The sequence below is a fragment of the Haemorhous mexicanus genome, chromosome 14, assembly GCF_027477595.1.
Source record: "Haemorhous mexicanus isolate bHaeMex1 chromosome 14, bHaeMex1.pri, whole genome shotgun sequence".
NCBI classification, from domain to species: domain Eukaryota; kingdom Metazoa; phylum Chordata; class Aves; order Passeriformes; family Fringillidae; genus Haemorhous; species Haemorhous mexicanus.
Genome location: NC_082354.1, coordinates 15400135 through 15456560, shown reverse-complemented (window position 1 = coordinate 15456560; position 56426 = coordinate 15400135). Strand labels below are relative to the sequence as shown.

Sequence of the window (56426 nt, the reverse complement as noted above, 5' to 3'; positions counted from 1 at the left end):
CCACAGTGTAACTCCAGAGCTTTGTCCCGTGGCCTTTCCCAGCCTGGCACGCAGCGCTCAATTTGGAGCGCGGTGTCCTCGCTCTGTTCCATGCCGAGCTCTGTTGTCCAGAGGAATTAATTCCAGATTATGTGTGGGTGTGGACTTCAGCTGGGCAAAATTTGGATACCCTGGTTGAGTCATTATTGTCTGATGAATCTCTTGGTGACAGCCTTCGCCCCTATTGTTCTGAGGTGAGCCCCGTGGCAAGAAATGTGAAAGCAAGAAACAAAAGAATATAAAGAAAGGTTACGAAATCAAATTCAGTTAAGGCAGGGTTATTGTCCCTCCATCCCGCCTCTCTGGCCTCCAGTTGGGATTGGATTTGGCAGGAAAACAACCCTCATGGGACAGTGGCTGGGGTTTAGAGCAGGTTCTGGGGGGAGCCCGACCCCGTGGGACCTTGGTGGCCCCAGTGACACAGCAGAGACAGGGAGGAGGAGTTATCATCAATTCTTAACATTTTATTTCTTTACTGGGTTAAACAAGGAGCAGAGAAAACCTCGGCCCCAAAATACAACAGAACTGAAAGCATTACAGGTACAGAGACTATTGAACACAGAGAGTAGTAGGATAATATTTTAATACAACTGAATTATAGCATGGGATTGTGTTTTTGTTGGGTTTTTTTTGTTTGTTTTTTGTCAAACCAGTTTGGAAAATAAATGTAATAGGAACTAGTGCAAAAAAGTTCTAAACATGAAGCACAGTGTATAAAATGGCATAAGAAAACTGTCCCCTCGAGGACACAGTCACTTTCTTATGACAGAAGGGAGAAAGAGAAACAGAAGGGGGGTGGGAACAGAGGGAGGGTCCAGGAGGCAGAGGAGGAAAAGCTGGAAAGAAAGAGAAACCGGGCCGGGGGATTAGAAAGGATACTTTGACTTCAGCAATGTTGGTTTGTGTTTCACCACCACGCACTGTAAAGGACCTCGTTGGGGTCGGGCCGAGCTCTGTCACCACCCACATGGCACAAGCACTTGAGAAGGGTTCGGGCACCAGCAGCCTGGGCACTGCAGGGGTCGGGTCCCACAGGTCCCCCGAGGTCCCCAGAGGTGCCTCAAGGCCCTGGGACACCCACACAAGGCAGGGAGCCCCAGCTCGGACACGATTCAGAGGGAGAAGGGCACGAGGGGCCGGGGTCTCCTCCTGCTCTCCCCTCCCACATCCCTCCTGAACACGGCCTCAAGGACCAGCACATGGAATTTGTTCCCAGTTTCCACCCCCAGGCTCAGACGGGAGCATCTCCCTTTTGAAGGCATCCTGAGGCTGCATCCGAACGGGAGGCTCGGAGGAGCTGGATTCAGTTTGGGTTGGAACAGAAAAACAAACCACACCTCCATCAGAAGAATGGCTGGGGATCCCCAGGAATTCCTGCCAGGCATCAGCATCCCTGATTCCCACGGGGAAGGTGTCCCTGCATTCCCAAGGTGTTATCCCAGCCTGTTCAGCCAGGATTTGCTCCAGCCTGTTCCCACCATGGAGCCACCCAGCCTCCTGCCCTGGAGAAACTGGCTGGATGCTATTTTAAGGAGAGCTGGTTGGAATTCCTTACAAATTGCTATTCTCTCCCAATCCACTGCTGCCTGTTCCAACTCTGTGAGCAGAAAAAGTGTGATCGATTTTTTTTTTTTTTTTGGCCTCATTTTCTTTTTGGAAAATGAAAGGTTTTGTGGGAAAGGACTGTTCTGGATGCATTTCTCAATTTGCAAAAAAAAAAAAAAAAAAAAAAAGAAAAAAAAAGAAAAAAATTGGTCATAATGATCAATCTGGCTTGTTTTGACAAGTTTCAAAATTAAAAAAAATCACTGTCTGGCTCTTTTTGTCTTTTTGTTTTGCAACTTAGGCATGCCCAGTTCCCAAATACATTTAAAAATGGTAAAACCAACCCCAAATTTCATAAGCCAAACCTAAGTCCTGGGGTTTTCTTGTTGAATTTGAGTTTACAACAAGCAGAGCTGTCGACTTTCTGGGCTGAAAAAGGATCATCCTGAAGTGCTAAAAAGGCTGGAAACCGCTCCTGGCCTGCCTAGAACACAGGTCCTGGAGATGTGGAGCAGGGAAGGGTGGAGGGACTGGGCTCAGGAACTCACCCATCTCCTGCCCAGGCCTTTGAGAGGGGCTGAAAGCTTTGATAAAACCTCAAGAACTTTTAAAATTTATTATTCCTTATTGTTTTATGATCCTCAATTAAAAATGGTCCATCCCCCACCACAGTCTTCCCTTTGCTCCCTTTCTCCTTCCTCACAGAGACGTGCAGGGCTGGAGGTCACCCAAAGAGCCACCTGGACCAAGAACACCCAAAAAAAGCTGCTAAAATCCTTCCATTCCTGGAATAAAATGGACTCATGGTGGGAGCTGTGCAGCTCCAGGGCTGCTATGATGCAGGAGCTCCAAGCAGGCTCCTTCTCTGGGAGAAGGGATGGTTTTGGGCTGGTGTGATGGTGGTACCTCCAGCTGGGATGCCCACGAGCTAACTTCTGGGCTGAAGGAGATCTTTAACATCCAACCTGAACACCTGACATGGCCCTTCCCAACTTTTCCAGACTAGTTTAAGAGAGATTTAACCCCCAGGGGTGGGAAGCCCCAAGGAGGTGCAAAAAGCTGATTCACAGAAATCCCTGCCTGTCTTGGGTTACAATGTAAGATGTAACCAAAAGATAGGTGGGGCAGTGTTCTTTATCTTCTCCATGACTCATCCCTGTTAAGTCCCTCCAGGCAAGCACCAGCCACTCTGTGGGGAGCTATCTCCACTAATTGGCCACCAGGGTTCCACTCACAGAATCTTATCATCCCATTTTGAGATGCTCCACCCAGGGGGAGGAACCAAACATTCCCACTTGGACAGAATCTGAGGCCTGGAACACTACGGGAGCACTACCACTGGATTCCTAAAGGAAAAGAGCTCCATAACCACCATGGGACCTCCAGAGAAGGACCAGGTCTTTCTACAGGATCATTGGTTTGACAGAACCACATCCATCACTCCAACAGCCCCCATTTAATCAGACTGCTGCCATCACCCTGACCAACAGGCTGTCAGGTCGTACTCTGACTCTGTCAGTGTAAGCCAGTGCTTCTGTACTACTGCCTTCACTTTATTTTCCTATTAAATTGTAGTTCTGACTTGGAATCTCCTGCTGGTTTGCTTTCAAGCTAGTATACTGCCCCATCACTTTCTGGCAGAATCCAGGAATGTTTCTGTCCTGACATAGTCTCCACCAAGCCCTACAGGCATTCCTTTCCCAGACAGCAGCAGGAATGGGATTAGGATGAACCACAAGCTGAGGGTAACCTGGGCTATGGGACTTCACTCCCTTTGGCTCTGGAAATCATGGAATCCCAGAGTGGTTTGGGTTGGAAGGGTCCTTCAAGATCATGCAGTTGCACCTCCTGCCATGGAGGGACACTTTTCAGTATGCCAGGTTGCTCCTAGCCCCATCCAACCTGGCCTTGGACGGCCCCAGGGATGGGGCAGCCACAGCATTTCTAGGCAACCTCAGCAACCCACCCCAAACCACCAGAGACCAGGAGGCACCTGCAGAGCTCAGCACAGGGACACTCCATGGCCTGGCCTCTCAGGATCCTGCCCAGGAGCAGCAGATATCCGGGATTTTCCCTTTATTCCCTTCCTCCAGGCGGCAGCCGAGCGTCTCCCAGCCCCGCCCGCGGCCCTGAGTGGCAGTGAATGAACTGCCCTGACATCTCCTCTTGAAGCAAAGCAAAATGTGTTGAAGATAAACCAGTTCCAGATGTTTTCCCAGTGTTGCCAAGTTACTCAACATGTTCTGCTTTAGTTGTCAGATGCTTTCAAAGCGATTTCCCTAACTCCGAGCACGAATGGTGAGGGCTCTCCCTGGGAATCTTCTGCCTGGGGCTACCATGGATCTGTATTTTCTTAAGAAAAAGACTCAGCTAATGATTAATGTTCCCCAGAGGAAGCAGGGCCTTTCTTTGGGATTTTTCTTCAGTTATTTTTAATTAATTTGTACAACTGGCAGCTACATGAAAGTGCAAAACCCGGCAATAACGCTGGACCCAACTCCTTTTGCTCCTTCTCCCTGCCCACACCTGGAGCTTGTGGAGACATCATCATCCCTCACTTCCCTGGTTTTGAGAAACCCCCTCACCAGGGAGGAATCACTGCTTGGCACTGGGAATTTCTCTGAGCAAAGAGAAGTTTGTCCACGGAAGGAAAAATTGAGTTTTACATATTAATCCCAACACGGGGCATCTTAAGATCATTGGATGAAAAGGACAAAGCCCCTTGGGTTTAAGTTCCTGGAAGGATAAATCATTTAGAGCTCACGTATTCAATGGTGGCTTTGGGAATGTGGAAAGCATTTGGGATTGCAAAAGGCCCCTGCTCTAGTGGACACAGGGCTTGGGGTGAAGCATCACTGGAAACACAGGGTAAGGAAGCCCTTCCCTGGGTATGGGAAGGCATTCCTTCTCTATCCAAGCACACTCGCTCCTTTTCCAGGCACATTCCCTACACTTTGTAATAAAAATAATGGCAATGGTGTTAAGTGAGACAATGTCACTGTCTGCTTCCCGGGCTGTTCTCTCAAAGAGCGAAGACAGAGAACTTGGGGATGGAGGATTAGGAGGTTGTAATGTCAGACCAAAAGCAGGAATTTTATCCAATGGGCTCCTGATGATGGACTGCTCCATACACCACTTCCAGCTGCTCCTGCTCTGGGAACAGCCTTGTCTGGATCCGTTTAAGCAGATTGGCAAAGTGTTGAATGCAGCATATGGTGCCCTAAAACCACAGAACTTATTGACAGCAGCCCAGACTCACTAAAGAAAAGATCTTCTACAGCCTTGCTCTGGGAAGACCCAGCACTTTCCTCCCACTTGCAACAGGTAAAGGCCATCCCACGTTCCCAGAGTGGATCCTCATCCCGTGTGCTCTCTCTGGCATCTCATCCTCTTGGGAACACCCCTTGGGAGCTGTGGCCTGGAAAACACATGGATCTCCTGTCCTGGTGGCCTTTTCACTCCTGGAGGATGGGGCTCAAACCTCCCCAGTAGCCACCCAAACCAGCCCACTTCTAAACTGGCTCCACTTTGAGGGAAGCCTCCAGCTGATGTTAGGGAAGGTGAAACTGTTTCTCACAGCTCCCAGGTTATCCAAGCAAATCCCTGCCAGCACCCCCTGAAGATGACTTGGGTTGTTGGATCTCTTTCCTGCAGCTCTGTGGAAATCATGGAATGGTTTAGGTTGAAGGGATCTTAAAGCCCATTCTGTTCCACTCTCTGCCATGAGCAGGGACACTTCCTACTGGACCAGGTTGCTCCAAGCCCTGTACAACCTGGCCTTGGACACTTCACAGCTTCTCTGGGAATCCCACATCACCCATCACCACTCCCAAGCCTGGCCTGACGCTCTATCACCAGAAGGACACAAGGGCTTAAGGGCAGGAAGAAGGACATGCATCCCTCAGGGTGGTGCTGGATCTGGATGCGGTGCCGGGACTGAGGCCGGGCCACCCCGTGCCCGCCAGCGCTGCTCAGTGTCACACATGGCACAATGAACAGGGCCGGTGACTCAGGGCCACTTGCTGACGCACCACACTGGGCTATTCTTCTCTCTCCCGATGAGTCGCTCCAAGATTGGACACAGTCTATCTCTGAGAGAGGCGCCTGGAATTAGCTTAACTCTTGGCAGTGCAGGAGAAATCTAATTTCCTTCGGGATCCGGCTGTCTGGAGGCAGGGACAGGGCTGTGCTCCCTCCCCTGGCCTGCCTGGGAGCTTTTGCTCCTTGTCAGAGCAGCTCCACAACTCACTGCTAACAGAAAATCAAGGGATTGGATCCTGGCTTGCAGAACTGCTCTGTGTCCAACTGTTCTGATTGGTGTAAACTAGGCTGAAATTATATGGATGTCATGAGGAATAGTCAAATGAGAGACATCCTACTTTTTGGGTGGTAGTAGCAAGGGAATCTGCTCAGGAAACCCTCTCCGTCTTCCAAGTGCACCACCTCTCCCACCCCAAAAACCATGGGACAATGGGATCACAGGCCTCGTCTCTGCAGGACTTTGGGAACAGGCAACTGGTAGTGTGTAAACATCACCCCAAAGCTCTGAGATTCAAGTCAAAGCAGGAATCAAACATTCAGCTGCTTCTCAGAGCCTCTTTGGTCTGGAAATGGGCTGGAAATGTCAGGAAACCTGTGCTTCCCACGAGATGCCTGGTACTTCCTTCTTCCAGCCGGGCAGGAAGTAGCTTTGCTCATGGGGTTCTGATCACGGGGCTCTGCTTGGTTTTGCTTCACCTCAACGGACCAGAAGCCACAAAACTCCTTCAGATTATCAACTCTGGGACTTCTTGCACCCTCACAGGGATCTGGGATCAATTTGGGATGCAGGACATTCCTCCTGCTCCATCCCTGTCTCCTGCAGTGACCCATGCAGGGCTCTGCTGTAGGTTCCTGTCAAGAGCCAGCGTGGAAACAGAGGGACCATCCCAGCCCCTCTGGGAGCAGGGAGTGGGCTCACACCCAACTCGTCTCCTTGCGCTAAAACACCCTCTCTTCCTTCCCGGCCCACACCCAGGACAAATTACAGCCCCTGGTGCCCGGCCTGGAGGCACCACCTCGCAGTGTCCATGCTGGGAGCAGTTCTGGTGGGTGGTTGGAGAATTGGGAGTTTCCTAGGAAATGACCTGGGGTTCAGATCCTAGGGATCTGATGTTTGCTTGGGGCTGAATCCCTAGATATGCTGAGCTCAGGTTAAAAAAACACCCCAAGTGAGCCGAATGAGGCTACACCAGCCAGCACCTTGCCCAGCCAAGTCCAGCTGGGCTCCCAGAAATTTCCGGATCTGGGGGCATCCATGGATTGAAACTATTCACAAAAATTCTCCTCCCTAGCTGGGCCTTATTAGAGCCTCTTTGTGTGGGAGACTTTCCCTCCAAGCCAGATTTCTCCAGCCCGTCTGCCCAGTCCTCCTGCCATCCAGTCAATGATTTGTAGCTGGGAAGCATGGAAAGATGCCTTTGGGATTCCCTGCATCCAACTGTTGCCACATGGGATCCCTCTCCCTCACAGCCTGTGTGCTGCTGGAGTCACACCTCCCCAGCTCCTCACTGAGACCAGTCCTACCAGCCGGGGAGGACAACAAAAAAGGTTGCACCAAATCATCAGGACACTTTGCAAAGTGGGATGTGGGAATGTTGGGGATATCCCTCCTGCTCCATGCCTTCTCCCTCTCCTCCTCCTCGCATAGAGCAGCAGGAAAGGCCAGGCTGGAGGAGCAGGCTGGTATGCAGTGAGACCAACCCCGAGTGGTACCACAGTGCAGTGTCACAGCGTCCCACTCCTGTTCCCAAACGCCATCAGGGAGGCAGCGCCACGCTGAGGACACTGCGCCCCACAAGGGCGGTTCTGCCCCGAGCCCCAGTGGCTTCTCCCTGGGACAGGAGTGGTCCAGGCTGTGCCGGGAGGTGCTGCCCCTCCGCCTGCTCCCTCGGGATTCAGACCCAGGAGGAAAGGAACCAGGGCTGGGCTGACCGTCAAACCTCGGCGCGGGCGGGGGAGGCGCGGGCACTCAAGGCACTCGCGGCAGCGGCCGGGGGGCACCCGGCAGTCCCACGGGGACACCCTTCGATTCCCAGGGACCCCTCCCCTCGGTCCCCCCGCCTCCGTGCCGTTCCTGCCCTCCCGGCGCCTGCGGGGCCGGGAATGCTGGCCCTGCCCGAACCCTTCTGGCGCCGGGTCCCGCAGCCCTGTGCGCGTTAGAGACTCTTCACCACGGGGATGCCCCGCGCGAGCAGCTCTTGGGGGATGTGCGGGGGTGCGTGTGTGCCACCCCCAATCCCGTGCCTCCCATTGGAGGAATAGCATGTGCCCCCCTTATGGGAAAAGATCTGGCGTTCTACGTGGAGGTCGGCTCTGCCCTCTGCGTCACTCGTCCCGGGCCACGCTCTCCTCCAGGGCGGGCGGGGCCTCCAGGCCGAGCCCCCCGGCGCCGCCGTGCACGCTCGAGAAGGACACCATGGTGTGGAGGAGCATCAGGACCAGCACGCACAGTCTGATCCTGCTGCTGCCGAGGCGAGACCCCGCAGAGACCGGCAGCAAGGACGGGGAGCGAGGCTGGTGGTACTGGTGGTACTGGTGGTGGTGGTGGTAGAGGTGGTAGTGGTTCTGCCTCTGGTGATGGAGGTGGGGGTCGTGGCGGTGGAAATGGAGCGACTCTGACGCTGTGGATTTGGGGGATGTGTCCTCGTTGCTGTCTGGGGGGTGCTCGCAGGAGTCCCATTGCACCTCGCAGCACTTGGCCTCCTCGTCGGGCAGCTGGTTCTCCAGCAGCCCTGCAGGAAGGAAGGAAGCAGGAGGAGGGGTCAGTGGGACACTGAGGATGAGGCTGCAGAGGAAGCGAGCCCTGGTGCCCACCAGCAGTGGGATGGGCACACCTGAGAACCAGGACATCCAGACACCCCCTGGGACTGGCCCCAGCATGTCTGTGAGCCTGCACACACCAGCAAGGTGAGCTCAGGGCTCCCCAAATCCTGCTCACAGTGGTTCAATATCCCCACCCTGCTTTAATCCATCATCTGCAGCTCCCTCTATGCTTTAGTTTTCAGTCAGAGGTAGGACTTCCACCTCCTGGGCTGAGATGTTGCTGTGCCCCCATTAACCCCTGACCCCTGTACCCTTGGGATGGCCACGTTTCAGCATCAGGCAATGTTTCCACACTGCCCCTCCTCCCACTCCACCCCGGCAAGCCTTCCAAAGCCGGAGAGTGGCTTGGAAATTCGCCAGGGCTCATCATCACCTCCCTAAGCCCGGTGTGAGCCCGGCCCTCCTTACCCGTACAGATGAAGCCAGGCAAACCTCCATAGATCAGCTCATCATTGTCCGGTAACACGAAGGGGCACCTGGTCTGCACCTCCAGGCAGTATTGCTTGCATGGGATCCGCTGCCGGCACTGCTGCTGGGTCACGTTGAAGTACTCGGAGCACAGCCACGCCTTGTAGACAGCCTGGGGGAAATCATGGAGAGGGACACGTCACTTCCCCAAGCACTGGGACAGCTGGAGCACTGCAGTGTGGAAGGGGATGGGAGAGCTCCCAGCTCTTGTGGGAAATGTGTGTTGGGGTCATTTGTTGAACAGTGATGGATCCAAACGATCCACTGGAGTGTAACAATGGTGGAACTCCTCTATCCAGAAAATCCACCACACAAATAAAGCTAATTACCACATGGAATAATGTCCCCTACAGACAGGCATCGTGACAGATTCTGTCAACATCAGTGACCCAAGAGCTCAGTCCGTCACACAAAAATTCAAACGTTGCTTATCACCTGTCCCAGTGTGTCCTCCTCATCCCTAAGACATCCCACTGCTCTCCCGGGAAGGGGAGGATTCTCACCTCCTTGAAAGTGCTTTGGCCACCATCAGCTCTGGACATGGGACAGCAAAACACATAATGGGCTGGTCTTTACTGGAAATTTCCTGCTGGAAAAGCTGCTGGACAGAAGCAGCTGAGATGCAACACATGCAGCCACTGCACCTCAGGCTTGTCCCTCTCTGCCACCAAGTAACACCTTCCTCACCTTCCCCACCAGGTCCTGGGAGAGATTCCTGATTCCTTGTCATCTGGAACTTCTGCTGTGCCATTTCTTTTGGCTCAAGGGGGAAATTTGTTTTTTTTCCATGGATGTTCTGGCACTGAGATGTACCAGTGGTACAGTGCTCTGTTCACCTGATACTTCAAGCCGTGTTTGGCAACATTTCCAGAAGGAATAGCACCCTGGAGGTTCAGCTGTGACTGCAAGGCTGTGCCACACTCCCTGCCTCTCCAGCCTGTCCAGTCCTGGGTTTTCTTCTTCCCTTCCAGCCTCTGTGTGTTTGTGCCCACAGCAGACACCGGGGCATAGCCGAGTTGGCTCAGTTACAACCACATTCCCAAATTTCCCTTATCTCCCCAGCATCAGGCATGGGGGAAGTTGTTTGTCTCCACTGGCTGTAGCAGACAGGGAGGGAGAGCTCCCATTTCTCCTGGTGTGCATCATTCCTCAGGCTTCAAGAAACCTGTGGCACTTCCAGCTCATCCATGAACTCATGAGGGCACGAGTGACAGCACCACGGTCATTCCACGACCACATCCAACTTCCTTTGAAACTAGCTAGAAAGAGCTCCTTGTGATTCAAAGGGAATGAGTTTCCCTCCTCTGCATGCTTAGAGAAACCCCCTGCGCTGCCGTCCAGCTGCATTTTCATTTTCTGGAGGCTTTAAACCCATCACTTCTTTGTTTCCCCATGTTTTTCATAGATCCTTATCATTGTTTCTTTGGCCCATGGTGGTGTCTCAGGATTAAAGCTGGTTGGGAAATTCTTGGCAAGTTATTTTAGTTTTTTTGGTTTTTTTTTTTTTTCCTTGTAAAATGCCAAATCATGAAAGCCGAATTTTCACAGAATTGTGTTAGCTTTGGTGAAACTGTCATCCCAAAAAGTTTAATGGGCACCCGGACACAATTTAGGGAGTGAACATTTTGGAGCAGTCCCCAGTACTGTGGGCAGGGCTGGCCCCTGGGATGTGGGAATGCAGGTGCTTGTTCTCCTTGTCCTGTTGGATGTTAATTACTGGGACACAGCAGAGCAGCTCCAGAGGAAGGAATGACTCTGCAGAGTGTGAGCACATAAGCAGGAGAGTTTCCAGGTCTGGATCTGCATCCCTGAACATGGAAGTGTCCAGGGCCAGGCTGGATGGGATTTGGAACACCCTCGGATAGTGGAAGGTGTCCCTGCCTGTGGCAGGAGGTGGGACAGGATGGGTTTAAGGTTCTTTCCAACCCAAACCATGCTATGACTGCATGATCTGCCTGAGCTGATTCCCTAGAATGGAGGAGGAAGAGGCCGTGCTCTGGAGGGGCCACAACCCCCACTGCAACACGTGCCCTCCCTGATGGCCTCTGCTCCATTGGGGACAGTGTCAGGAGCAAGCAGATATGGAGACAGCAAGGAGGACACAGCAGGACTCCTCAGTGGGTGGCACATGGCCCTCTGCAGGCACCACAAGTTTCTCTCTGTTGGGAAAGCAGGACCTCTCACACCTGTTATGGAACCTCAACTGGATGTAAAGGAGGGTAAAAGAGCTCAGGGGACAGTGACACCTTACACTGATGGGACACAGGACCAGAGCGTGTACAACAGGCTCCAAAGCAGCCACTGACTGCCCAGGATGGATTCAGACAGGCCATACCCTTATTCCTATCTGAGGACTCAACAAGTCCCTGCCTGGACACGATGCTGTTGTTCCCACATGCTCCAGACACACTCCAGTGTAATGTGGAGCAAAACAGAGAGAGGCCTTATTAATTACCTTAATTTTTTGGGCTGCCTTTAGAGCAACAAGGAGAGGGTGTCCTGAGAACACCCTGACCCTCAGAGTGTCCGGCAGCGAGCAGATGGATGAACTCCTCCTTCCCCTGGTGACCATTCAAGATTTTGGACAGCTGGTGTGGATGACCTGCTTGAATTTGAACTGGCTGATGTCAGGTGGGTGAATTCCCCCCAAAGCCATGAAGTTTTCAGGATTAAAATCTGGATGGATTGATTAAACCACAACCAGCCTGCAGTTTAAAGGGGAATTATGAACACACAAGAAGCTGGATGGACATCACTGGTGTGCCCAGTCCCATCTGGGATAGACACCCTGAATCCATCCCTCCAGCTCAGCCTCTTTTCCAGCCCTCATCTGCCTTAGGATAAACATCTCCATCAGTGGGACTTCCTTGTGTTTCTCAAGGAGGTTATTTTACAGCACTTATCTCGCTGCCTACAAGTTTTCCTTCATACTTGACCTACATTTTTCCATCCAAAAGTTCACTCCCTTCAATCATTCCCTCCATCATTCCCTCTCCCTGCTCCGTGTTTACACATCTCTAATATTTGCAGATGTCTCATGCTCCCCCTTTAGTCACAACTCAGGCGAGCTCAGCTGATTTACTCACTCCCATTTCCTGCCAGTCTTCTTCCCAGCTCCAACTCTCCCACGCTGCTTCATAGATCCCAGTCACATTCCAGCTCCCACCTGGGCTCACATGCAGCCTGGCACGGTGGCTACACTGAGTGCTCCAGCAGAGGATTGTGGGTGTCACCTGAGCTGTCCCAGCTCCAGATTTGGGTGGAAAAGGCAGCTGTAACAGGAGATTTCCCAGAGCTTTGTAGGAAGCTGACTGGGTTCATCCTGCTCTCATGTTGAAACAGCTGGCACAAGCAGGCTCTGCATGGATTCACACATATTCCCCCTAAAATATTTGTGATGATTCCCATCAGGGAAGTCTGGCAGAGGGTTGGGGTCACACACAGGGACATTCCATGAATTTAATGAAAATATGGAAGGAGACACTGCATGGTGCTGGTGATACCACAGGGGAAGGCAGAGCTGGAGCACTCATCCAGAACCTGAACCAGGATTCCCTGTCTGCCTTCCATTCTTCCGTCCCTTTCCCCTTGAGGGAAGCACTGACCCCAGCCAGCCCTTGCCATTCCCTTGTGGCACATCCTCCAGGTGCTGCAGAAGGAATTCCTGCAGCTCTTCAGGATGGAAACTGCCTGTGTGTACTCAAAAACAGAGACATCCAAGACCTACTGGTCCAACAGGGCTCTCCCACTCCCCTAGGATCAGGCTGAGACACAGATGGATCTCCAGGAGATCCCAGTGTCATCCCATCACTCACCCACAGAGATCCATGTCACAGACAAGGAGCAAATTCCCTGGGATGCTCAAGGTTTTGGTATCCCCAAGCTTACCCCCCACAACCTCCTTAGCTCTGCTGTTAAAAAGGACATGTGAGAATTTAGGACAGGAAGAATTTATTCCCTGCTCAGATCAACTAGGAAAGCTCCCTGGTTTGCATTCTCGCCCTCTCTGGATTCTTCAGGAAGCGGGTTGGGTTGCAATCAGCGTTCCTGCCATTCTGGTTTGGCTTTTGGCAGATCTCCAGCCTGGCCAAGTAAATTAGAGTGACCTCAACTCCAAAATAGCTCCAGTTTGGTGCCCTCTTCCTTCATTTTTAGCTCTGGAGGACTGGCTGCATGACTCCGAGGAAGCACACAGAATCTGGCTGCCTAGGAAAGGAGCCAACTTCACAGACCCGATTCATATGGAAGAAGAGGACAGGCTATCTGTCCACATTGGAATTTTGGAGGTGGGATTATAAACCTCATCCTAAAAGACATTAAAAAAACCCAAAATGAATTGGATTTCTAATAGTGAATTAGGCTGTCTGCTCATGCTTCCAGCGGGATCTGGAAGCAGCAGTCAGAGGGATGGCGCTTTCACAGGGAATTCTGTGCCAAATGGGAGTTCTTCCCTGCCTGCACTATTCCCCCTGTCTCCTGGCAGTACCAGGACAGCATTCCTCACCAAAGAGCTTTTCCAAAGTCTTTCTGTGTCCTTAGGATTTCTGCACAAATTTGGCCACTTCAAGGCCAGTCCAGTTGCTGCCAGTATGTTGGAAACACTGGCACTGCTGTGGAACCATCCCAGCTACATTTTGGGAGAACCAAGGAGCAGGAATGGAGCAGCATTCTCAGGACACACCACCACTGCAGAAGATGCAGTGTTTGGGATAGTTTGGATGCCCACTGGGAATGCCAGCTGTAATTAACACAACAAACTGTTGTTTTCCCATCTGAACAGGAATCAATGCTTGGGAAATTTCTCCAAGGAAAATCCTGCTAATGGCACAAATGTAACAAACCCTTCTCCTTAATTAGTGGCAGGGGTTGGGGCAGCATCCCCAGCCCAAAATCCACTGCTCTGGAAGGGGGAGATGCAGTCTGGAAAGCAGAGAGGGAAATAGGGAGATTTTCCCTACAAAATAACCTCAGAAGGAGTCCTGGGAGTGTGCTTGGACCAGAGGTGAGGATCACTCTGGAAGCTGGGGCCTCCTTTTTCTCTTCTCACTGGGTGCACCCAGCTCCCAGCAGGGATGGGATGAAAAATCCCTGCCTGCCCCTGCCAGACCCCCAGCCTGGAGCAGCCCCCTCCCCTCCCAGAGCAGTTCCTGGGACTCACATTTCCATCCTGGTCTGAGAGGAGCATCTGGAGTGGCTGTGCCTCATTAATCTTGGACACAGGGAAATGAGCACTGCTAATGAGCCGCTCGGGCAGCTCTCCAAGCTCTGGCACATGAGGGTGCAGCCCAGGAAGCAGGACAGGCTGGGGGGGAGAGAAGAGCCCCCTTGGATGGCAGAGGATTAAGGGAATACTGAGGTCCAGGGCCAGCCAGGAGGAGTCACAAACACATTTGCAATGTCCAATTACCACTGTATTCAATTAACTCAGACAGTAACAATGTGGAGCTTTAAACCAGCGTCTTTTTGGCTTTTTAAAAAATTCTCCTTGCTATGGGCTCTTCCAACATCATCTCTGGAACAGCTGATTTTTGGTTTTGTTGATAGTTCTGGAGTTGTTATCCCTGCCTTGACACATTCACATGCTCTGGGTTAGGAGAGAGGGGACAAAAACACCAACCCAACCCTAAACCCCAACAACTGGACAGGATTATGGGATTTGTATTGTTTTTCCTTCATTTTTAATATAAAGTTGCCTTTTTCCAGGCGATGACAGCCCTGGAGCCGCAGCTCCTCCGTTTCCCAACCAGGGGAGCCTCTGCCCATTGTGCCCAGCTCCAGAGGGCACGGAGCGGCGGCTGCAGTGGGCACGGGGACGGGGCTGCCAGCAGGAATGCCTGGGACACAGATGGGGATGGGGGAATGGGGATGGATGCACACAGGCTGCAGCGAATGGCACTGGTGGGAATCCCACCTGGAGTGGGTGTTCCTCAAACACCACTGGAAACTCCACACAGAGCTGCTGGGCTGGCTGGCATGTGCCCATTCCAGGCTCTCCATTACCCTGCAGCCCACTCCTCTCCAGGGTTGGTTTGCCCAGAAGTTGTCCCCCAGCCATCCTACCCATGACACTAGTTTGCATCCTGATGTTGTGTGTTGTTCTGGGCGCAGGGGTCCGGGTCTGGCACTGACCAGGCTCATCCTCCAGAAAGGTCCTGGGCAATGGAATGTCCCCTGTGCTCCCAAACTGTGCCTCCCCACCTACATCCCACAGGACCAGACCATATCCCTTGACCTGAGTGATGAAGTCACTTCCAAATTACCTGGAAGCAACTTGTCAGAGCTACTCACTCACCACTCAATCACCTGCTGAAGCAGCTGATAGTTTTAAAGTTTAAAACTTTTAGTTTTAAATTTAAAAATAAAGCATTTTGGCTTTAATTCCCAGTTATTGGATTAAAGAGACTGTGTGAATGCTCCTTCTTTTAGAGGGAAAAGCCCCAGATTTCCCCCTCTAAGCCATGCAAACCCAGTCTGAGACCCACAATGCCCCAGGTGCTCATAGGTCAAAACTAAGAGAAAATAGCTTTAAAGTGTGACCCCCACACACCTGACCGACTCAAGGCTCAGGTAACAACTGTCACACTATGTCACAATATCAGGCAGCTCAACACATGTCTTGGAAAGGACTGGAGTGGGCAAGGACAGGAGAACCAGCACCCCAACTTGTCTCTGCAACCACACACACTCCCCCAGCACCCACAGGTGATGGGCTGGGGGGTGGCAGTGCCAGCTCCCAGCCCCAGGCAGTGCCAGCTCCCAGCTCTGGGTAGGAGGTGGCAGTGCCAGCTCCCAGCCCTAGGAATGCTCTCAGGGGACAGACACCACAGGCACAGCCTCCTGGCTTTGCTCATCTGCTCATGGCACCAAGAGCTGCTGTGTGCAGAGCCCAGGGAAAAGCCTGGTCTCATCCCAGCAGATGCCACACTGCCCTTGGAACAAGCCCAGGAGGAAGAGCTTGTGCTTATGGTTGCACTGAAGCAGGAAGCATTCCCTGGAAGAGCAGAGCTTGTGGACTTGCTTTGGACACCTCTGACCGCTCCTGTGCTGAGGGGACAAAGCACATGTCATCCCAACATGGCCATGTGCCTGTGCCTGTTGATTAATCACAGTAATTAATGTCACAGCTGGATGAACAGGAAGGCAGTGACCACTGCCAGGCCCTTCTGCTTCCCACAGCCAGTGCCTGTCTCCATGCATGTCACAGGTTGCTCCATGTCCCTGCCCAGCAGTGTCTGCAGCCCTTTCCCTCCCACCACAGCTCCCACTTTTCCTAGGGCAGGCTGGGATCTGGCTGGATGTTACCCCCTGTCCAGCAACCCAGCCCTGCCCAACCACTCCTACAGCCCCCAGCCCAATGCAGGAGGCTCTTGATCCCAGACCACTGATATGAACATCCCAATTCCCATGGAATATTTCCATTTCATTATCAGACTCCACCTCAGGGTAGATGCATCCTTTCTCCAAGGGGGTGAGCACAGGGTGACAGTGCTCAGTGATGGGAGCTCTTATGCCAGCATTCCTGATGTCAGTCTCCTGTTCAGTCCCCCCTCCTCACACCCTGGGTGTGTCCTCTCTGGGAATTCCACCCTGGGAATTCTCTGGCAGTGTCTGGGACACAGTGGCCCAGTCATGGTGGGCTGCCCACGGGCACTGCTGCCAGACCCCAGGCACAGCCAGTCCCTGTCCCAAGATCCCAGCCCGGGAGCACGGGCAGGACACAGGGACCAGCATTCCCAGGCTGCAGTTAATCCAGTCTGCTTCTCTGTGCTCCCCTTTCAAAAAGAGTCTTGGCTGGACTTTAGAGAAGAGAAGAGCAGCTTGTCAGGAAAGCAAGGCCAGCTGGAGTGTGGAGGTTTGTGTGAGAAGGGGGTGGACACCAGGAGACAGGGACAAACAGCTGGCGGGCAGGGAGAGAGCAGCTCTCCCTGGCATCTGGAGGGCTCTGTCCTTGTGACACCACATGGCCATGCCCCAAGGTGGAAGAGGGGAGGCCAGGCCTCCAGTTCCAGGGTGTCACCACACTCTGAGGAAAGGTCTTCCCAATATCCCATCTAACCCTGCCCTCTGGCAGTGGGAAGCCATTCCCTGTGTCCTGTCTCTCCATCCTTTGTCCCAAGTCCCTCTCTAGCTCTCCTGGAGCCCCTTTAGGCACTGGAAGGGGCTCTAAGGTCTCTCTGGAGCCTTCTCTTCTCCATGTGAACACCCCCAGCTCTCCAGGTTGGCTCCAAAGGGGCTCCAGCCCTCGGAGCAGCTCTGTGGCCTCCTCAGGACTCGCTCCAGCAGCTCCATTCTGTACAACCCCGCACCTGCCAGCCCCCGGTGGGTCAGATAACAGCCAGTCCTACCAGCCCAATGACTTAAAAAGTAATTAAAGACCTCTGCAAAACTGAAGCTGAACACGATGGAGTTGGGGACAGAGGGAAAGTGAGGTCCCTGCAATCCATTAGGATGGCTTGAGGAATTCACTCCCATTAGATCCTGCTGCAGCCAGGGGCTTAACAGGATTCAAAAGTGGATTAAACATTTATACAGCTAATGAGAACATCCTGTTACATTAGATAGGATATAAAAAAATAAAGGCGAGACACTTCAGTGCCACGAGCCATAAATTACCCACCAGTGATGGGGGCAAGGGAGAAGTTTCTCTGCTCATCTCCCTTCCAAGGAAGTGGTGAGGCTGGAAAATTGTTCTCAGGATGGTGTGAGTGTCCAGCCCAGCAAGGGCTTGTCACAGCAGGGCTGTCTTGCATCCAATGCCTATGGAACAGCCCAATCCTGTACTCTGCCAGGAGCCCCCTGCACAGCATCATGTGAGGTGCCACTTGGCTTGAGTGGGAATGGGACAAGTATAAGGCAGCAGGAGGAACGTGGTCCCTTATGTCATCCTTGTGCACCCCACAGAGATGGGCAAGCAGCAGGATCTGGCCCATCCCCACTCCCTCATGGAGCAAAGAGTGGGGAGACAGGAGCATCCTGGCTCCTGGGCACCTTCCATGGTCACAGGGAAGTGCAGTTTTCCATGCTCATGCTGGGTCTTGTATCTACCTCAACTTGTGCCCACAGGTCTCTTAAATGCAAGCAAAGATGATTCTGAGATACTTATCAGCACTCCTGGCAGCTCCTACTGCTGGAGACACACAACAGACCACGGCTCATGTCAGACCTGAGAGCTGCAACCTCTGGTTTTCTCTCCCTGGCTGAATAGCACTTGCAGAAATCTCCTGCTCCCTTCCAGGGAGGAAAGCCCCAGGATAACTCTGTCTCCGTGGTGAGCAGCAGGCAGGCGCTCCCGGCTGGCATCGCTCCTCAGCCAGAGAATCCCAAGGGATGTGCTACTGCAGGGAAACCCATTCCTGCTGCTCTCCCCTGGAGCGAGCCCAGGCCAGGCTGGGGCTCTCCCTATCCCTGTCCCTCTTCCTCATGCTCCAGAGTGAAGTGCTTCCCCTGCATTCCCATGAGCAAGGGGTGTCTGGAGAGCAGACTACACTCTGAGCCAGGCTGCCACCCCAGAGCTTCTGGTGCTTCCTGACAGTCTCATTTGAATGGGAGAGCAAGGAATGATGACAAACAATCAGCACATTATGGCAGGAAAACACTGCTCCCTGCACACACAGGCAGAGACCCCTGTGGATTCCTCCTCTCCACATCCAGCTCCATGGAAAATGACACGGAAGACAACCAGCTCCAAGGAATATGACACTGAAGACCAAGAGCAGGTCAAGGAGATGCCCAGGTCTGAAGGGGGTTGAACTCATTACATTAAAGACACAAACACAGCTCCTGCTCTGCCAGCACTGGTCAGTCCTTCCCAAACTGCGTCTGTTCAGAAAATTCCAAGAAAATTCCACTTGCTTCCTCTCCTTCTTTAACCACCAGCAGTGGGGAATGCTTGGGACTGGTGCCTGTGGGCTCAGGGTGCTCCAGGCTCCCTGATCTGTGCAAACTCAGGAGCTGGCACACCCCTTAGCAGGAAAACCCCAACTCAGACACTTCCAGGCCCCCTCTCCAGCTCTACCTTCATTCTCCTGTCCATCTGCAGCCTCCACTCACCAGCAGCGCTGCAGAGCTGCCATGCAGGGATAAAATTCCAGCCAAACACATGTATCTGTTACTCCCAAGAGGATGAGCAGGGCAGGTGGCATTTCCTTCTCAAGCCAGGACCAGGAACACCAGGATGCTGGCGCAGGCATGGCTCTGGAAAACCAAATCCTTGCCAGGTGAGGCCATTTCATGCTGCCTTTTGAACAGAGTGGCTGCCAATTCCTGACACTGGCAGCATCTGGGGGTGCCAATGCTGCCAGCACTGCTCTTCCTGTGACACCCCAGGAGCATGGCTGGGAGAGAGGCCCCAAGGAAAAGCCAGGAGCTGGGAAGAGGAACGAGGCTGAAGCAGGCGAGCCATTCCAGGCAGGCAGCTGCCGGCTCTGCCCACGGGAATGGGGCTGGAGCAGTGTGGACAGATGGCTACCTCTTGCCCAGGCAGCCTCCGTGTCTCATTCACAGATTTGCTGTCCCTGAGTCATTGCCCTTCAAAGGACAGCAGAGCTGAGCTCCTGCGTGGAGCCAGGCATGAGTCGCATCCTAATGGCATCCCGGTGACAGCGGGAATAGCCCCCGGCAGCCAAGTACATCCTGCCTCTGCCACCTGCCTGCCTCCCACCCTGGAGGGCAGCTCTGGAGCCTGCAGCAGAGGAAAAGCCTGTGGGGCATCCCTAGGGACAGGCCTGGGGCTGTGGGATGTTTTGACAAACCCTCTCTGTGTGGGATCCTTGGCACTGCCCAGCACTGGGGTCAGGCCAGGCCATGTGTGATCCCCGCTGGGCAGAACGGCTCCTTTCCTGATGGAAAAGAATCCTGTCCTCAGGCAGGGACTGGGTGAAGCCCATTGTGAGGGCAGGTCCAGCTGGGTTCAAGCAGACACCCAGTGCATCCTCTCCCACCGTCCAGTGCTGGTGTAGGAGGTGCTGCCTCCTCTCCCTGAGATGTGCATGGGGCTGGGAGTCAGCATGGCACCAGCAGATCCCTTTGTCCATGGGGAGCATGGATCACTGCCTGGTAGGAAAAGCAGCGTGGCAAGACAGCCCTGATCTGGATGGCCACAGGCAGCCTGTGCCAATGGATGTGCAGAGCAACGGGGCTGGGGGGTCGTGTTGTTTTCCCAGATCTCACACTTTGCTGATATCACTGCATGTGCTGCCAAGCTCCTGACTCCCAGAGACTTCCCACACCACACAGAGCAGCCAGATACTTTCCATCTCCAGCTGCTGAGGTGGCATCTCTAGGAGCTCATCCCATCCTGCTGGTGAAAGCCCTGCACCCACTGTGCTTACAGGGATGGGCACACTTAGAGAAGAACATGGGCCTGCATCTGGCACTGATGGCAGCAGGCACAGCTGGGAGCACATGGAGCAGGAACCAGTGCCAGAGCATGTGGCACTTGGAGCTACTGGTGACACTTTGATGGAGAGAGATGTCACCCTCCCTCGCTGTCCCTGCACCATTTGCTGACCTGCCTGTTGCTCCATGGAGACCTGCTGCTGCCTTGGGAAACTTGTGGGTTGTCCCTGCAGCACCACTGACAGAAACAGGCAAGGACAGGCAGACAGCAAGGACTGACAAACAACCAGGGCAAAGGAGGCAGCAAAAAAACCACCCAATATCCCCCATAAATCCCTCCCATTCATACCCTGACCTCACCAGAGGCCGCTTTACCCCACAGCACCTGTGTAGGTTCAGCCTCCAGCCCACCACACACTCCCAGGCGACTTGAGATGTCTCCACCCCAAGCAAAACTCAGGATTGTCCAAGCACCATCTGAGCACCCCCACTCCCACCTGGCTTGCAGCCCTCCCAAGTCCCAGGCACCACTGGTGCATTCCTGACACCTCTGCATCTTTTATTCCATGAGGCAAACTCCTTCCATCAGTTCAGCTTTTGTTTCTCCTGTTTTTCAAGCCTTGATCTCTATTTTCAAGCATCAAGGAGGTACCAGACACAAGGCACTGGAATTGGGCTGTGCCAGAGGCTGCAGCCACAGCACCTGCAGACCAAACCCACCATGGTCCTTTAGCCCAAATTCTTTATACAACTGAACCACATCTTTGTGCAAGGCTGCAAAAAATTCCCTCTGTTCCCATGGAATGGGTGGGGAACATGGAGCTGCACACTTGGCTGAGCTCATGCATGTGCTCCTGCTCAAGCTGCCAAATGACTGCACTGATCTGCTGGAATTACTTTCGAATTCACTCTGGAACCTTTTTTCACCTCATGAAACACCTCACCGGCCAGGCTGGTTGTGGAGAAGATCTGGAGCTGACACAGGTGTGTGGGAGCAGCCTCTCCCCTCCTGCTGCTCCTGGTGGACCAAATGCTCCATAGGAGACCAGGTCCTGGGTACAACTTTGCAGTCACCCATCCATTGATTCTCTGGAAGCCTCACTTCTAAAGTAACTTAGCAACCTTAAAAAACCTAAAGTAACTTAGTAACCTTAAAAAACCACAAGGTTTTGGTGAAACCACTTTTGCCGTGGTTCTCAAGGGACCTTCCCTCCGTGCAAGAAGCCATCCAGGCTCAGAGGAGGAGTGCACCAGGTTTAGCAGCATTTTGGATAAGCCCAGCCCAAAAAAACTCAACTTGAGCTACTTCTGTGAAGGTAAAACGCTACTTTGGTTCCCCCAAGAGGTGTCCCTGGCACTGGGATAACCCCAAGACATGGTGTTCCCAAAGCTCCTGGCACCAGCAGGCTTAGGTTTCCAGAGGATGTTCCACAGGGAGGGATGCTCTGTAGGGATGCTGATTGCTGATGCTATTTCTGGTTAAACAAGAGCCAGAAAGCAGGACCCCAGAGGGTGCTGAACCTGGGCACTGGGGATTTGCTCCCTGCTCCACGTGGGATGTGCCAGGGATGATGCCAGAGCAGGAAGAGCCTCCATTTCTCACCACATCACTGCACACCAGAGGCACAGAAACACCAGCAAAGCCTCGGGAGTGAAATCCTGCCCTGCCAGGGGTACTGGGGAAACCAGAGGCGTAGAACCAGATCCCACAGCCACGGGCCTGTGCGCAGAGAAACCTGATAATCTAATCACATCTGAGATGCTACAGGTCCTGTCCAGCCCAGCCTGTCCAGCTCTGCTGCCAGCCCCCTCCTGCCTGTCAGCCCTTCTCTTGCCACAGCTTTGTTTCTTGCAGCCTAATGACTCCCTAATTCCACAGGCTTTGTCCCATAGATCTTGATTTGCCCAAGGACTGGTGGGAGGGGGCACTTTTGGGAGCTGTTGGGGCGGGAGCCAGCATGCAGAGCTCAGCCTTGGCATGAGCAAAGCTCTCATCTGGTGTCTGAGCCGGAGCAACACTGCTCTTTTCCTGTTTGGAAAGATGGGAAAAGGCACAAACAAGCTCTAAGCATCCCTCAGGGCATTGCTTTGGAGGGACAGTGATTTCCTCCAGCACTAAGTCCTGCAAAGCCTGGGCTGACAGTTTGAGTGCTTCTGCTGCCCCACATTTCCTGATGGATATATTTGAGTCCAACATCCACGTCCCCAGCTGTGACCTCCTCAAGCCCCTTTGGAGTATGCTCCGAAGTGTCCCCACAACTGCTCAGTGCACCAAGTTCACTGTGTCTTGCAGTGACAAAGGGTACAAGTTACACAGCAACAGGCGAGATGGAGGCGGCCGGCAGCTGCTCCTGACTCAATTAATGACTTTTCCCTCTTATGCTCAGAAAAACAGGCATTTGCCACCTTTTATCCACATCATCCCTACCTAGCGCCATCACCCAGCAGCCGGCAGGCAGATCCTCATAGCACAAGGTGAAATGTATTTGACAAGATGGATGGACCTTGTGAATCCACTTCTCTCTCCTCCTCCTGTCACAGGACGCTGGTGCCCCTGTCCATGAGCATCCCTGTGGGAGTCAGACCCCCAAAATCCCACCAAATGGGAAATGCAAATAATAAACCCCAGAAGTGCATCTTCATGGTTTACTGTCTCCCAGCCACAGGGATTTCTGGTGTTAGTTGGAAGAGTAACAAATAAAACTTTTCCAGGGAGTGATTTGGAAGTTGACGGTGCTACACAGGAATAACAATATACGCAGAAAGTGGGATCTGCCCAGGAATGATCCCCAAGCAGAAAAGGGAGAGTATCACAGCACTGAGTAATCTCAGCAGCTGAATTACACACAGACCTCACCATTTCATGGGATTCCTATCTCCCAGGGGGATTTTGGTCCAGTCTTCCCCAATCTCTGTGCATAGATGGATGTTGCAGATAGGGAGAGAAATTATAAAAGAAAGGCCTCATAAAATCAGGCCTGCTCTGTTAAATCAATAGCTAGCCTGTCATTTCTTCTAAGTGCAGCTAGTACCATGCAAGTTCCCATGTGAAAACAATCTGGGTATGAACAGTTAGTTAATGTAAAAACCTTTTTTGGGTGAAAAATAAGTGCACCTGCACTTATTAGATCTGTTCCATGAGAACCCACAAAAGAAAAATGTAAATAACTTGAACCTTAGCACATACACACAAATCACTTTCTGACCAACAAATGAAGTAGTAAGAAAACTACCAGGTAATAGATGTTGCACAGGAGGTCTGTGAAAACTATTAAATAAGTTATGTGAATAAAGATTCGGCTTTTCCTGCATGAAGAAAATGAAGCTCAAGTGATTTATTCCAATAGACAGATCTGCGGTTGGGATGCCCAGGATGCTGTTTCCCCTCCTGGAAGGACCTTCTTTTTTTCCCCAAACCTGAGGGCAGCTCTCAAGATGATTTTTTAACAGGGCACAATGTGTCTCCTGAAACCAATCCACAACACTTACATGCTTGAAATTTTTAGCTCGGGGTGAAACCTGCTGCCATAGGAAGAAACTGGCAGCTCCAGTTGGGATTTGGTGTTGCTGTTGTTTGAAATCAGGAAAATCACCAGAGTGGTTTGGCTGCCATAGAGCTCCCTGTGAGCTGTCTACTGAGCCACACTTCTTAGGCACCAAATTCCAGAGGGATCTGTGGCTCAGCAGAGGGAGGCTGTGTGCAGGTGAGCTGGAGCTGCTGTGCTTCCTCATCTTCAATGTTCCAGCTGCTGTTACAGAATGGCAGGGATGTGAATGGGATGCAGCATGAACCCTCCAGGCTCAGCCCTGCTCCCACGGTCCTATGTCCCAGAATTATCATTTAAATCTTGTTTCTCCAGCTCCAGAGCTCCTGAAGCCAGAATCCTGCTGTGAGGGCTCTGCAGGAGCTCTCACACTGGCCAAGCTGCACATTCCACTGTTTTCCTCCACTCCTCTGCTGTTTTCCTGTTATTTGCTCTAAGATGTTATCAAGATCAAGCAATAGCTCTGCCATCCTTCACAAACAGGTATTATCCAGCATCTGGATGGGAATCACAAATTCAAACTGCTTCCAAAAATCCTGCCAGCCACATTTTTCCAAGACAATGAGTAACTGTAGTCCCTGCTCAAGTCCAGAGGACTCGAAATCAGGCCAAAACTCGCTTGTCACCACAGTGCTGGAGGGGTCTGGTATTAGCCTCAATTCACAGATGGGGAAGAGCCACTGAGAGGGAAAAGCTGAGTCTCATGGATGGGAAAGGCTGGAGTAAGACATATAAATACGGAGTGAATGGCCTTTAACAAAGCAGCCTGATTTTTCAGGATAGGAGCTGTGAGGGCTCCAGTGGGAGTGTGTAGACTCGGCACTCCCATGGGAATTTCCCAGTGGGTGGACCAGGGGAGTGTGCACAGGTTGTCCCTGCTGCTCCTGCCTCCTGTTGCTTCCAAGTGCTGCCTGTGGAATGCAAGGTTGGAGCTCACAGATGCTCTAAGGATGCACTGACATGACACAGAACCAGTTCAGAGGAACGAGTCCTGCCACTACCTCCAGCTCTGCATCTCCCCAGCACATTTCCTGCTCTCCCATCAAGGATGTTAAACCCTGGGACAATTAATGGAGACTCATTGAAGCACACCTCTATTTCTACACAGTTTGGAGTCCCAACATAATGATCATTTTCTCACCTCTTTCACTTCCCTGTCTGTGACTCCCAGCAGAGATGGAAGCTAAGCCTGAAGTTGGAATGTTTATGCTCCACCAGACATGGCACAGGGAGATTCTGATCTTGCTGGGCCCCTGGAAGCAGGAGCAGCACATTGGACAGCACCCTGTGGAAGTGGAGCAGCAGGACCAAACTACTCAGAGCAGGCTGAATACTACGTCCCTTGGAAACCACAGGGGGAATTTAATTACCTGCCTTGGCCCATGCCCAAAACACAAGCACAAGCTCCTGCTCAAACCCAGCTACCCACAAAAGCAACCCCTGGAGTAGTGGCCAGGATCTCACCAATGTGCCCTTGCAGAAAGACACCACCTTGGTGTCCCAGTGCTGCTCTTGGTGCTGCTCCTGCACTTTCCCAGGGCATGAACATCACTTCAAGAACTGCTCTGCAAATCCAAGTGTCCCTCAAAACTCCTGTCCCAAAAGAGGAGCAGCCAACCCCGTTGTACTGCCAGGGAGGAAGCTCTGCCACCATCCCTGTGGGGACAATGCTATCACACACCCCAAGACACAGCTGTGAAAGGGAAGCAGATTTAATTATGGAGACCATTGCACTTCCCATAGGTGATGTCTGGAAGGAGCATGCACAGGTGAGCCAGGCAGCTTGGAGCTGGTGGAAGCTGGAGGCACCACAGGCTTATAAGAATAAGCATCCAGCAGAACCACACCGGGGTCCCAATGGAGGTCCGACCACAGCTCTCCTCTGGGAGAGGAGATGGCTCCATACTGAGACTCAATCCCATTGATGCTGGGAGACACAACCAACCCATCAGCTTTCAGAACAGGGGCCGTGCCCCAGGGCTGGGGACAGTCAGTGACACTGGGGGAGCACCAAGGTGGAATGCACAGTCCAGAACCCCTGGGAGAAAGGGTGCAAGAGCTGGAAAACAGCTGCTGCATACAGGGAAGGGGCCCTGGCACCATGGTTCATCTCAGGTCACCACTGGTCTAACAACAACCAGGCAGAACCCTGGGCTGTCCCAGGAGCAGCAGCAGGTCTGAGGCAAAGGTGAGGGGCCTCACGTCTGCCCCAGCTCAACCCCTGTGTGCACAGGGGCGCACACGGAAAGGGGTGTGGGTAAGGCTACCAGGGACTGGCTGTCAGGAGTGAGGTACTTGGATTGAGGTGGCATGTTGGGATGACGGTATCAGGAGAGGTGTGATGGGTGTGAGCTGTCAGGATTGGGGTGCTGGCAGTGGGGTGTCATGAGCTGGGTGCTCAGACTGCGCTGGGAACAGGGCGTTGGGAATGGAGTGTTGGGAGTGGGATGACAGGAGCTGCCTGTGTGTGCACAGGTGTGAAGGGATGTGCAAGTGCTCATTCAGGCCAAGTCCTGCTTTGCCTTCTCTGTCCCACCACCCTGTCCCAGCCTTCCCTAAGGCTCCAGACCTGTCACACCACCACTGCCAGGAGAGGTCTGGGGAGCAGAGGGAGATCCCAGCCTGAAGGTAAATGTGAGAGAAGGGGGACCACGGTACCCACAAACCACACCAAGCCTGCTGTGGCCCAGCTCACCCGGGACGCCCCCTCATACCTTGCAGTCCGTCAGGCAGGATCTGACCGAGTACTCTTCCGATTGCAAGTACTTCTCCAGCAAGAGGTCGAACTCCTCGTATTTTTCCTGAGCGTGTTGGTCCAGCCGCTGGTACGCCTGGACGCAGCTGCTACAGGCCTCCCCATCCAGCGCCCCGGCCGCCGCCACCACCAGGTCCACCATCAGGTTGTCCAGGCTGCAGTCCAGGCCGTCGGGGCCGGCCATCTCCCGCAGCAGGTCCCAGATCGTGTAAGTATCACAAAAGGAGAGGTTGAAGTTCCTGAAGTAAGCCTGCAGGAAGGTCCTTTTGGAGGAGGGCGAGGCGAAGAAGGGCGCGGCGGCGGCGGCGGCGGCGGGGGGCGAGCGCAGGGGTGCGCCGGGGGCCCGCGGGCGCTGCGGGGCGAGTAGCCGGGCGCACGCCGAGTCCAGGTCCCCGTGGGCGGCGGGGCAGGGCCCGCCGGGGCCGCGGCTCAGGTTGCCCAGCAGGGCCTCGCAGCTGCCGCCACCGCCGCCGCCGCCCGCCGGCTCGGCCGCCAGCAGCGCCCGCGGCCCGCGGCCCCGCGGCCGCTCCCGCGCTCGCAGCTTGGCCCCGGCGCAGAGCCACAGATGGTCGGAGAGGAGCACGGTGAAAAAGAGGAGCGAGGCGAGCGACAGGCGCCATTTCTGCGCCCGCTCGGGGTCGGCCACCGGCTTGTCGCTGCGGCGCGGCGCGCAGCACACGGCCCCGCCGGCGGCGCCCCCGCGGGGGGACATCCAGGCGCCGCGGATCATGCCGGGGGCGCGCGGGCGGCGGGCGGGCAGCGCCGCGCTGCCGCCGCTGTCACCTGCCCCGCACCGCCGCCATGCCCGCGCCGCCCCCGCCGCGCCCCGCCGCCGCCGCCGCCCGCCCCGGCCCCGGCCCCGGTCCCGGCCCCGGGCATGCCCCGGCCGCCCTCACTCGGCTTTCCGCTTGCCCCGGCGCGGTGCCGGGGCCGCGCCGCGCCCGCCGCCGCCGCCGCCCGGCCCCATCGCCCTCAGTCTGTCGCCATCTTCGGCCGCGCCGCCAACACCTTGAGGAGCCGCGAGCGCTGCGCCTGCGCGCTGCCTCCGCTCCGCCGGCACCGGCACGGCCGCGGCCCGGCCCGGCCGGCGCTGCCGAGGTGCTGAAGGACAGCTCCGCTCCGCTCTGTTCAGCCCGGCCCGGCCTGGCCCGGCCCGGCCCGCCCGCGACACCCTCGCGCCCGCACACCCGCCACACCCCGGCGGCAGCTCCGCGCTCAGCCCCGTCCTCATCCCCACCCTGACCGTCACCTCATCCGCACCTCTTCCGCACCCTCAGCCTTAGCCTCTTCCTCATCCCTTCCCTCTTCCTTGCCCACCGTCATCCTCACCTCACCTTTGCCATCATCTTCACACTCATACCCATCCTCATCCTAACCCTCACCTCACCCTCACTTGAATCTTTATCCTCATCCTCACTTCACCTCCATCCTCACCCTCATGGACTGGTCCCATCCCCGGTGTCAACAGGTCCCAGCGCAGAGTGGCCCTGGGGGCTCCAGCAGTAGCCACAAACACGGTGCAGTCCCCTAAGAGCAGAGCCCGGTGTCCCCTCACTGCCCACACACCCTCAGCCCCACAAGGAGCCCCCAGTGATTCCGTTTCTGGGATACTGGGAGACAGATATCACCAGACAGCAAAAGCAGCTTCCAGGGACATCCCTTATTCATGTCCCTAAATCCCTCTTAGGGGGTTCTTGGCATGGCTAAACCCTGAGAGACCATCAGCTCCCTGGGAGTGGAAAATAAAGTGCAGCTGAGGGAGCTGGGGGGGCTCAGCCTGGAGAAAAAGAGGCTCAGGGGTGTTCTTCTGGCTCTGCACAACTCCCTGACAGGAGGGGACAGCTGGGGGGGTCGGGCTCTGCTCCCAGGAAACAACAGACAGGACAGTAGGAAATAGCCACAAGTTGCACCAGGGGAGGTTTAGGTGAGAGATTTGGGAAAGTTTCTTCGCTGAAAACATTGCCAGGCATTGAAACAGACACCAAGGGAAGCAGTGAAGCCACTGGAAGTGGTCAAAATCATGGGGATGTGGCACTTGGGAATATGGATTCATGATGGCCTTGGTGGTGCTGGGGGTGATGGCTGGACTCACGGTCTCTGAGAGCCACTCTGACTTTAATGATTCCATAATTTTATGAACATGAAACCTCAGTGTACATGGAACAGAGGGCAGAGCCTGCTTGGATGCTCCTTCTCCATCTGCAAAGCCATCCTCAGCCTCAGGCACTACCCCGGCTCTGGGAGTTGGTTCAGGTGTTCCTATTCCTGGGGTTTTCCTCCAGCTCTGTCCCAAAGTGAACCAGCTCCTTCAAGGCCATGGGGTGCTGGAGCTGGTTTCCCAAGCTCCCTCAGGAGAGTGGGATCCTGCAGGCACAAGGAGACACCAGAGGCTTTATCCCTCTCCTGTTCATCATCCTAACCTGTGAGGAGAGCAAGCCCCATGGGAAAGGGGCTCTCACGGAGGGGCTGCCACCTCAGCTGGTGCCATTAGTCACAAAGGCCATGGTGTGTGAGCTTCTCACGCTCCAGCAGCTCAGCCCTGGCTGAGGCACTGAGGGAGGGAAATACCTGGTACAGAGCCAGGAGAGGTTTTACAGCCGGAACGAACAAATGTTGAACATCACCGGGAGTGATGTAAGGATCTGCAACCCAGGCTGGAGGCTCAGCTCCTCTGAGCCGTGGCACAGACACCTGTGACTCCCTCAGGGGCTGCTTCCCTCTGGCTCTTCCACCTCATCCCTTCCTGCTCCTCCAGCATGTCCATGGCCCCGCTGGGAGGTGATGCTGGAATAGCTGAGAGTGCTGTTCCTGCAGGTCTGGGGTTCCTGGGGTGGGTTTCTTTCCCAGCACTGTCTGTGCCTGCTCCAGGCATGCAGGGTCAGACCAGTGTTTGAGGAATCACTGGATGGTTTGGGTTGAAGGGACTTTTAAACATCACCTTGACCATGCCCCTGCCATGGCAAGGACATTTTCCACCAGCCCAGGTTGCTCCAAGTTATATCCAACCTGGCCTTGGACAATTCCAGGGATCCAGGGGCAGCCCCAGTTTCTCTGAGCAACCTGTGCCAGGGCCTCCTCACCTCACCACCCTCACAGGGAATAACTTCTTCCCAGTTTGCCATCTAAACTTCCCTTCTCTTTAGTTTAAAGCCTTTCCCCCTTGTCCCATCACTCCATGTCTCAGGGGGAATGCTCCAGGCAGGAGATCAGCCCTGTCCTATCCAGGTCTAGGAAGAGCTGAGACAGCAACAGAGCCCCTCCAAGCCTTGTGCACCCATTAGTTATGGGACACTGGGTCCTGCTGTCCTTCCTTTCTTATTTCCTGTCTGTCTCCACAAAGCCCCACTTGTTCCCACCCTTTTTCAGCTTTCTCCCCAGCCTGAGGACTCAGCTTTCTTCCTGCCCCACCACTCCTGGTTCTTTTGTGTACCTGGGGCTGAATGAAACCAGGAGGGAGGCCATGGAGTGGGTGTTCCAGGGAGCCACCGTGCAGGAGCACTCTGCCCGTCCCTGACCTCAGCTCCCCTGTGCTCCCACAGGGCCGTGACAGGAGATCATCACTCCCATTCCCATCAGGAGAGGTCCACCCAGCAGGGAGCCTGTGCCCAGCTCAGCATGACCTGCTGAGATGAGGCTGCACCAGCTCTGTTTGCTGACAGCTCTGTTTCCAGGGCACAGCGCTATTTCCACCCAGGAGTTTCCTCTGCCTGGGAAAACATTATCCGCTCCTCCCACTCCCTGCCAAACCAGCAGCTCACACATGACCCTTCAGGAGAGAACAGCTTTGCTCAGCCCTCCTCTGGCTTCTCTCCCTCTAGTGCTGCTGCTGCTGTGCTAAGGGCAATGTTGTCTGGATGTTTTACTGCCACTATTCCAAGGAAAATGTGATTTATGGATGTTTTTCTTACTCCAAGCAGATACGGACAGGCTGGCACTCAAGTCCTGGTTCCTCAGGTGGGAGAGGCAGCTCTGCCAGCCTCTGCCTTGGTGCTTGGGAAGATGCCCTGGAGTTTCCATGATTACCTGTGAGGCAGATCCTTGGTGGGGATAACTAGGGAAGAAATCACCATCAGCACAAGGTGTTTTCTCACTGCTCACTGCTCCAGCCAAGGCTTGGCCTGGCCTTAGCAAAGGGCTTCAATGATGTGTTTTTATGGGATTGTGATCACACTCCTTGTTTGTCATGGGGTGACAGTCCTGGCAAGCCCTGCTGCTCCCCAGCTCCCAGGCAGGAGTTGAGGGACACCCCCAGCTGAGAAGGGCACTGGGTTTTTGGGACTCTCCCAAGGGATGTCCCCAGGGTGGGATATTTTGCTGCAGCCAGAATGGAGCTGAGATTGCTTTGTACAGAGGGAGAGGCCCTGAGAGCTCCCCAGAGAGTGAGTAAATCAAAGATAATCAGATCTAATAGCCAAAATGTGGGGAAGGAGTGGACATAGTGGACATTCCTGGAATGAGGCTGGGAAAGGCGGGGAAGCACTTGGTGCCATGTCAGACATCAGGAGTGCCCTGCCAGTGCTGCCCGTGGGACTCCCTTGTCCCCTCCTGGCACCAGGCTGTGAGGGGACAGCTGCCTCCGAGCGGGGGCTCAGGGACGCCCTCTCCACACGGTTTTGTCCCATCAGCACGGCCCGTCCCGCTCCCATTCACAAATCCCAATCCCGGCTGGCTCCGTGCCCTCCCTCCCGACCTCGGTGGCCTCGTGTGGCGCCGCTTCGCCGTGTTCGGAGGCATCCGCGGAATGATGACAGCAGCGTCCAGCCCTGCTGCTATACGGCCCTCCCGGGACAGCCCGCCCGGCCCGCCAGGCTCCTCGGCAGAGGGCTCCGATTGCTTCAGCTCCCGAACAATGGGTGCTGGCGGGGCTCTCAGCCAGCCTCCGGGGCATGGGCTGGTTTTCACAGAATCATGGGATCATTGAGGTTGGAAAAGACTTCCAAGGTCATCAAGCCCAACCTTTGACCGATCTCCATCTGGTCAACAAGCCCAGAGGACTGAGTGCCACATCCAGTCCTTCCTTAGACACTTCCAGGGATGAGGAATCCATGACCTCCCTGGGCAGCTCCTTCCAATGCCTGACCACCCTTTCCATGAAGAAATTCCTGCCAATGTCCAAACTGAACCTCCCCTGGCACAGCTTGGGGCTGTTCCCTCTCATCCTGTGTCTGTTCCCTGGGAGCAGAGCCCAACACCTCCAGCTGCTTCCTCCTGTCAGGGAGTTGTGGAGAAGGTCCCCTCTGAGCCTCCTTTTCTCCAGGCTGAGCGCTCCCAGCCACTCCAGGTTCTCCAGACCCTTCCCTCTGTTTGATGCCTGACCACCCTCTAAGGGAAGAACCTTTTCCCAATATCCAACTTAACCCTCCCTGACACAGCTCCAGCCATTCCCTGGTTACCAGCAAGAAGAGCTCACTCCTTGTCCCTCGCACTCAGCCGCCATCAGGCTGTGGATCTAAGGGGCCTGGAGAGTGGTGGCAGAGGTGGTACAGTGGCAGAGGTGGCACAGCAAGCTATGACAGCTGTGGGCCAGGGGCACAGCTCCCCTGGCCGAGCTGGCTGCAGCCCCATGCTGCTCCCAGCTGTGAGCGCTCGGAGCAAGGGAGGGGAGCAGAGAGAGGATTTTACAGCCCACAAGAGCAGATGTTGCTAATTGAGCCTTTGAGTTCCATGCCAAGCCATGGCATGGAGGCTCTGCCCGGCTTTCAGAACCACTGCCAGGTCCCTGGCTTTGAAGACGGTGGGGGTGGGAGAGGGGGCTGGTGAGGGGGGTCATGCGTGGATATTGAAATGGGCACAGAGCCTGAGGCCAGGCTGATAGACCCCAGTCTGCACCAGCAACTGCTGGGAAGTTCATCCTGCTGGAGCAAACGAGCCCTGGAGTGATGATCCTCAAACCTGCTCCTCAGCCAGGGCTGGGCCAGGACAGATTAATGACTCAGAGTAGAGGGGAAGGTAGCACCCACAGACACAGGTGGCTCCTCAGTTCCCTCTTATTTGGTGGTTGAAGAATGAAGAAGCCCTTGTGAGTGATGACAGGTCCTGGAGTTCCTGAGTAGGAGAGAGGAGCCGACACCTGGCTCCATCAGAGCATCCCGGGAGACCCGGCACAGGGTGCCCAGAGAAGCTGTGGCTGCCCCTGGATCGTTGGAAATGTCCAAGGCCAGGTTGGACGACTCTGGGAACAAGCTGCCCTGGCGGCAGGTGTCGCTGCCCAGGGCAGGGTGGGTAGGGCGGTGTCTCGGGTCCCTGTTCCCGATCGCTACGGGGATCTGCCCGCCGAGGGTCCCGGTGCCGCTCGGGGTCGCGCCCGGCGCTGCTCCCGCCGCGCCTGCCTGGCGCTCTGCTGCCCTCGCGCGGCCACTGCCGGCACCGCAGCGCGGGGACAGCGCGGGAACAACGAGGGGACAGAACCGAGACAGCGCGGGGACAGTGCTGGGAGCGCGGGGAGAGCGCGGGGACAACGAGGGGACAGAGCCGAGACAGCGCGCGGACAGTGCCAGGACAGCGCCGGGATAGCGCGGGGACAGTGCTGGGAGCGCGGGGAGAGCGCGGGGACAACGAGGGGACAGAGCCGTGGGAGCGCCGGGACAGTGCCAGGACAGCGCCGGGATAGCGCGACCCGGGGTCCCCAGAGGACCTCAAAAGAGCCCCAAAGCAGCCCATGGAGGGAACAGGCTTAAGGATAGGTGTCCCTCTGTGCAGCGCTGGCAGCAGCCCTGGAGCCTCTGTCCCTGTGCCCACAGCCCCGGTGGGGACAGGGCAGGGCTTACCTCCATGGGCTGTGGGGCTGGAGGCAGGGCCAGAGCTGGGCACACTGGCAGCGAGGTGAGGAAGGAGCTGAGGTTGAGCTTGAATAGAGCCACAGGCAGGTGTGTGGGAGCCCCAGGTGAGGCTGCTTAGGCCGTGACAGTCGCGGGTGCTCAGGGACCTGCACTCCATCCCTTCTCTCTCACTCTTCCCCTCCTTTCCCTGTGCCACGTGCCTGTGGCAGCTCCCCTGTGTCGAAATGGGGTGGGAGGATTGAGGCCAAGCCGAGACCAGGAAAAACTGGGGGCTGAAAAAGAGGGGGAGGCCAAAGAGAGGTGGGAGGACGATAAAAATGTAGTGGGAAACTGAGACTGAGAGGCTGATGAAGAGTGGAGGCTGCTGAAAAACGAGAGATTGAGAAGGAGCAGGAGCCTAAGGAGTAACTGGATACCATTAAATTAAGTGGAGACTTAATAAAAAACTGTGGCTAAAAAGGTTTGGAAGGCCAAGAGGGACTGGGACGTGGGGAAAAAAAAAAAAAAAGAGGGACAAAGGGATGCTGAATAAATAGCCGAGTCCCTAAAAATGCGGAGGTTGGAAGGGAGTGGGAGGTGGGGCTTGGTGGTGCTCTCTGCCTGCCCCGCCTGCTTTTCTCTGCCTTTCCCAGCCCTTCCCTGTCCTTCCCAGCCCCACGGCTCCGTGTCATGGAGCCGGGCGTGCACTAGAGGACAGCCGAGCTCCACGCGAGCGGCCCGGGAGGACTTCCCCCCCCGCAGCCCCTGCCCCTCCAGCCTGTCCCCCCCAGCGCCGAGCATCCACATCCCGGATCATCCCCACAGCTCGGGGCACAGCCCGGAGCGCGCCACAGCCCGAAGCATCCTCGCAGCCTGGAGCATCCCTGCCGGTCCTGAGTCCCCTGCCAATCCCGAATATCCCTGCCAGCCTCAAGCGCTCCACCAGCCCCGAGCACACCTGCAGTCCAGAGAGCCTCTGGCAGCCCTGGGAGTTCCTGGGAGCATCCGTGCAGTCCCCAACATCTCTGGCAGCATCTCTGCATCCTTGGAAACATCCCTGCAGCCCCGGGCATCCCTGACAGCATTCCTGCAAACTGCCTGGATCATCCCTCAGCCTGGAGCACAGCCCAACCTCACTCAGGACTCTTGGGCCTCCTGGACCTGGAGACTGAGAGGTTTTGGGCTGCCAAAGGTGAAACTGGGGGTTATTTGGTACTCCTGCTTGTCCATGGGATTTATAGATTCTTGTACTTTATTTAAATCCAGAACAGGGAGCAGCAGCCGGCGCAGGAGCTGTTGTGGTTCACAGTAAATATGGGAAATGTTCCATTTTCCCCACGTTCAGGCCAGATGGAGTGGGGGCTCTGCACACTGGGGGGCTGCAGCAGGCCCTGCTGCTGGCATTAAAATCCAGGAGGAATGAAGGGATACAGGACATCCTGGCCACGTGACAGACACACAGCCCTCACTGGGGGTCCCCTCCAGCCCCTGTCCTGTCCCCACAGAGAGGGCTCCCAGCTGGGAGCTGGCTTTGCCTCCCACATCCCATCTAGAGAAAATGTTTCCTGATGTGTATCCTCCACTTCACCCCGTGCTCCACATGGACAGGGCAGCCCTGGCCTCACAGCCTGTCCTGTCCCTGCACAGCTGTGGTGTCCCCACGGTGTCCCCGCTCCTCTGCTGCTCCAGCTGGGTGGGGGATGGTCCCTTGCCTCACTCCCACCCCCTCAGGGGGTTCTCCTTCCAGGGGATCGGCTCATCCACCCCATCTGCCACACCACAGGACTGGCACCAGCTTGGAATGGCTCCTTGAGGTGGGCAATCCCTTTTCTCATGGCCTGCTCAGGGCTGGCAGTGCCACCTCAGCTCCCACACCCCTCATGCAGCATCAGAGCCACACTGTCACTCCCTGGATGTCCAGGATTGCTGTGGGATCAATCTCAGGGGCATTTGGCTGCCTGGGCAGTGTATCCTGGGCATGGGGACCAGTGGGGGCCAGGGCGTGTGGCCACTGCTTGGGGCAGAGGAGCAGCTGTGTTTATTTTCCATCTGCTGCAGGGAACAACAGGGGGAATTTTTTTTTTTGTTATTAATTTTATTTTTTCGAGGCTTTGTGTGTTCTTCACCAGCCAGAATCCATCATGTAAACATCCTGCTGTGTCTTGAGGAAGGGGGAGGTGTCCGGCCTCCCACTCTGCAGGGCTGTCCCTCTTGTCCACCCCCACTATCATAGGGGACACAGGAGAGTGCCAGCATCCCTCCAGCTCAGCATGGTTCCTGTGACCTGGCTGGTCACTCCAAGGATCCCCAGGAATCCCCAGGAACATCCTGGCTGCAGACTGCTGCTAGTGCCTGCCCTGAGTACAGCATCCAACAGGCAAATATCTGCCAAAAATAGCTCAAATGCTGTCCCTTCAGAGGGAGAGGAGTTGGTCCCTGCTGGGGGGAGGAGAGAAGGACATGTCCTGGGGTCAGTGGGTTGGGATACCCCAGGAAAGCTCCCAGCCTGCATCCCGTGGGCAGTGGAATCTCAGCCAGGGAGTGCACGGGAGGCAGAGAGGGCCAGAGGCTGAAAGGAGGAGGCAGGAGAAACACCAGGATTTGGGACCACAAGGAACCTGAGGGCTTGCTCTGAGCATCCCTCAAGGCTTTCCTGTCCCCTGCTCCAGGCAGGAGCACAGGCATGTCCTGCTGGGGTGTGTGGCTGGATGAGCCAGCAGAGTGTCCCAGGCAGTGTCCAGAGTGCTGTGGCTGGAATCCCAACGAGCAGGGACTCCCTGACCCCTTCATCCCCTCTGCAGCCACAACCCCACATCCCCTGCCTGCCCAGCTCCTGCCACTCCTGGTGTGACTCCTGAGGGACTCAGGTGACACAGGGACATGGAGCAGGAGGCACCGTGCTGGTGGCAGAGGGCTCTGGAAGAATGTGGTCAATCATCCCATTAAGAATCCCAGTCCCTGGGGCTGTGTGGGAGCAGGAGGGGAGGGGCAGCCCTCGCTGCTGCCAAGGCTTCATCAGCAGGTTTGTTCCGAGTCGTGGCCAGCCTGATTAATCCGGGCTGCCTCCGCTGGGCTGCTGATTCCTGAGCTTGCCAGAGAGCACATTTGGGACTATTATGCACAGAAAATTGTGCAGGTTCTGGCTGAATTACCGGTGTCCAGGGAAACGGAGCATTCCCTCAGTGGCACCGATGCTAATGGTGCTGCAGCAGGGCCGGTGCCTCTCTGTGGGTGTCAGACACACTCAGGGGACAAATCCCAAGGCTCCAAGGGACACCTTTCCCTCTCCCATTCAGTCCTGCTCTGAATGGGAGAGGGAAAACCAAATGCTGGCTCAGAGCATCATCATTTTCAGTGGGGGGGAGAGGAAGCATCTGCCTTTGAAAGAATCAGCACCCTCAGGCTGAGGGGCAGCTCTGTGGCTGGGGGCTGGGTTGAGGGCTGTGAGGACATCCAGCCTTGTGTGGGGACATCCAGCCACCAAAAGGATCATCCAGCCTCCAATAGGGCCATCCAGCCTCCGTTGGGACCATGAGCACAGCCCCAGCACCCAGGAGAGCTTGGCGACTGCAGCTTGGCTTTGTTTACCCTGCAACTTCGGCTGTGGCTGGAGTTTGTTAAGGGGTCAGGGGGTTTGGGTTGTTTTCCTGTACTTTACAATTTCCTATGTGGGACTTTATGAGACGAGAGGGCGCCTCCAGCCACAGAGACACTTTGGTTTGGGTTAGAAATGGAAGGAAGGGAAGGAATAAATGCACCCAGGCATCACCTCCCCCTCCCTGCCGCCTCTCTCTCCCTCTCTATCTCTCCTCAGTCCCTCACCAGTTTCCTCTGGCTTGGAGGAACCTTGTTTAAAGCAAACACAATATATTTTTAATGAGGCCTGTTAATTAGCCCTGGCCCCAGCCCGCTGCACATGGCTTCCTTGGAGCTGGGCCGGGGCTCTCCGGAGCTGCCGCCGGCTCTTGTAGAAAATCACGGAATTGCTGAGGCTGGAAAAGCCCTATGAGATCAGTGAGTGCCACTGTCCCCCAGCAAAGCCAAGGCCATGACTAACCATGTCCCCCGGTACCACACCCACACGGCTCTTAAACTCCTCCAGGGATGGGGACTCCACTGGACAGCCCTTCCCATGAAGAAATGTTCTCTAATATCCAACCTAAAGCTCTCCTGGGGCATCATGAGGCTGTTTCCTCTGGGCCTGTCCCTTGTTCCTTGGGGGCAGAGCCAGACCTGCTTCTTCTGCCCCATGTGCTGGCTGAGGGCAGGTCCCCATCTTGCCAAGGTGACATTCCCCCTTGTCACAGCAAGTTCCTGCTGGCATCCTGCTCCAGGCACGGGCAGTTGCTGCCCCAGGACCTGCTCCTGGCACTTGTTTTTGCACAAACACTGGGGCTGCTGCATTGATAAGGTGCCAGCAGTGCTTTTCCCTGCTCTCCCAGGCCCTGAGGGCAAACATTCCTGGCATATTTGTCATGTTCAGCTCAATACAGCATCCTTCAGAAAAGAAAAAAAAAAATCAAATAAAAGAAAATCCGGTTCTTCCACTGCTCCCTTCAGTGTTCTTTTACACTTCAGCTTTTTCATAGCTCCAGCCCTGAAGAACAGTCTGGATGGGGAGGCCTGGAGAGCTGCAACCCTCACCCGACAGGGGCAGGGCTGGGGGGGCTCAGCTCTGGGTGGGGACTCTGGAGGAGCCCCCAGTGTGTCCCTGATCCCCACAGGGTCCTGGGGAGAAAGGAGCTGGAGGTGCAGTGGGGCAGGTACCCATGAGGCTTGGGGGTGGCAGGGACAGGGGGAGGGTGGCACGGGGTGACCTCAAATGAGACCTCAAGGGCAGGGAAAGGGTTTCTCATTGTGTATTTTTATTAAGTTAAACAGAGCTCAAGGATTCCCTGGCACCAGGTGTCCAGTGGCTCTGTCCACGGTGGTGGCACCAGACCTGTCACCCCATGATTGGCCCAGCACCACCACCTCACCTCATCCCATTCCTCTCCCTCCGCAGCAACCACCCTCCTTTTGTGCCCTTTGTTCTTCCACCACAGCTCTGAACCCACCCTCCTGCAGGTTCATAAACACTTGGTTTGAGGCCAGCAGGTGACTTCCATCCCAAAACTCCGTCAGGAATGGCCCTTCCTGGCAGTGCCACTCCCGGCGCCGCCCATGCCAGGGCTTGCTGGGAGCTGCTCCCGTTCAAAGGCCACCTGGCTCCGGGGGCGAGCAGCTTCAGAGAGCTTGCCCAGCTTGGGAAAAAGCCTCCCAGGCTCTTCTTTCCCACCTGTTTTTGCCTCCTGAGCCCCGTGGATGAGGCTGTGCTGCTGGCATGCTGCTCCCCCGTCACGATCCTGCCACCTCTGCCAGGAACACAGCCCCAGGGGTGGGATGGGGTGGGATGGGATGAGATGGGATAGGGGCTGACTGCCCCCAGGATGTGGTCTGGGGAGTCCAAGGAGCTGAGGGAATGGGAAAGCAGCAAGAAGGAGTTTGGGCAAATCCCTGCTCCTGTGGGCAGCTGCCCGTCCCACCCTGCCAGGACCCAGCAAAGCTCACGTCTTTCCCACTCCCATCCCCAAATCCACCCCCAGGAAAGTGATGTTTTTGGAGGAGAATGAAAGGAAAACCAGGGAACGCTTGCTGTGCTAATTCTGTCAGGGAGCCAAGGAATATGAAGCACCCCTTTGTTTTTTGGAGCAATTATCCTCCACGATTTGGCTTTTGATATCTCCATGTGTGTGAAATGAGGGATTACATCCCCCTTATCCATGGGGGAATCACTGCCTCCTCTCCTCACTGTCCTGTGCTCTCACTTTCTCCTCTCCCCCATTCCTGGACTGTGCCACACTGGGCACCCAGTCCAGCTCCCCCTGCCTTGCTCAATGAGTCTGAAAGATGCAGAGCTTCCCTAAAAACACAGAACTCCAGAATCACTGAGGCTGGAAAAGCCCTCCAAGGCTGAGTCCAACCTGTGACTGATCCCAGCCCCGAGCACTGAGTGCCATGTCCAGTTGTTCCTTGGACACCTCCAGGGATGGGCACTCCAAACCTCCCTGGGCAGCCTCTTCCAAGGCCTGACCCTTTCCATGAAAAAATTGGTCCTGGTGATGAATCCTGGCATGGATGTTTGCTGCAACAGAGCATTCTGGCTGTTTCCCCAAGCCATCACCTGCAACACCCCAACATCTCCCTAGAATGGATCCCCCTCATCCCAATTCCAACCCAAACAGACCCATGTCTCCCACTCCTGGATCCAGCTGTGAATCAGATGCTGTACCACTCCAGGGAGTCTCTGATGCTCTGGAACTCCAGAATTCTCCATGGCCACAGCCCCACCTGAGCTGTGTGATGGGGAGGCAGGAGCTGTGTGCTCCCTGTGCTGGCCTAGATCCCACCACGCAGATTTCCAAGCTCCAGGGACGGGATTGGGGCAGGGAAATGCTCTGCAGTGACCCCAGAGCCTCCCCCTGCTCTGGCTGCCCCCACACTTGGCTCTCCATCACAGCAGCTCCTTCCATATCCCATTCTGAGCCAAAGGCTCCCTGAGACCCCCCTTATCTCTGCTCAGGGCTGCCAGGTTTTACAAGGGGCTTTACTTTAAAGCACAGAGCAAATCTGAGGAGTGTAAAAGCAGAGCTTGGAATGCTGCAGGGCCAGTGGATGCTGCAGGGCCAGCCCTGCCTGGGGACACAGCTCTCAGGTCCCCTCCGTGATGCTGCCAGCCTCAAATGTGACACTGGAAACAGCTGCCAGAGAAAACATTCCTGGGTTTGCTGGATGAAGGATTTGAGCAAAGTTCCTGCCTTTCCTCTCCCCTAAAGGGAGCTGATGGAAAAGATGGAGAGCAGTTTTTTACATGGACAATCAGTGACAGGAAAAGGGGAAATAGTTTTAAATTAAAAGATGGAAGATTTACATTGGCTATTAGGCAAAATTCTTCCCTGTAAGGGCGGGGAGGTCCTGGCACAGAGTGGCCCAGAGAAGCCGTGGCTGCTCCTGTTTCCCTGGAAGTGTCCCAGGCCAGGCTGGATGGGGCTTGGAGCAGCCTGGGCTAGTGGAAGGTGTCCCTGCCCATGGCAGGAGGTGACACTGCATGGGCTTTAAGGTCTCTTCCAACTCAAACCATTCCATGATTCTCTATGATTTAGCAGCCCTCCCATCTGTCCTTCTCCCATGGAAGGGACATGCACAGAGGCTGTGGCAGGGAGAAAGCTGGAATGCTTCGTGTGTCCCTGTAGGAACACACGTATGTTCCCTGCAGGGAAACCACAGCAGGATAAACAAGGCTGAGCTCCTTGGGCTGTCCCGCATCCAGCTCTGGGGAGCAACTCAGACCCCCCTCTCTCATCCCTCCTGCAGCTGCAGCTGCCTCCGGTTTGCAGAGGGTCCAGGGGGCTGGGAAACCTGGAAACAGCCTGGGCAGAACAGGATGTGAGCAGGAGCATCTGTCCAGCAGTGCTGGGCAGGGACACGGCACTCCTGGGGCCAGGGGAGCAGGCTGGGAGCCAGACTGCTGGGGATGCTGGGGGGTGGCATCAGGAGCATCCTGATCCTGCAATTCCCAGTGCTCCCTGCACCGTGCAACAGCAAGACAGGCTGGGAGAGCTGGGGGTGCTCATCTGGAGAAGAGAAGGCTCTGTGCAGAGCTTAGAGCCCTTCCAGTGCCTAAAGGGGTTCCAGGAGAGCTGGAGAGGGACTTGGGACAAGGGATGGAGGGACAGGATGAGAGGGAATGGCTTCCCACTGCCAGAGGGCAGGATTAGATGGAATATTGGGAAGGAATTCTTCCCTGTGAGGGTGAGCAGGCCCTGGCAAGATTGTCCAGAGAAGCTGTGGCTGTCCCTGGATCCCTGGAAGTGTCCAAGGCCAGGTTGGAGGGGGCTTGAAGCATCCTGGGGTAGGGGAAAGTGCCCCTGCCCATGGCAGGGCTGGAAGGACACCTGGTCTGTACAGCCCTTTCCAACCCAAAGCAGTCTGTGATTCCATGGTTCCCTGGGCAGAGGCTCTATGCTCACTCCCCACGCAGCTGGGGTGCTTTGCTTCCCTTTCCTCATGATTGCAAAGGAAGGTTTGGAAGCAGCAGCTGCAAAAGTGAGGGTGAAAAACAAGAACCTGTGACTTAAATTTGAGGGTTTTTATCTGTGTGAAGGTTCTTTGTGCAATCTTGGAGCTGGTGATCCTGATGGGAGCTGCTGTGATTCCAGGAGGATTCAATGGCAGTTCTGCAGGAGGTTTAGTCCCAACAAAAGAGAGGAAGAACAAAACCACCTGGAGGAAGCAGTGGAACCCATTTCCTATTGGAATGGCTGGGAAGAGCAGGAATCTCTGCCCAAAGCAACTCTGGGCTCATGCAATGTCTGGCCAAAAATTAGCTTGATTGTTTAATGGGCTTCCCACAGGATGAGGACCTGGGCAGAGGAATTCCAGCACATGGAAGGGAACACAGCAGCTCTGGTGGGTGCAGGGGGTCCAGGTGCTCCCCAACACCCCACATCCCCACCAAGCAATGGATTTCCCTATCAGAAGCACCTGGCAGAGACCCAGCTGCTCCAACTCCAATAAAGGAGCTGTCAGCTCCATGGGATGGGGGTCTCCTGGCACAGGGAGGCGAGGGACGAGCCAGCCCCTCTGCTCCTGGCCGTTCCTCGGGAACATCTCTGCCTGGAGGCTTTAATGACAAAGCCAAATGTGTGTGAGGAGGTGTAAGCCAAGGAGCCCGTGCCAGGTCCTGCTACCTACTTAATACCTGGGGCCTGTGCCGTGCTGACGATTCCCGCCTGGATAATGAATATTTTTAGCACTCTGCTAGAGTGCTTTTAGTGCCCGGAGAGGCTGTTCCTGGCCGGCTCCAAAGGCGGTGCTGGGGCTGCTGATGTTATTCCAAGGATGTCTTCCCCTATACAGATCCCAAAGGACTTGAAGAATATCCTGATCTCTTTCTCTTTTATGATGGTTTTTTTTCAACTTTCTCTGATGTAAGCGGAAATAAATCCTCTGCTTTGGAAACAGGGAAAGCTGCCGGGCCCTTCCCGGCTCTGGCACCGGGCACGGAGCTGGGACAAAGGGCAGATCTGTCCCCCCTCACCCCCTCCGGAGCCTGGGGCTGAAGGAAAGGTCCATGCTGGGAGCAGAAAGGGGGGTTGGCCCCTACCCTTTGGTGGGAGCGAGGGGCTCCATCTGGAAGCACTAAGGATGGGGGGAAAGCCGAGTTTCCAGTATTGTGTTTGGCTGGGATCTTGTTGTAGCGACTGCTGTTAATGCAAATCCCGGGGTGATTTGCTCCAGCTCACTTAGCGCGGGCGCGAGGCAAAAAAGCAGGATTTCTTCAGCTGGAGCCAGCAGCCAGGGCAGCAAAGGGGGAGGTGAGGGAGAAAGAGAAGGAGGAGGAGGAAGAGGGCACTGGGATGCCCAGCTCTGTGAGCTGCCCTGGGCACTGCAGGGAGGAGCCCACTGGGGTCTCCTCATGACCCCGGACATCCCTCTGGGGTGTTTTCTGGGCTTTGGGATTATATTCCTGAAATTTTTGACTGTTGCTGTGGTTGTTGTTTATATCCATGACACCAGGGGATGAACACCCATCCTGATCCCCTGGAAAGAGCCCTCACTGCCTGAGCTCTGGGGGCTCTGTGTCCCACCCAGGGGCACCCACTGCCTGCACTCCTCTGCTCTGCTCATCCCTCTCAGAAGAGCTTTCTTCCTTGCAGGTTTAAGTAGGAATATGGGATGGTTGGTGATTCCTGAAGGGAAGCATTGGGAGTTGGCATGGGCAGCTCGTCACAAGCACCTGCAGCCACTGGAGGCAGGATCTGCTTTCCCAAACAGATGAATTCCTCAGCCCTGGAGCACGCCCACTGCTCTCTCCTCAGGTTACTCCACTAATCCCAGCAGGAGAGGCATTGCTGATAACTGGGAGATGCTTCGGGTGGGAGGTGTCAGGGTCCTCCATCCCGTGCCGGAAGACACACGTGGCAGCCCCAGGGTCACTTCCCACCTTGGGCAGAGCTCTGGAGAGCTTCATCCAGGAATGAGAAAATTTCCTGTGACATGGGGAGTGAGCCCTGACACCTCTCTGTGGCTGGGGGCTGGAGCTGTGGATTGCTGGAGAGGGTGTTCCTGCCCTCCCAGGGATCTCTGTCCTGGCCCTTTCCACACCCAGGGCATGGGCAGGGCAGCAGGTGACAATTTGAGCAAAAACTGATCCCATTCCCAGTTCCTGAAGTCACTGTGCCTTTGCAACGTGCTAATTCCTGGGCCTGCACAATAATTGATTCCAGATCCCGGAGCAGTTATGCAGGAGGACGATGGATCTTGGCAGCCCTTCCCACCTCCAGCACGGGGAACCTGCAGCTGCAGTGGGACCAGGGCACAGCCCCTGCTGAGGGAGGGATGGTGGGAAGGGCATCAGCTTCCCGGGATGTTGCAGGGCTCAGATCCAAGCTGGAATGGCTGTGGGTGGCCATTCCATGCATCCCACCTCCTGATCCAGCTCATCCTCCCCGGCTGCTGCACGTGTCCCCCACCACAGGGACATCTGCTCCTGCTCTTCCCTCCCCCCTGCAATCCAGGCCGGAGGTACATCTTCAATCTTTCCAAAGGTTCAGGAAGGTCAAAGACTTTTTCCGATGGTTCTCACCGGGCTGTGCCTTCCCCGGATTGCATCAAGGCAGGAGAGTGCTCGTTATCCCCCACATCCAACCCCACGGTGAGCTCATTCCTTGGCCGGGCTGCTCCCATCCCAGATGGATTTATTCACCCCTCTGCCTGTCCCACAGCACGTGAATCCTGGGGGGTTTTTCCTATGAATCTGCCCTCCAGGACACCTCTTGCTGGAACATCCAGTGTGCAGGTGGGGGCTGAAGCCTCCCCAGCCCCATGGCCATGCACCAGAGCAGGGGGATTCCAACAATTCCCAAATCCAGGCTCTTCCCGGCGATCCAGGGCAGTGCTTGGAGCCCGGACGGAGCCGCTGTGGCTGGGGAAGGTTGTGCTGGGGCAGAGGCAGCTCTAGCTTGTTTTTCCCTCTAATAAAAAACTAATAAAGGAGAAAATGAAAAAATAATTTTCTGGAATTTGGCTGTGTCTGCCTGATTTCCTCTGTCCGATCCGCAGGGATGCGGATGTGCTGGCATGTGAGATGTGGGACACTGCAGCATGGATGCCTCAGGGCAGGGATCTGCTTCCCTTTTTCCCTTTTTTCTTTCCCCTTTCCCCTTTGCTCTTTCCCTTCTCCCTTTTTCGTTTTCACTTTTCCCCTTTCTTTTTCCTTTCCCTTTTCCCTTCCCCTACTCTTTCCCATTTGTCTTCCCCTGCTCTTTTCCCTTTCCCTTTAGCTTTTCCTCTTTTCCCTTTTTTCTGCTCCTTCCTTTTGCTCTTCTCCTTCCTCTTCCCCTTCCACTTTCACATTTCCCTCCCCCTGTTCCCTTCCCCTTCTCTTCCCTCTTTTCCTTTTATCTTTCCCTATTTCCTTCCCCTTTTCCCCTCCCGCCTGCTGCAGGATCCCACATCACACCACACCTGTTCCATCCCTCCTGCATCCCATCTTTTCCCTGCTTCCCACTCAGTGCCTCCTGCCCTTTCCACCCTCTCCACAGCCATGGTCACCCCTTGGCAGGGCCCAGCCCCCTGATCCCCCCTTGTTGTTGTGTTGGGCTCGGAGCATTCCCGGGTGTAAATCCCTGCTCAGGGCCCATCCCGCGTTATTTATGCTCCCGCTGGGACCCCGCGCTCTTTTATCCTCCTCTTTAATCCGAACCAGAGAGGGGTTTGGCTTAACCCAGTCTGCAGCATTCCCACTCTGGCCCCTGCCAGCCCTGCTCCTTGGAAATTCAGATAAGGGGAAGATTTATTCTGGCGAGGGGGGGGTTAAGGGAGAGTCACTTTTGGGGGTTCTTTGAAGATAAATTTAACTTGTTCTTATCTGCTACACTTAACCAAAAGTTAACGCTGGGGGGGCTGTTGGAGGGGGTGGTTTTAATCTTTGGCCTCTTCCATTTTGGGTTCATTCCAGGGACATCCATCTCTCTGGCCAGGTAAAGAATTCCGGTCCCTGCCAGCCCTGGGAGAACTGGAGATGCTGTGGATAACTGTGGGATCCTGCCCCCACTGCAGCACTGACTCATAACCTCTTTGGGGTTGGGGTGGCAAGGGGGGGTCCCGCCCCTGTGGGGCTCTAATCTCCCCCAATCCACTGACAGCCCCACCCCCGTGCCTGGGCTAATAAGCACAGGGCTAATTAGTGCCCCACGTGCTCAGGGCCCAGCTCTCGGCGCCAGGGGTTATTAAGGTGCTGCCAGCTGGGGTCCCCATGCTGGGAGGGGGGTTCACAGACCCTGTCCAGGAGCTGTGCTCTTGCCTTGTCCCAATCCATGAGGATCCCTTTGCCAGATGTGTCTCTGCCTGGATCTGGGGGTAGAAATGCCCCAATCCCTTCAGGCAAACATCATTTTTGGGGTGACTAGAGCAGCTGCAGGTGACATCCCTGGGATACCTGTGCTTGTGTCTGGGCAGAGCACATAAATACTTTTTTACTGGAGTGTTTTAGTTGGTTTTTTTTCCCCACAGTTTCTTGTGGTAGGAAATTTGACCAGAACATAAAAGGTTTTCCTTGTGTGAGCAAGGAGATGATGAGGAATAGAAATGAATAGGAAATCTTTGCCTCCTGCCTGCTCTCTATGCAAAGGCAGACATGGGTTTGCTGTTCCCTGTTCCCACATCTCCTTGCTGGAGCCTGCCTGGCACCCAGGGCCCCCCGTCCCGGGAATGGTGACGATGCCTGGAGCAGCCACGTGTCACTGCAAAGGCCACTTCCCGTGGCTCACTGGGATGGTTGTCCCTGACCTGTGACCTCAAGGTCAGCAGGTATTAACAGCCCTCCATTCCTGGAGGGAAAGGAGCCCCCAGCCAGCCCAGGAATTCAGGGCCTTTGTGGAGTCAGAGCATCCCAGGATGGGCACTGCAGCTCTGGATCCCTCTGCTCCAGGCGCCTCCAGGCCAAGGGCTGGCTCCTATCACTGATTCCCATCACTAATTTATGTCCCAGGGCTTGGGCTGCCTTAATTCACCCAAGGAGGGAGGGCAGGTCCTGGCAGCAGCCATATTTCTGCCAGAGGTTATCTGGGAATTCCGCCTGGCTCTGCCGGGGGTTATCTGGGAATCCTGCCTGGCTGTCGTGACCCTGCATGGGCTGAGCTGTGCCCTCCCCTGCCAGGGTCCCACTCATCACCCCAGAGCACTCAAGGACTGTCACCTTCCCCCCCAGGGTCACTGGGTGTTGACCTGGCACAGATTGTGGGGCAGCTTTGGGGCAGGAGAATGTGGGAAAGCAGGGAAGGAAAGAGTTCTGGTTGTGGATCCTGGTGGTTCTGCTTCCCAACTGGGATTTCCTTGGCACAGGGGCTATTTAAGATGCTCCAACCAGCAGGAAATAGTTAAAAGCAGCCACAAATGTCCAAAATCTAAAGGAAGGGATGAAATCCATGACCTTCCTCAGACTGCACCAGCAGCTCCAGAGGCTGAATCGGTTCCTATCCAGGGAGCAATGATGTTTTTCCATGTGCTTTGTGCTCTCTCCATGCACTGGGCTGGGTGGGAAGTGCACAGGAACCATTTCCTCTCCTTCCCACCCCCCTGGAAGGTGGATGCTGGTGGGGCAGCAGCGATCCATCAGGCTGAGGACATTATTTGGGTTTCAATCAACTGGAAACGAGGGAGTACCTGCGGAACAGGAGTGGGAGGGAGTTGCATGTGGCTGTTGAAAGGTTGGGGGCCCTGGGGATCTCTTGCCTTCTCCTGATAAATTAAGGCTGTGTGTTCCAACCCCATCTGGTGTAAGCCCTTCTCCACCAGGGAATGGGATGGGGGCACCTTCCTGGATCTCACTGGGGCATCCTCCAGGACTGGTTAAGGGTAAATAAAGGTGTCCCCCTGCTCTAGCTCCTTGTGCCCCCCTCATCAGGCACAGTGTGTCCTTAGGGATTGGATTCCCAGCAGGCAGGAAAAGCTCCATGTCTCCACATCAGCAGTGACCTCATTTTCCAAATCCTTTTCTGGAGGAGCTGCCCTTCCTGAGCCCCTGGAAAAGGGATGTGGTGCCAGTGAGCCCCTTGGGGGGCTGTGGGTCCTGTCCCCACAGTGCTGAAGGACAGGATCTCCTTGGGAGCCCTTTTCCACTCGCCAGCATCCTGCAGGAATGGCCTGGATGAGCTGGGATCATCCCAGTGAGCAGGAATGGCCCAGGCAGGGCCTCAGGAGTGGCTTTTGGTGGTGGCAGTGCCAGGGCAAGGAGCAGGCAGGGAATGAGCAGGGAACAGGTAGGGATCAGGTGGGTGACAGGCAGGGAACAGGCAGGGAACAGGCAGGGAACAGGCAGGGATCAGGTGGGTGACAGGCAGGGAACAGGCAGGGAACAGGCAGGGATGCCATGAACCACAACATTTTGAGAAATCCGGAGTCTTTCCTTTGGGAGGGACAAGGGAAGCCCAAGCCCTGCCAGAAAGCAGCAGGCACAGGCCTGGAACTTTTCCAGCAGAGAAGGGATCTGGGAAAGGCGAGGCTGAGGGCAGGAGCCTTCGGAATGGGAGCTGCAAAGGTTTTTGCAGCCCTGAGGAGCCCAACTTGCCTGAGGCAGGAAAAAGGACAGGAAATAGAGTAGGCAGAGGCAAGGGTAGGGAACAAAGTCCTACAGCACTTCAGAGGGAAAAGCTCTGCCAGGGAATTTGTGCCTCCACAAGAAAGCCACAGGCAAGAAAAGGGAAGTGAAGGTGGGAAGGACACTGCAGAGGAGAGAGAGGATTTTCTGTGACAGATTCCTTCGGAGCCAACATCCCTGTGAAGGAAATGCCAGGGGTGAGGGGCTGCCACTGCTAAGGAGAATCCCAAAATCATCAGCCCCAAGGACCACCAGCCTCTCCAGGAGTGCAGGAGGATGGAGCAGCTCCGCTGCCAGAGCAAAGAGATCGGGCTGGGAAGTGGCCAAGGAAAAACACAATTGTTAAAAATGCCGATTCATCAACTTTGTCAGGAGCAGATCAGCACTATTTGCCTTTTTCACTGCAAAAAAGAGAGAGAAAACCTCCCCAAATTATTGAACACGTTTTTCTGTTTCGAAAATCCTGAAATTAAACTTAATGACAGGAAAACATATTAAAAATAAATGACCATCGTGACTGAAACAAAAGCTTGGGAAAATCCTGGGGGAGAACATTTGGGTTGTCCTGAGCTCCTCTTTGCAGATATTTTCCCTTCCCCCACATCATCTTTTAGCTGCTTTTTTTGAGATGTCACATCCCCAATGCCCAGTGTGGCAGCTGGGGATGGATTTGGATGGAGGGGAGCCCATCCAAGAGGATGATGAGGACAAGATGGGGTGGCAGCAATCCACAGAGGATCCTGGAATGTTGGGAGGGATGGATGGAGCTGTGAGCTGGGAATTTTACCTGCATCTCTTGACTCACTTCAGGCCAACATTGAAGCCATTTTGTATTCTGCTCCCAGGCTTCCCAGAGAGGGATTGAAAAGTCCTTAGGCACAACGAGGCGCTAAAGTCATAATGAATAAGGTTTTAATTAAGCTTGTTGTCCCCAAAAAAGACCTTGGTGAAAGATGGAAGCAAATCCCACCGAGGCAATCTCAGCCCTACAAAGAGTGAGGCTGTGTCAGACCTGTAATGGCTCTAGCAGAAGGGCTCTCCCTTGCACAGAAAGTGAGAAAAGATGCCTTAATTGCTAATCCAGAGGAATTCGGAGCCATAGGCACAATGTCCCCTCCCCAGCGCCGGGAGGATCTGCAGGGAATTCCTAGGATGATTAATCATGGGACAAACTCATTGCAAACATAGAGAGGTGAACCCGAGGAATGGAGGCTCCTCTGGAAAAGGGATTTTAGCAGGGGAGAGGAAGGGGTTGGAGCAGCTCCCAGCAGTGACTGCTCTGGGTGACCACGGTGGCCCCAAGGAAGGGCAGGGGAGGCATTTCCTGGCTGGTGTGTGGAAGTGCTGCTCCTAAGGGAAGATCCCTACAGGAACTCACCGTCCTGGGGGCTGGAGCAGTGAGTTCAGGATCTGGGGAGCTGGTGGATGCTCCATTGGCTGTGCAGGGTGACCACAGGGCTGTGGGACATCCCTGACAGTGGGACATGAGTCCCTCATCCTTCTGTCCCGTGCAAGGGAGGGCACATCCCTGCAGGACCTCAGGGAAGGGATGTGCAGGGGGATGAGGGCAGGGAGAGGGGCAAGAAACTCCAGTGGGAACCTGCTGGGAAATCCTAGAATTGTTTAGGTTGGAAAGGATCTCCAGGACCATCGAGTACAACCCTAAACCCAGCACTGCCAAATCAGCCTCTCCGGGGAGCTGAGGGTGTCTGGAGAGCTGGGGGGCAGAATGGGGACCCCTAAATGCCACAAGCCCGCAACTGGGAAGTGGCCAGGGCTGGAAGGGATGGCAGGACAGGCAGGACAGGCAGGACAGGTAGGGTTGGCAGGACTGGCATGACAGGTAGGGCTGGCAGGGCTGGCAGAGCTGGCAGGACAGTGGGCAGCATTCTGCACCCCCAACCCGCTTGCTCAGCAGCATCGGTGCAGCCCCAGGTCATGTTTTCCCATCTCCACAGCGCAGCCGGGGGCCCAGGGAAGCTCCCAAAGCCCCGGGCAGTGTCTGGAAGCACTTGCTCAGCCGGAGCCCGGCGGGCGGGGAGGGACGGGCGATGAGTGGAGCCGTTTGTGTGCTGGGGACGCACGATTTAATGCGGCCGCTCTTCCTGACGGACCCGCCCGCGGGGCAGATGCCGGGGTCCCGGGGATTCCTATGGCTGCAAGGCCGATCAAAGATCCCTCACACCTCCGGGGGAGGCGGCGGGGTGGCCATGGCCTGGCCCCCGGCAGCCGCGCAGGGCTCGTGTGGCTCGGCTGTTGTTGTGGTGCAGAGCTGGGGGATGTTCCTGCGGCTGGATTGTCTCCTGAGCTGGTGGAAGCAGCTGGCGAAGGTGTGGCCGCTCCTGTCCGGCTGCTCCTGGGGCTCCAGCATCCTGGAAAAGCCCCGTGGGCTGTCCTAGGAGAGGAGACCTGAGGGAAGGGGGGAGGGATGCCCTGCATTTACTGAGGGGTGGGATATCCCCACAGTGAGACGGCTTTGGGGGTGGGATGTCCCCACATCGAGGTGCCTTTGGGAGGCCGGGATTTCCACACATTTCTCTGGATAAGGACAGTTGTGCCCTCGTGCGCTGACCCGGGGAGGCTGCGAACGAGGCTGGGAGGGGCAGCAAAGGTCTCGATCAAAGCCGGGTCCCTCCTGCCGACGCCCCGAGCTCCCCTCGCCCCGGCATCTGCCCGCTAATGGCTTTCAGGTGTCCCACAGGGAACCGGCTCAGGGAGGTTCAAAGAGAGAGGTTCAAAAGGGAGAGGGGGGCTCCTGAGGGAGCCCAGGGGTGCGGCAGGGCCGGGGGGCTGTGGGGGGACAGGGAAAAGGGGGTGTGACACGAGTCTGCCCCCGCTCATGTGCCAGCCAAAGGCTGATGCTGAAACCTCCTTTTTTGCCATGGAAGAGCTTGGGTGGAGAAAAATTCAAACATGAACAATTTGGAGTTTTTATTTTCCCCAATTTCACTCAAAAAAAAAAAAAAAAAGTCCTATTCTCTGCCCTCCCGATTTTGATGAAAAACTCTGAAAACACGATTTCCCCCATTTCTTTTATGTGTAGGGGAAGTGTTGGCCATTTTCTGACCAGTCTCACTCCCTGTTTTCCCTCCTCCCGTTTTTCCTTATCACGGCTGAGCCTGTTCCCCACGTGCCAGGGCTGTGACACTGGTCCGAGGTGGCAGAACCCACACCGAGAGTGAGAAAAAGGAGGACGTGAAAGTGGTTTTATCTCCCAGGATGGACGTTAGCACCCTTCACCCCACCCAAGGATGATGTAGAGAGGAAAAACACAAGGAAAGAGCTCAGGAAAGGGAGATCCAGAGCTGCCGGGGGGAGGATGGCGATAACCAGGATGGATTTTAGGTGCTGCTGGATGGCGCTGGTCCCACTTGCCTGGCGGAGACTTTGGCATCCAGGGACGATGGGGCTGCTTTGGCAGCGAACACCTGCGGGGCTGGGCCAGGGAAAACAAAGGTGAGGTGTGGGATGAAGGCCGAGGGGTTCGCGGGGTCGGCCGGCTCCTTATCTCCCGCACTGTTTACTCCAAGATTAACCCGAGCCTGCAAGATGCGAAAGTCCAAGGAAAACCAAGGCCGGTTTGGGATGATCGGGGGCCTCTCCCCCTTCCCCCGGCGGGATGGCCGAGCTCTCCAGGAGGGCTGGAGTTTAAAGTCCAGACAATTGCAGGGTGATTTACGATTCATTATTCTCTGGTGCAAGAGCTGGTTAATGAGCAATCAGGGGTTGGGCAGGCGCAGGGGTTGGGAAGGGGGGAATTGCGGGGCATTCCCCTGGGGAAGGGGCTTCTTTCCCGGGGCTTCTCTCCCAGCTCATCCCGGGACGGGAGCAGCGGGACAGCGCTGGGAAGGCATGGGAAGACCATTCCCAGCCCCCTCCGCTCAAGGACAAGGCAAAGAATTCCTGGATCTTTTCCATGTTTTACACACCCCCTGCCACCGCGTTTAGCTGTTTCCCCATTACTTCCCAATCACGCCAGTTATCAGGAGCCCATTTATCTGATAATCTGGGACTTGGAATTATTCCATGTTTTTGTAGTACGTGATAACACTTCCCATCCTGCTGACTCCATCAATTTGTCTGGAATGGTGTGGACGGGCGCAGGAAACATTCCTGGAGGAAGGTCTCCCAAACCGGGCCAGAACCAGCTGGATTATGGTAAAACCTGGAAGAGAGGGAGGCGGCTCTGCTTCACTCCTTGCTCTCAGCCAGCTGGCCATTCCTGCCCGGTGAGGGGATCTCACTCCCAGTGGGGTCTTGGAAGAGTTAGGATGGAACAAGAGGATTGCCTGCACCCCGTGCCCTCAGGGCTTTGCCTGCCCTTCCCCACAGAGTGCGGCACAAACATTAGCCGATAAAAAAATTCCATAAGTGGACCCCAGGGCAGGGAGGGAGGAGAAAGGGAAGCTGAGCCAGACCGACAATGCCTTGGGAGGGCGCCGCAGGGAATGGCTGTGCCTGGAGCATCCCAAATCCCTGCCAAATCCAGGGCAGGAGCGGGGCAAGGCAGCCCCTGGCTGACCCCAGCCCTTCTGCAGGATGGTGGATCCCGCCTGACTGGAAGGTTCTGGAGCTCCCATGCGCATTCCCAAAGCTTTGATTCCTGCCCGGAGCAGTCCCGCGGGCCAGCCCGTCCCAGCAGGGCAGGGGACAGCCGGTCTGTGGCTCCGGGGGACATCGCCCAGCATCAATCACTGGCCCGGGAAGGCTCGGACGATGTGCTGGCCACGGGTCACCGCCCGCGGCCAAAGGGCACTGCCCGGGGGTCTGGCTTTGCTCTGGGAAGTGGCTCTGGAATAACAACAGCCCCTGCTCGGCTCATCCCACCTGCAGGGAGCCTGTCCGCGGGGCTGGGACAGCCCCGGGGCTCCCAGCCTCGGATCAGCGCCACGAGGGATTCCCAGCTCTCCGTGTCACAGGAGCCACAGAGCAGCCAGGGGGAGATTCCCTGCCTGGGATGCCTGCAGGGGATGCTCTGCTGGAGGTGTGGGATGCTCTCCTGTCAGGAGGTTTCCTCTGTTCATGTGGGATGCTCTCCTGTCAGGAGAGCCCCCCCCTGTTCATGTGGGATGCTCTCTAGCCTGTCAGGCAGAGCTGGTGGGGCATAAGCTGCTTTTGGAGATGCCAAGCAAGTGCTCCCATCTTTCCCTTGCATCCATGACTCCATTAAAGCAGTTTTCAGCTCTAAGGTCAGCACAAACCCTCGCCTCCACTCTGTGTCTCGGCTGCAGCGTCCCCAGCCCTGCAGCCGGGACCAAAGGGTCTGTCCCAGCCACCGGGGTGACAGTGGTGACACCAGAGCTGCAGCCACCACCGGCAGCAAGTGGCTGGAGCGGGGAGAGGCAGGAAAAGCAGAGCCCAAATCCCGTGATCCAGGAGTGCTGGGGGAGACAGCCAGCTCCTCCCTCCCAGCCCCTCCTGCTTTGTCTGGGCTGCAGCTGTGGGGAGTGAGCAGAAAGTGGCAGAGCAGGGACGGAGGGCCCAAATCTAATTTAAGTCGGTGCATTAGGCCAGGGATAATTTGGCTCAGGGGCTGCTGGCTGTGAGCAGGATCCTGGGGAAGCACTCGGTTTGGGATGTTGGGAAGAGCTACCACTCCCTAGGCCTGGGTCGGATACACTGTAATTAATATCAGTGAGGAATTAGGAGGGATTTGGAGGCAGAATGGACTGAGATTAAGCCAAACAGCAACGTGATCTCAGCTTTGTTAGAAATCTCTTTCCTAAAGGAGCGGTGCTTCCTCATGGCAGCAGGGCTGGGAGGCTGCCAGGAACTGTCCCCCCGTCCCTGGTCACCCAGGGAACATACACAGTCCTGGGATCCCTCCCATCCTGCACCCACAGCCCGAGGCATCACCCACAGGGTGGGGAAGGGCTCAGAGCCCTCACATGGTGCTTCAGAAGCTTTTCTTGGTGGCCTTTCCTAAGTCCCCTCTGAGGAGGGCAGAAGAATCCTGTCTTCCTCCCCAGGGATCAGATATCAGGGAGTTAAGCAAGAAACAGGATCCAAATCCTCCAGTTCCTCTCTGAGCTGCCTCATACTCAGTTGAGTGCCTCCAGGATGGTCCCTCTGCGTGACCCTGTCCCTCTGTCACCCCTCACCCGTGTCCCTGTGTCAGGTGACAGCTGGAGCATGGGAGGGAGGCTCTTCTGTGGGATCAGAGAGTTGGTGCTTCTTTTGGGAACTTTTGGGCTATTTTGCAATCCAGGACATTGCAGAGAGCCCAGGCTGCAGGTCCAGAGGCAGGAGAGGAGGAGGAGGAGGAAGAGGAGGAAGGTGGGCACTGGGGCTGCTTTACCCAGAGAAATCCTCATGTTTGAGCCAGCCACACTTTTGGGATCACTGTGACCCCACTGGCTGTGGAATTACACTAGAGCAGGAGAGGCCCTTCCTGCTCCCCCAGCCCTTGGCCCTGGTGGTGTTCCAGGGGCATCACACCCCAAATTCCTGCAAGATGGAGCTGCAGGACCAAGTTCCAGGACTGATTTCAACATCTTGCTCCTTGCACCTGCCCAGGGGCTCTCCCCACAGCCCAGCAGCCCCAACTCTCCCTGCCCTGGATTCTCCCAGTCCTTCCTCTCACACATTTGGCCTAGGCTCTCCTTCCCTGTGCCAAAGTCAACACGGCCATGGTCACAGCCCAATGGTGACAATCCCCACAGCCCCTGGACAGGTAGGAAATAAATAATGTCAGGAGATAAACAGAGCAAACACGGCCTGGGCTGCTGCATTTCAGACAATATTTGCAGACCAGGTGTGTCCACCCCACCCACCTGAGTCACCCTGAGCAGGGTGTGGCAGGGGGGTGGTGCCTTGGGGGCTCCCCAGAGCTCTGCTGGGGATGCAGCCCCTGCTTTCCCCAGCTCTTCTCCTCCGTGCCCTTAAAGTGGCACCCAGAGCACCCCTGGGTCTGTTCAGGGGAGCGTTGCCCCCTCAGCAGACCCCTCTGGTCCTTTGCATGGATCACCCTCACCAGGGTGGATGTCAGGAAAATTGGGGGCCCTACAATGCCCTGAAGATGCCCTGGGAGATCATGGAATCCTGGAAGGTCTGGGTTGGAAGGAGCCTTAAAGATGATATTGTTCCAAACCCCTGCCATTGACAGGGACAGCTTCCACTAGCCCAGGTTGCTCCAAGCCCCATCCAACCCAGCCTTGGACACTTCCTGATGCTCCTTCTGGAGCTCCCAGTGGAAGGTGATGCTTGATTCAAAGGAACTTTGAGTTCTTTGAACCAGGAACTGAGTTTCCAGAACATCCAAGATGTTGAGGAGCATTGAGGGACCTCGGCTGACCCTGGTGAACACACAGCCAGCAGCAGGAGCAGCAGGAGCTGCTGGTGTGTCCAGGAGTTATCCCAGAACAATCTGGCTTTATCCTGCCTTGCTCCCAGCTTTGCCTTTTCCTTCTCCCCTCACATCTGGCCACATGTGGCTGTGTCACTGCCACAGACATATGTGAGCCTGCAGACCGTGTGTTCCCTGCTGGATGAGGGAAGGGCCTGAAGTGGGTATCACATCCCAAATCCAGCTCTTGGTGTGGCAGTGACAGATCCCTGGTCCAACGGGGAGCTTGGAATGGGCTGGTCACTCTGGCACAACCTCCAGGGATGTGCAGAGAGATCCCAGGAGATCCCAAGCTGTCCCATGGTCCTACTGGGCTGGTGAGGGACAGCTCCTCTCTTCCAGGAGAGGTTTGGATGTGGCAGAGGTGCTTCTCCTGCTCCTTCCCAGCTCTGCCATGGCACAATTCCCACTGAGCTGGTGGGGCTGCCCTGACATCCACGGGGTGACTCTGCTCCACCACAGCCACATCCTGGGATGCTGCACCTCCAGTCTCCATTGTGGTGGCTCCAGGCTGTGGCACTTCCCTTCCTCCCTCCCTCCTGGTTTGGGCTGCCTGGAGAGATCAGTATTTCATGGATGCACTGTAAAAATCAGAGCACTTGGGAAAACTCACAAAACAGGGCTGAATTCTTAAAAAAAAAAAAAAAAAAATCATTTGGGAAATTCCTTGAAGCATCATGAAGTGCAAAGGAAAAAAGTCCTGCAAAGCACAATGAATTTTTTTTTTTTAATCACCAGGAAAATTCCTAGAATTCCTCATTTGAGGAATTTCTAGAAAAAGGTGGAAGTATCTGAGAAAAGTCCTTGGCTGAGGTTTCCTGGATAGAGAAGTTTCTCAAAAGTATTTGCAGAATTTCATAGAGATATCCTAGACTGAAGAATTTCTTGAGAGCCCTTGTGGGAGTCTTGGAATTCATTGGGATGCTCCTAGACAGGTTGCCGATAAGGAAATGCCAGAAAACTTCCTGGAGAGAGAAAACTCATGGGAAAAATGGAAGATTCTGGGGAAGTTTCTAGGTGGAGGAAAGTCAAGGAAGCTCTAGGGCATTCCTTGAAATGTTTCAGACTGGAGAAATCTTATGAAGCCCTTGAACATTCCTGGAAGTGTTCTAGATACAAGTCATGGGAA

At 55.4% G+C, this 56426-nt stretch overlaps 1 protein-coding gene across 1 annotated transcript; it reads right to left on the bottom strand.

Annotated features, from left to right (window-relative positions):
* Positions 1–482: 482 nt before the first annotated feature.
* NALF2 (NALCN channel auxiliary factor 2) lies at positions 483–27299 on the bottom strand. The gene is made up of 3 exons (XM_059858941.1): positions 26513–27299; positions 8857–9028; positions 483–8357 (listed from the first exon to the last, which is right to left on the bottom strand). Exons 1-3 carry the CDS (start codon positions 27281–27283, stop codon positions 7951–7953), a joined length of 1350 nt encoding a protein of 449 aa, XP_059714924.1. The 5' UTR covers positions 27284–27299; the 3' UTR covers positions 483–7950.
* Between the last annotated feature and the right edge of the window lie 29127 nt (positions 27300–56426).

Coding starts and splice junctions, on each gene's coding strand:
- NALF2 (XM_059858941.1), bottom strand. CDS start 27,283: ATGATCCGCGGCGCCTGGATGTCCCCCCGCGGGGGCGCCGCCGGCGGG. Junction 9,029..26,512: donor CCTGCCTGACGGACTGCAAG/GTATGAGGGGGC, acceptor GATTTCCCCCAG/GCTGTCTACAAGGCGTGGCT. Junction 8,358..8,856: donor GCCTGGCTTCATCTGTACGG/GTAAGGAGGGCC, acceptor TCCTTCCTGCAG/GGCTGCTGGAGAACCAGCTG.